This window comes from Thermobia domestica, chromosome 15, assembly GCF_964235325.1.
Source record: "Thermobia domestica chromosome 15, izTheDome1.hap1.1, whole genome shotgun sequence".
Classification (NCBI taxonomy): domain Eukaryota; kingdom Metazoa; phylum Arthropoda; class Insecta; order Zygentoma; family Lepismatidae; genus Thermobia; species Thermobia domestica.
Window position 1 is genome coordinate 117,698,471 of NC_137468.1, and position 72,089 is coordinate 117,770,559.

A 72,089-nucleotide genomic window follows, 5' to 3' on the forward strand; every position below is an offset into this window, starting at 1 on the left:
TGACGGGATTTTCCCGATGGCTAGGGCGGGAGTTTCTCAATTTAAGAAATTTACTGACCGGACTTCTTTAAGCTTATGTAACCTCTTCCAGCATAACCCCGTTGTTGCATAATAACACCAAGGCGAAACAAACTTATTTCTGTCAATATGTAATATAAATACATAAAGCAAAATATCTAAACCCCAAAAAACCTGGTTTAAACCAAAAAAGCCTAGTTTAAACTTCCCCCAAAAAACGGGTTTTTGGCATTTTCAAAAACAACCATGTCTCTTGCCAACCCTGCTTACTTTTGTATGTAGGAGGTTAAAAAAATCTTATTATATACATTGGTTAAACCTTTGGAATTCATAATGTAAATATGTTGAGAAGTAAAACTGTTTGAAATATCTTTTCGAAATTCATGGTTTATTTTCGAGGTTTTATATTATTATCGGCATCAACCACTAATTAAGTGACTTTTTGTGTTGTAGAGAAGCGAAACAAAATCTGGTTTATCAATTTAAAGCAGAATTTTCAAAAAAGCCCAAAATTTCTCAAGCAAAAAAGCGAAGCAGAAAAAACCGAGTTTTTTTCCAAAACAGCCGGGTTTTTTTCGAGTATTGAATCTCTAATTATTTTACTTTCTATAGTTAGTTGCGCTCAAACTTTATAAACAAAAATTAAAATGGAGACAAAATGTTTCACTACATTCCTCCCTAAATCTAGTTTCTCACGTATAATGAACACGAGAACAGTGGTGTTAGATTAGAAATTTGTATTTGCATTTTTATTTTTGCTTGTACGTCCTTTCTAGCATTTGTATGCACTTCCAGTTTTTGTTTCACAATACTGCACTGATAATCACTTTACTTTGAAAACCTAGAGGCAGGAGCAAAAGTGAGGGGGAACGCGGTGGGACGCCGTCCCTCACCTCGGAATAAAATGTAAGGCGTCCCACCAGTGTCTAAAAAAAATACAATGGGCAAAGATAGGCAGGGGAAACGGCGTGATCCTTGCTACTACCTACCGTTCCCCTACCTTTTCAGTTCCACTTTTACTCCTGTCTAGAGGCATAAGAAAAAATAAACATCGGAGAAAAAACGAACATAAAAAGAGAAACAAACATGTATAAGCACCTACATTATTATACATGTTTCTTAAAATAGATATGAATAATGTATACAATTTGTGAAATTCGTCTTATTAATAAAGAAAGTTAACAGATGATTACACTTATCTAGATTCAATAATTGAAATAGTTACTTTCTCAATAATACCACCGCTGGAATACTAGAGAATAGTACTGTTATGCTGGGATTGGAAACACTGAGTTAAATATAAACAAGTGAGTTTTGTGGAACTACAGTACACTTCCAAAAAAATAGGAATTCAATACTCAAACTTGTACATCTATAACTACTGGTTGCAATAAATTGATAAAATCAAAGATAGAACTTGTTCCTCGGACACTGAATCCAAATCAAAGAGCCATTACTCGCTATACCGTATTGTTTTTTTCTATGACAATAAAGGTTGAAACCGGAAGTCGTTAATTTGTATTACTTCTAGATTGAATAGATGGTTAAGGAAAGAGATAGAATATACTCTTGGGAAGCTGAATATGTTTAAAAAATGCTGGTTCTCGATACCTCTTTCTGTTCTTGCTCTACGGAAATCAGTATTGAAAAAAATGAAATGTTTGAGTTTTACGTCCCACGCTTATGCCAGTTAGGCTAAAGGAGACGGAGGAAATCATTATTGAAATCGGTAATACTAGTAAATTTCAACAACTTTTTTTCCCTTTTTTTTTTTTTTTTTTTTTTTTTTTTTTTTTTTTTTTTAGAGTGTTGGGAGTTTCATGGTATGTAGTTTTGAGACTGAATCGATTGCAGAAAACCGCTTATCGTTATCTATCACCATTTTGTTCTATGGCAATAAATATTGAAACCGGAAATGGTTAATTTCAACCACTTCTGGTTTGAATAGAGGATTAATGGAGAAGAATGAACCTATCCTTGGGACGTGCATCTAAATACTTCTTACAGTTCTTGCTCAATCAGTATCGAAACTGGAAGCAGTATTAAATTTCAACCCATTTCCAGTTTTAGTGAAGTGTTGTGGGCAGAGATGGAGTGGGTCAGTGGGTCAAGTTTTCTGAGTGGGTCAGTGGGTAGTGGGTTAACATATGACCCAATGTGACCCACCACCCACCGTGACCAACTGCGAGCCACCACCCACCGTGACCCACTGTGACCCACCACCCACCGTGACCCACTGTGACCCACCATGGCCCACTGCGACCCACCACCCACCGTGACCCACTGCGACCCACCACCCACCATGACCCACTGCGACCCTTCGACTCAGTATGATCTACCGACCCTCTTTGCTCACTGCATTGTAGACAGTATCTTCTGAAGACTGGTAAATTTGTCTTCGTTTTACTTTCAAGACCTTCATTTTCCTTCCTTTTCCACTTGTTTCTGTCTACTTACCTGAGGTGAGTATATCTAACCAAATGAATAAAGAACTTCAGTACTTTTGGATATTGATATTTTTAATTGTAATAATAGCAATAGCACTTAAACTACTACTTGGCTTTCGAGAACTGTGAGTTTTTAGAGGAGCTAACTACTGGAAAAAATACATTTTTGAATCACTGTCATATATAAATTATTATATAAAAAAAATTGAATATAACTATGTGTGCCTGATCATCACGGTCAAATTGCAAAGTCAAAATGAAATTACTTTTAGTATATAGTTAGGCCTTAATCCAAACTGGGATATTACATATTGCTTTTATTATAATGCATAATATCCTAAGGAGATAGGGAGGATCCGAATTTTTGCGAAAAAAAAACTGAGTATCTCGCAAACCGTTAAACTTACGGTGCTGAAATTCAGTTTATTAACTCTTTATTGAAAATAAACAGAATGCGTCCTAGCATTTTTTTAAAATTCTTCTTTATGTGTGTGTGTGGGGGGGGGAATTGGTAGTGAGTTGGTTTGTAAAAATGATCGAAAACGATCGATGTTATTTAAGAAAAAAAAATCAGAAACAAAAAATACAGTTCTTGGCTTCATATATTCATTGCTTTCTACTATAATAATTGCTGAACCTTATGTTTATTATATGGAGCGTTTACAGCGCAGGGCAATCAACCTAAAAACTTGTGACTAAAATAGGCATAAAATTTGTACTATAAGCTTAATCACACGGAAATTTTAAGTTTGGATTGTACGCATAATTATATGGAAAATTTTACACTTTTTTTCCCTTTACGTTGGTCTACTTACCTTGATTTGGAACTTTCAAATTTCATCCCTTTTTCCACTGAAAAAGTATTGATAATTCAACAAGGAAATAATTATACTATGATAATTTAATTTAAATTCATCGTAATTTGGCACATGGCAAACAGCAGTGTGGTAATTCTTGTCGCCACGATTTGCCTAATCCTCGTTTCGCGTAACCAATTATCTGACACTTTTATAACAAATAAAAGATAAGATTTCAGTTCGCCATTTTAGACGAAAAAAGGATCCTCGTTTGGCCAATCCTCGTTACGCCTAAAATGGCGGACAATAAAAAAATCACGGAAATTCAAGTAGAGGGAAATTACAGAAGAAAATTCCCTAGAAAGAAATGATATTTTTTTTTTATTAATATTGATATTATATTAACCCGCGGTCAATATTTTCAAGCAGTTAGGATTAGCAAAACTCCTTTATGTATTTACCATGTCCGTATATATAATGTGTGTGTGTGTGTCTGTATGAGAGAGAGAGTGAGTCCTCCCGGGAGACAAAAAGATCACTACTATGCAATAAGGATGTTAGATTCACTATTATGCACACCAGTTCAATTTGATTGTATCATGCGTGTCTTCAACTCCGGATTATCCTTAACTAGTATCATTAAAATTTGTTCAATTTTTACATCATCTCCGAGACGTAGCAATCTTAATCAGAGACTTATGCTTTGGACGTTCCGGTAGTATGTCAAACGAGTGAAATTTGAAATCAAAAGTTATAATTTCACCAATGCAAATAAAAAAAAACTAGTTGATTAAGTGCTTTGAGAAAATTCAAGTTGTAATGTATTGGGACGACAAAACTATAAATGAAGCAGAGCCGTATAAAAACTGCTAGAGTATAAAGAATACTTGTTTATCTTGAGCTTCTTCCAGATGTGTTCTTGCACATCTGACCTTAATGTACTTCAGAACATTTTGCAATAAAAAATGCAAATGTTGGAAGTAGTGGAATAGCTTTGTAGTCATTTCCTGCATTCAAATTTCTAAGATTTGAACAAATACTGTACTGGGAAACATTCCAGTGTCATGTGAAATTCACTTGCTACAAAAAAAAAAAAAAAAAAAAAAAAAAATCTATAACGGAACATCATATGACTAAATAATTACACAAATAGCAGATATGTTTGAATCAAATGAAATAACATGTTCAAGTGCACCTTACAAATTTTGTGTAAGGGTTATCTTGGGCTTCATGCGTTTCCTTCCACTTTCTTCACCCCACCAGTTTCGTTCATTGTCATCATCACCGCCTCTCTTAGCCTTGGAAAAATAAAAATGAGATTTAAACCAAAAGAAAAAATAAAATATTACGCTTATTTTCAATAGTGAATTCTCAGAAATGTTGAAAGGAAAATGAGAAACCTATATTTTTTTTTCAGAATGAACGTCACTTTTATTTCCCAAAATTTTGTATAAAATGAGTAAATAAAAATAAAGTTTGCATTAATAGTAAACAAGTAAAACACAACTTAGCATTTCAGTCATCTAATATTCTAAATGAATGCAATACGACATAGCAACCAAATAAGAAACTAACTAACTCTATGGCTTATGGAACCCGGAGGTTCAATGCCGCGTTCACAAAAGCTCTCCACCGACCTCTATCCTTAGCCAACTGGACCCAATTTCTACTTTGTATTCCTATCTCTGCGAGATCCATCTTAACATTGTCCTCCCATCTGCACCTAGGTCTTTTTAATGATCGTTTACCGATTGGTCTTCCAGTCAAAGCTTTGAAAGCGTTTCTACTTTCTTCCATCCTAGCTACATGACCTGCGCACCTAAGCCTCCTAGACTTGATGACCCTAACAATGTTTGGTAAACCATATAAATTATGTAGTTCCTCGTTATGAGGTTTTCGCCATTCCCCATTTCCGTTCCTCTTGGGTCCGAATATTCTTCTCAGGATCTTGTTCTCAAATACTTTCAGTTTAGTTCTTCTCTCAGAGTAAGCGACTATGTTTTGCAACCATATAGAACAGCAGGTATGATTGAAGTTTTATATATTTTAAACTTCAAATTCCTCGACAAAATTCGCGACGACAAGAGATTTTGAACTGAATAATAACACGAATTCTCTACTTTTAATTGGCATTTAATTACTCCGTCAATATGATTTTCCTCCGTTAATATTGATCCTAGATATTTGAAATAATCCACTTTATCAAAAATATTATTTAATATTTTAACGCATCCATAATTTGCCGTATTACGGTCCCGACGCATTTCCATGTATTTAGTTTTCTCTGCATTTACTTCTAAATCCATGTTCCAGTAAGCTTTTAAGATCTCTGCATTTCTTTCTATTATTCTCCTGTCATCCCCTATTAAATTTACGTCATCAGCATATGCCATAACCTGGTGAATACCGTTCAACTCCAGGCCCTAGCTGCTATCTTTGATTTTCCGTATAGCGTATTCCAGAACAAAGTTGAATGATAATGGCGAAAAAGCATATCCTTGTTTCAGGTCATTTCCGACGTGAAAGCTCGTGGACAAAAATTTTCCTACCCGGACTTCCACCTTGGGATTCATTTAAACATGCATCCAAATAAAAAAATAAATAATAGTATCATCAGTGATTGATACTATTGCTTTTAATACTTAATATTATTTTAAATAACAATTTATACAATAACAATATATAACAAATATTTTTCATAGATCCTAAGAACAGTAATTAAGATTTAAACGTAAATATAAGGATTATTTATAGAAAAGTAAAAGGATAGTTACTTGTATACATAATACACACGCCTGAAAGATGTAAACAAACACTTTTTTCTGATTGGTCAAAACTAGAAATTGTAAACAAATCCTTATCTGTGATTGTGCAAATGCCTGTCCACGATATTTGAAGGTAATGTCTAGGAATACTTATATATATATTGTTTATACAATTTTATTTCCTTAACAGATTTTCAATAGCTATTTGCTAATGGTTACTTAGAATTCAAATGTATTTTTATTTTCTCTTTGTTAGTAACACTTTGAAATCTTTAAGTTTTACGTCCCACGGTTTTGCCGGTTAGGCTAAAGGAGACGGTGATGATGAGAGATGAGTGAAATGGTGGAATGAAAAAGTGGGAGGAAACGGGAGAACCCGAGAACGCTCTACCACTGAGCCACCGCACCCCCTAGTAACACATTGAGATATTTGGATTGTGGAATTATGCAAAGATCAACTTGCCAGTAGAGCGATTTGTCCAAATCACTCATTTCAATCACAGTTGTCCATTTTTATGAGCTAATTTAGATATCTCTTGTCAGATCTAGCTCGAAACGTTTTCAAATTTCATATTAACTTAAAATAATATAGAATCACAATAGGATCTCTTATAATGGATTAACAGAATTAAAAAGCATTGAAATTGGAATGAAATCCTCTGGAAAACCAGCAAAACCTACAATAATGTAACTTCTGCATCCACACTAGTATGAAACAGAAATATAAAATCCATATTTTCGTAATACTCATGCAAACTATATTTCCTTAAGACGCTTATTAGCAGTACCATTTGACAATATCAGATATTTGGAAACAAACTGCAAACTAAAACACTCACCTTTAAACGAAATTAATAATAGGGATTAAAGTATGCGTAACTTGTTTTTTTCTCATCTGAAATATAGCCACTATAGATGCTGTGAGGGCGTTAAGTTTAAATGAATGGTATATCGAATGTTAATGTTCTCAACATCGAAAGGAAAAATAACCATAACACAAATGTCGAAGCATTTTCAGTAAAGTAAATGCTCGTACTACAAATTAGTTTTGGGGAAATCAAATATTTCTCAGTTCTTCATATAGTAGGGAATAATCTTTCGCAATTTACCTCCAGTCTTACTTCCGCGATTTTTTTATAGTCCGCCATTTTAGGCAAAACGAGGATTAGGCCAAATGAGGATACTTATTTCGCTTAAAATGGCGGACACAAAATCTTATCATTCATTTGCCATAAAAATGTCAGATAATTGGTTAGGCGAAACGAGGATTAGGCCAAACGATGCAAGATCGTGGTAATTGAAGCGGAAGAAGGAGGGAAATTCTCATTCACCTCTGATCACTTACCAGGAACCTCGTTCCCTTTCGCTTTCTAGACGGGGTAGGGAACTTGGTAATAGCATCAAACCTTCATGTGTAAAAATTAAATTTATAAACAAATAAGAAATCATCAGTTTATCAGGCTTTAATTGATAATTTATTCACAAGATTCCCTATCGAAGGCGTGGTAGATGAAGTTTCTGTTCTCCATGAGTCGACATTGCCAACTGACATGGTCGATATGGAATCAAAACTGACTAAGAAAAATCGTTATCAGACTTAAGTCTAACAAGCAGATTGTCGATGAGGAGTTGCAGAAGTCGGGTAGAAGTATTATCAATATCCACGACAGAGTGCGAACGGGGATTTCCCCTTAGAGATGACTGATATTAGAAATAGACTAAGTTCTCAAACATTGTCTAACTTGTTGTTCATCAATGTTAATGGGCCACCGCTAGACAAGCTCAAAGTAGACGAGCTAGTTTCTTGGCTGAAGGATGGACATTATTCCGCTGCGGATGATTTACCACGAAAAAGTTACCAACAGGAAATAAACCCGATTTTAGGTTTGTTTTAAGGTGGAAAATTACGAGTTATAGAAAATGTATACTTGTATTAGTAATGGCTTATTTGTGTTATTCAACTTGTACCTATTTTTTAGTAAGTCTCTTCTATGCTTTAGCTAAACTACTTTGAATAAATATTCATAATAATTGCAATTATGCGTATTTGTAATTTAAATTTAACGTGATGTTTTAGTGATTACACAAATTACAATTATGAGTATACTTTATGGAGATGCTCTCACATAGGGTACCCGAGCACCTTTATAAACTATGAAAAACTGATTTTTCAAGTTTTTTTGTGAGAAAAATACTGTGAACTGAGAAACTATAACCTTTTTCATATTGTACAGGGGTATTTTCCTGCGAATAGAAGTTTCTTTTGGAATGCGTTCAGAAGTTAACACTTGCAAGAATACTCTCTTAGTTCAAGTATATTTTAGGCACACACTAATTTCCCCCCACCTCGAAGTGTTTCAATTTCCTCACTGACAAACACTTTATCATTTGATATAGTAAAGGTCAGATCCACCTTTTGGTAACAGAGTGGTGCTTGAGCGATTGACTAGAAATTCAAACTCCGATTAGTGACAATTTCACAGTCTTGTTTTATTACAAGTGTAAACTCTTTAGTCAGTACAGAAGAGGCCGTGTATCGTGTTCAGAGTTGATGACGATGGATTTTGGTGGGTCAGAATAGGTCACAGTGGATGAGAGTGGTTCATGGTGGATGGTAGGTCATGGTGGGTCAGAGTGGGTCACGGTGGGTGGTGGGTCACAGTGGGTCATGGTAGGTCGTGGGTCAGAGTGGGTCGTGGGTCACGGTGGGTGGTGGGTCAGTGGGTCGTGGGTCACGGTGGGTCGTGGGTCAGTGGGTCGTGGGTCAAGTTTTCATTGACCCACGCCAACTCTGCCCCGGTGTGCTCTTTCAAGACAGTGAATCGATTGCAGAAAACAGCTTCCCACTGTCTCTTACTATTTTTGTTCTATGGCGATAAATGTTCAAATTGAGGGGCCGCGGTGGCTCAGTGGTAGAGCGTTCACCTCTGGTGCTTGGGGTCCCGGGTTCGATCCCAGCCTCCGCCAAGTGAACTTTGTGGTGGACAAACACCGGTTCTCCCGTTTCCTCCCACTTTCTTCATTTCATTCATTGCTCATCATCACCGTCTCTTTTAGCCTTACCGGCATAACCGTGGGACGTAAAACTCAAAGATTTCATTTCATTTTTCAGTGTTCAAATTGGAAATGGCTAATATTAACCACTTCCTGTTTGGAAATGAAATGAAATCTTTCAGTTTTACGTCCCGCGGTTATACCGATTAGGCTAAAGGAGACGGTGATTATGAGAAATGAATGAAGTGATGGAATTGGGAAAGTGGGAAGAAACAGGAGAACTCCGAAATGAAAGAAATGAAATCTTTGAGTTTTACGTCCCACGATTAAGCCGGTTAGGCTAAAGGAGACGTGATGATGAGTAATGAATGAAATGGTGGAATGAAGAAAGTGGGAGGAAACGGGAGTACCCCGAGAAAACACACGCACATGGTGTTTGTCTACCACAAAGTTCACTTGGCGGAGGCTAGGATCGAACCCGGGACCCCAAGCACCAGAGGTGAACGCTCTACCACAGCCATCGCGCCCCCACTTCCTGTTTGGATAGTGCAAGAGAATGCAAAACATTCTTGGAATAATGAATCGATTGCAGAAAACCTCATCTTCATATCTCTTACTGTTCGTGCTTTGTGGAATTAGTATGTTCCTTAATACCCCTCATCCTGGTTATGAGCTTGTGAACAATTTACTAAAAAAAATATCATACTGAAAATATTGTTTTCTTTTACTTCTTTTACAATTCTCCTCAAATGACGATAGTTTACTACAAAAGAATTTGTATGTGTGTGTATGAAGTATATATATATATATATATGTGTGTGTGTGTGTGTGTGTGTGTGTATGAAGTAATTGTCATTATGAAGTTAATGAATCTTACTAAACGTTTATTCTAGCATTTCTTGTTTTTGTACTTCCTTCGCTCTAATTGCTATATGTATTCTGAACAAAAATATTTTCCATGGATATTGTGCTGTTATTGTAATTCATGTTCATTTATTGAGCGGAAAGTTTTGAAGACACCACTGCGCCATCACAAGTGACTTTTTGATTGAGTTACTGAACATCACATCGAAATGCGCTTGCGCTAGATTTCCGCCCTCCACTCTGAACGGATATAATCATGCGTAATTATTGTTAACCTTTGTATCAAGTACGTTGGGTAAATAAAAAAAATGAAATCATAACTGAAAACGGTTTCATGGATGCCATGATGCATATTTTAGTTGCAAATAAAGTACATTTACTTTACAAATTAAATAAATGGAAGCTAATTGAATCCACTAATACGAGTCGTTCTCATCAATTACAGAGCAATCGTTACAGTAACAAACAAAGTAACTACAAAGAATATCGAAGGACTGTGTGGTTGTATTGTAATTAGGAGAATCTAGAGTTAAGTTTTAAAATCGATTATTTACCTGCACACATATACAGAGCTAAATAAAGTAAGATATTCACTGAGGGGTATAACGATGATCTCAATTTCGTAATTAGAGTACTTTTCCATAAGCGTTCTGCAATTAATTTTGTATGGAAATAGGGGACTTGAAGTATTATATTCATGCTTAAGATTTCTTCATTACTAATTCATATTCCTCTTCAAGCAGAATTGATTTTCAAGTTTGGAACATTGTTTATGTTACGTTGTTAATCCAGCTATTATGCTTCAAACTGTATTAATAAAAACAGTCTCCATATGAATATTTTTATTAGACTACAAAATAAATATTTGTGCTGTGCACAGTTGAAACGGGATACTTTTTAGCTGGAAAAATTATTCATTAGCCTTGATCGATTTCGACCTCAAAAAACAGGGAAAATTATTAAGCCTCAATATGACATTATTAATGAAGCTCAAATACTTTTATAATAGTTACTCCAAAATATTTTCGTAAATTTAAGGATGGATTGCTCCATTTGATAACCTAAAAGAAAGAAAACCCTACATTTCATGGAAATCAGATAACAAAAGTGAACGTTAAACTTGTTTCTGAAGAAGGGGTGACTTCACTTCCTTGACTTGAATGACTTCCAACCCAAGAAATAGGTAAAATTGGAAACTGTCAAATAAGGTACTCTGTATCTACCTTATTTGAATTTACTACTAGTCTAGTAGGTGGATTTACTACTTTACATTTGATTTTATTAAAGAAAAAACTTCAAGTAATAATTGTAATAATTGTAATTGTAAATAAGATCGTACCTCTTTTTGAGTTATTCGAAAAATATACAAATAATAAAGAGGGAGGATTTTACCAGAAATGCGAAAACTAAAACAGTAAAATTAAAACCTGTTGCTCTAAGTATTTTTCCTGTTAGCAAAATACATTGTATAATGCTGCAAACATGCTACAGCAAGTAAGATTACTAGCATCAGACGAAGAAATAGTTTTTAAATTATTTTTTTCCGGTTTTTGCTAATATTTCCGTACAAATTATTTTTTATTAATGTATTCAAAATTTTTGGAAATTTTACCGATTTCGATAAAATTTTCAACATAGATGAGGTTCAGGATGGTTTTTATTATTTCACTTTGAAGGTGCAACTTGAGGGAAGGGGAGAGGGGAAAATGACAGATATTAGTGCCGAATCGATAGTTTTTGGGGTCGCTGAGATGAACATTGACACTTCCGGCCGCTTAAATCCAAATTCAGTCCCATTAGTACTCTAAGGAGGAATGGTGACATGTAAAGATAATTGAAAATTACCGATGTTAATGTCGAATTCATAGTTTTGGGGCTCCATAGGTTCATTGGTGACAGTTTTGGTGCCCTTTGTGTCCAAAATGAAACGTATTCTCCCCGTGCGAGAAAGGGTATTCTGCTAGTCTGTAATAATAACGAACGGAAGTTTCACATACTCAACCCATTAATATATTTCTCGCTGCTCAAATTTACTCACTGGTGCGGTATATGTGTGTATATGTAAAGAAGATCATCTCTCTTTTTGAGTTACTCGAAAAATATACAAAGAATAAAGTGGGTTTTTATCATAAATCAGAAAACTAAAAAGTAGAATTAAATCTTGTTGCTTTAAGTATTTTTTCCGTTAGTGAAATACATTGTATATACAATAGGACGTCGATAATCCGAGCGTCAAAAATCCGAACGCGGTCCCTAGAAGCTTTTTACATTTTGTCTTAATATAACGCAAGCGATAAACAAACAATAGTGTGTCCGTCGACGTTGTGTGAAGTCAGTGTTTTTACAGAAGTTCATTCATACGTAATTGTTTGTCATACATATTTGTATTTTTTATTTTCTCTTAGGCCTATAAGTTTTAAGCATGACTTACAAGATCAGTGTAATTTAGTGTACGAGCAGCTTCTTTAGAAACATTAAATGTAAGTAGTCTTTCGTACGGTATTGTAATTACTGTATGTACTGAATAACCACTGTATCGATAGAAGAACATACCGTACAGTATATGTAAAATTAAATGGCATTTTCTTGGTCATTTTCGAAAATCTGAACTACCTGTGGTCCCAATTAGTTCGGATTTTTGACTTCCTACTGTATATGCTGCAGACATGTTACAGCAAGTAAGATGACTAGCATCAGGCCAAGAAATAGATTTTAAACTATATTTTCCTGTTTTTGCCAATATTTCCGGACAAATGATTGTTCTAATGGACTCCAAATTTCCGGAAATTTTACATAGAACAAGGAAGACATCTCTATAAAATACATGTTTGATTTATCATATTAACTAAAATGATTCTGGCTCCACTATTTTAACAATTCTCTGCCATCAAGGGAGAACTTCATAAGATTGCTTAAGATAATTTTAATGCGTCTATACTAATTAAGCTAACTAGGATTATATTTTAGTTTCTTTTGTAGCCATAACTCCGTTCTATCACGGTGCTAACTTTGAAGTGTTTGGATGAGTTGTGTACAAAATTTAGAATAATACAAGAAAGATAGGTACTCAATTATCTTAACTCTAAACTAGTAAATACAAAATAGTTGTAATTTTGAAAGCATAATAATATATTCGAAAATTTCAATTTTACCCAAATTTTCCGTTTCTTTCAAGTTCGAGAAAACCGTACAAAACTGTTTTTTACCAAAAATTTCCGTTTTTTTCCAGGCCTTCAAAACGCTAGTCTGAACACATAGTGCACCGAACACTGCTAACAATGGGCCTCCGCAGCCGACGACCCATTCATGTGCGAATGTTAACACCACAATATCAGCAACTACGACTGAAATGAACACGTGACCATCGGCACTGGACCTTGGCATAGTGGCAGAGCGTTTCATTGTCTGATGAATCCCGATAACTTCATCATGACGATGGGAGGGTGCGAATCCGTCGTATTCCAAGGGAACAGCTCCTTGACACCCGTACTGCGAGACAGAGACAAGCTGACTTAATTATTATCTGGGGAACATTCAAGTGAGCATCCATGTGTCTAGTGGAGCTCGAGCAAGGCACCATGACGGCCGAGGCGTATCGCACACTGCTTGCAGACTACGAACGCCCCTTCATGACGACGATATTTCCCAACGGTAATAGCATTTTTCGACAAGATAATGCACAATGTCACAAGGCCAGGAGTGTGATGGAGTGGTTCGAAGAGCGCAGGAGTGAGTTCCAAGTGATGTGCTGGCCCCCCAACTCGCCGGATCTGAATCCAATCGAACACGTCTGGGATGTGATTGAACGTGACGTCAGGGCGCATCGCCCCCCTCCCAAGAATTTACGGGAATTAGGAGACCTGTGTGTGCATATGTGGTGTCAACTCTCTCCAGCGACGTAACAAGGATCATTGCGTGCACGCTAAGACGTGTCGCCGTTGTTATCCGTGCCAAAGGTCGACATACTGACAATTAGGTAGGTAGTCATAATGGTCTAGCTGATGTGTGCGTATATTTTAACTCGTATATTTTGTCTCGACTCGAATTTAGAGACGTCTCGACTCGAATTCGAGTCGAGTCGAAACAGAGACTGTCTAGTCGAGACACGAGTCGAGACAGAAACATATTTTCGAGTCGAGACGACATATTCTCGAGACGAGTCGAGACAGGCTTAAATCTCGACTCGACTCGACTCGTGCGCATCTCTAGTTATTGGATTAACTCTGGTATACTATTTCATGTAGATTACTTATTTTTGAAATTCATAAAATTGGAGATTTATATACCAAATTACGTCCATTTTCTTTCTCGACTTACAAAATTACTTACTAAACTCTTAATAGTTAGTCCCATTCCTTGTAATCGGTCTCAAGATACTTTCAACTAAACTACAGACGTTAGTTTTTATTACTATAGGAGCCTGTGGTATAATTTATTGTGTATATGTAAAATTACCTAAATTTTTAAGCGCATTTCGTACAAAGCAAGTCTTAAAGAAAACAGTTGAAACTGCAACCTTTAAAAGGAAAATCTACAAACTTTCATGTCTGCTTTCACTTTCTCTTCTTCGGCTGTAAATTTCGCGATGTGTAGAATCAGGTCGTAGTCACCTACATTTAAAAAAAGAATCAGGAATTTCATTAAAATAAATGAATCTGTCAGAATAATTAAAATAACATAATATAATTGAGATGGACAGTAAACAAAATAATTACTTGAAATGACGTTCCGTTAAAATTAACAATAACACAGGGTGTCTATCGGTCACGAAAGTCATGAAAAAGTCACGAAATCAGAAAACGGTCATAAAAGTCAAGAAAAAGTCACGAAATTTAGCTTTTGGGTTATGAATTTTTTTTTAATCTGTGCAAATATAAGTAGAGACTGGAAAATTTTGTTCTATAAAACGTCAAAATTCACGGTCTACTTTAGACTTTACGAAATCACAAGCAAAGCACGATTCTATCTCAAGCATGAAAATTCGGCCTAAATCGTACCTCAATTCGCTCTTGAGATTCTTCTTCAGCTGCTAAAGAATATAAGAAGTGCTAAAGAATATAGGTACTTTTATTAGTTTTTGAATGTTTCGAAATTTTATGGTTTGGTAAAGAATATGTCACGAAAAAATCACGAAATTTCATTTTGGAATTTTAATAGACACCCTGTAACAGCGCATTTCACCGTGATATATTCACATAAGTCATCTCTCACTTTATTTCAAATCATGGGTTGTGTTTATGTTGGCTGTCACCTACTCCAGTGTATGATCGCTGAGTTTCCACCCAACCATGAAAATGGCGACAGTTTTCTGATGATATAAAGTAGGTCGCAACATTCTGGTTTTCGATGGTCCCTGTGCTGACAGCGGTCACGTCACTGTCCGTGCTTCTGTTGCCATTTTCGGGAATCATGATAATGTGTCCATTCAATAGCTGGAGTTGTCGCTGCGTGGTTGAATAAATATCAGAATAAAGTTGAAAATATTTCCCTGGCTCGCCAATTTCCGGATCTGAACATAATTGAATATCTATGATTCATTTTGGAGACGTGAATTCGACGCAGATATCTACCTACATCCTTCCTCATGGGACTGAGTGATCTAGTGTACGGAATGATGCAATATTTCACTTGATACCACTCACGATCTCTGTGACTTCATTCCAAGTGTAACTTGCCAGATTAACATGGCTTTGGATCAACTTTCAGCCTCAGAACAGCTCTAATGCGAAATTGAATGAAGTCATAGAGATCATGAATGGTAGTAAGTGGAATATTACATCATTTCGAGTAATATGATTCACTTAGGTCCGTGAGAGAGGATGAGGACGGGAATCAGTGCCTGATTTGTGTCTCCAAAACGGATCACACATTTTCGATTAGGTTTAAGTCCGAGCATTGAGCGGGCCTGGGGAGGAGTTCAACTTCATCCTAGTGTTCTGCATATCACACAACAACAAACCCAGGTGTGTGACTGGCTGCGTTATAGTCCTGGAAAATGTTGTCATTGCTCGGAAACATCTGGACCATAGGTTGCACATGGTCCCCTGAAAATGCCATAATCACAGGCATCGACGTGATATCTTATGCGTCAATATAGAACCTATTCAAAATTACGGTGTGGCGTCCCACATCATCATAGAGCCGCCACCATTTTCAAGGTTGAGTGGAGGCACTGCGTACAACACGCTTCTTTGGGCGTCCACCACACATAAACACGGCCTACGGTTTAAAATAAAGTGAATGGTGACAGATCTTACTATATCACACGATTTTTTGTAATCAGTTGCCCATGTTGCATATTCACGGCACTACTGGGGTAGTGGTAAATCGTAATGGTCCCTCATCAGCAGTTTAGCTCATTCAAATGGATCTTTATGCCCACGCCATGTAACTTGCACTGAATTGTAATTGCCAACACAATTTTGGGAGGCGCTATTTGATTTCCTCCGTCATTTGCACAGCAATCACATGGTGGTTTTGAGTAACAACCTGCTTTAATGCTCGGCGGATCTATAGCTGAGAGCTTTCTTCTGACCTCTATTCCTCTTCTTAGATGTGGTTTTGCCGCGAATTTTGTAGGCTGACATCATATTAACACTGCTCTTCGAGAAACACTCAATAAATTTGCAACTTTCGTGAAGATGGTACCCCATAAGTAAGTGCCAACAAATCCCCCCCCCCCCTTCGTGGGAATTAGAGGATTGCAACTATAATTGCCTTTTCAGTTGACTGCAAGTGTCGTTCTACTGCTTTTTTACGAAATAAGGAGTATGCCTTAACACACCATCTCTAATAGCTTGGCACTGCGGTTTCTGCATGACCGTTATCAATCCAGACCACTCACGAATTTCCATCCTGAGCAGTTTTCATTAAATTGATATATATTGTGACGTCACTATATCGTCACCATACTAGTAATGGCCACCAAATTATTCTAAATTGTAGGTAAGTCCAACTACATGTATCCTGGCAAAAATTGCCTTTCACTGTGTACGAATAGTGAGTTGTAGTGATTTTTACTCATCCATTACCGTTTTATGCGTAAATTAGAAAGATGAAACAATGATCATACTAAATATTGACCAAGGATGTTAACTTGGTATCACCCAGAATCTGAAACAGGACATTCTATTCATTAATTAAATGCAAAGAAAAGAACTTTATACAAGTATACCGATTTTTACCATTGCTTTCTTTTGAACTAACTATAGCATCTCGAAGAGTAATCGGAAGTTTTGAGTGATCCTTAAGGTTTTCTTAAAATGATCTTTTAGAATTCAAAGTCCAATTGAACGTAGGAATACTTTATTTAATTGAAATTGGTGGTGGATTGCTCTGATTCGAAGTAGAAACGATCATAAAACTGTTAAACTTGACAAACTGTAATGAAGATTTTAGTTGCTGTCCTGTCCTCACCAAGAGCGTACCCAGTGGCGTATTTACGATTTTGTTACGGGAGGAGTTTTGCTAATTTTATTCCTGGAAATGTGAAAATTCTGCAAGATATTAGATTTACTTTAATATAGTAAATACAATTTCGGGGAAGGGCTTAAGCCCGGAAACCTCCACTCATATACGCCACCTATCAATTTTTGTTGGCTGGAGTCCAATACTAGAAGACCAATCGGCTATGTAGTATTGAACCAATGATTTCTAGCCCCAAAAAGACGCTAAATAGTACTACCACATATCGTTCCCAGAAAGCAGAAAGGTGCTAAGCGCCAAAATGCAAATTTCTCAGGAGAGCATAAAAAACGAAACACTAATTATTTCCGATTCTTTCTTTCTTCTAGAATTCAGTTTTCACTCCAGACCATTCATATTATCTCCTGCCACTTGTCTTCTTTCTGCACAACAATAAACATGGAATGGGTGGTCAAAATATGCACTTAGTTAGAAATGAAGGAAAGTGGCGCTTAGCACCTTTCTGCTTTCTGGGGGCCATATATTTTCATATAAAATCATAGATCTACATTGTTTTTATAATTACGAACTTTCGGCCGGAATCGAACCCAGTAGACACCCTGCTTGAGTGCATCCCTGTTCCATACAGAATTGCAGATATTTGCTTTTTAGTTTCTTAAATTTCAAACCTCAGTACAAGTATGAAAGAATAGAATATTTACTTTTTAAAATATCAATTGTTGAAATGTATAGCTGTTCATTGTTGCTTAAAATAAAACTTAAATAATACGTTTCTCCTTTGCTTAGACTAACAATTGAAATGACAGTTAATTTTTCAAACAAAAATAAACTTTAGTTTTAAAATTGCGGTTTATTTTACATATTATCTTCATTTCTTAAATTTGTCTTGAAAATTAGTTCTATTTTTATTCTAAGACAACCAAAATAACGTTCAGGACACCTAATAACGCTGTTGTATCTTCTATGCTTTTTCTGCATTTAGATTGCTATAATAATCAGATTTTGAAACAAAGATTAGAAAAGCTGACGATAACAGAAGAAAAGAGGAAATGACCAGGGGGCGCCGCAAACTGAGATTAAGAACTATGCCGAACACGTGTGAAGTCATGAGGTAAGCACAGCCAGCCAAGAAAATACTCGCGTATGCTTACCCGGTGACGTCACACATCCAACAATTGGGCTGGCGCAACCTGTAGTGTATATACGAACCTTGGAAATGTCTTATGTGCATGAAAATTAGCTTCTGCAAAATGACTTTTATACAATAATAATAAGTAATATGACAAATCCTGCTGTTTCTGAGTTCTACAAAAGTACAGATACAGGTCATACCTCTTCAACCAATTTATTTAGTTAGTTACTTAGCTAATTATTCAACAAATTCTTGGATATTATATATGAATTACTAATAACTCATACTGGAATTATTAAAAATAAACAAAAACAATGGAAAATGAAGTGGATGAAGACCAGGGCCTTTATTCAAAGGTAGTGTCCCAGCTTTAGCCTGATGGAGCTGAGGAAGAACGTTGGACATGCTGTCATGATCACCAGATTCCTGTGTCACCAAATTCAAAATCGGAGTCTTCTGATTGGGAAGCAAACCTATGGCGGCTAAATGTTTATCTTTCCACTAATGTAGATTGATATAGGTTGAGACCATAAGACCACGTCAATTTAATTTGATATTCCGTACAGTTCTAAAATCTATAACATTTGGGCTGCTGTGACTTGAATCAGTCAGGAGGCTCTACAATATAAAAAACACAAATTTTAAATCAATATGCAATAAGTATTAAGTGGAGATACAGTATAAGGCATAACATTTATCCTAATTGATTTGTATAAAATAGTAAATCTTCTGACTCACTAATCAACAGGACTCTGAAACTATAAGCTTTAGAATTTTAGAATTTTATGCAAATATTATTCGTGCACCCTAGGCTCTAGATAAGGCGAGATATTTCGGAATACGACCCTAAAAAGAGGAATTGAATTATGTATATATATTTTTTCGTTTTCTACGTCTCCGAAACTAAAGCACACAACCTTGATATTTTCACTGTATGTATACATCTTTGTCATTGTATTGTCATCCGGCTGTATTATCTTGGGAACTTTATTTTTTTATAAAAAAGTTTATAGTTTGTTTCATATTTACTATGGTTTCGCACATAACAATTACCAAATATCAGTTAGAGTATATCTTTTTCAGAGAATTCGAGTTTGGGGCAACATGGCGTCGTGATAGGCAGCACTGTCCAGAACTCCAGTTTGATACAACATTATATTTTTTACAAGTGTTATTTTTAGTTCATTTTATGTTTGTTACGGACTTTAACGAGTGTGGACATTGCTAGTGACACTAATTTTCAATATCACGAAAAGTTAGCTATATGACAAACTGATTAATCCGGACAACTTAGGGCTCTATGCCCAAGGGCGCCGATCCTGGGGGCTTGCCCTCCCCCCAAAACTCATGCGGGCCAAAATAGTGTATTTATGAATATACAATATTTTGCATAATTTGAATGCAATTTGTTTTAACATCCTTATATATATACCTTCTGCGTCTGAGTGGGCCCCCCAAGTTTACAGAGAAATCGGCGCGTTTGTCTATGCCTGCGCCATTTTGATTGCAACTTCCGTTGCGATCATGACAATTAAAAGTGTAAAACAATTTTGTTTTAAACCAATTTCTTACCAATTAGCAACTATAGAGTAATGGTCGACATGGCTTATGACTGCGACATTCCTATTATAAAACCACCACTGTGGTTCTAGAACAATAACAAAAACAAGAACAAGAACTTTTTCAGAGAATACCTATTAGGGTTTTAAAGATAAAATCTCAAATGTTTCCAGATTCCGAAGAAAGAAAAGAAAATAAAGCCTAGCAGTTAAATTAACAAAATAAGAAAACGAATCGCAAATTAAAGAAAACAAATTAAGTAACATAGAAATCTATCAGATGATTGAAGATAACTTCACCGACATTTTAAGAACTACAACTATCGGTCGACTGAATAACGATGTCTCAAAAGTTTGTATAAAACTGGTGATTCAGGGAGAAACAATTACTTATTTATTTGGAGTTTAACACTTCTTAGCAGCAAGGCTGTGTAAGACTTCAACCTGAAGTTTAATGGAGTATCCAAATTATGTGAACTCCCAATAGAAAAGAACTCGAATCTCTTGCAACAGAGACAAGACTACTAATATATAGACATAAGACAGTTAGTACAGAATACTTATTGCAACTATCAGTTAGTTGTAACTAAACTACCTAAAGAGGACCAAAATTTGGATGGGAGGTCTACTAGTCACCGTAATGTAGGTAGCTCTGGACCGACTTAATTGAAACTCAAAATTAATATTGAAGAATTTATAAATTCACTCTTTTTATTATTCTTAGTATATTAAAGCATTCTCAGTCGTCCTCCTGTTTGAAATAATTATGAAATATACTATTCTTACTCTTTGCTCAATCGTTGTTCATGATTTAATTCATTAGCAAAAAGAATGCAGGGAAACAGGTAAATCTACTTATTCTTTAAAGTAAATAAATAAATAAAGTAAATAAAATAATAAAGGAAATAAATAAAATAAGCAAATATGTAAATTAGTTTATTTGTTAATCCAAAGAAATTTATTTTATTATGAAGATCATATAGGCAATGCTTGAACAAATTAGAAATTTACATCCATTAACAGAGGACATAAATTAAAAAGTACAAATCAAACATTTAGTAACCTATCAATCATAATACTCTCACTCTTATCAAATTGAATAATAAAAGTATTAGCTCAATTTCAAATTATTATACAAGTATGTGGCTAATGACACTGGTCAATCCATAGCTTTTGTGAATGCGGTATTAAATGTCTGGGTTACATATGCTATAGAGTTAGTTATACAAGTAAAGCAATTGTGTCTAATTTCGCAGTATATTTTAATATTATATATATATATATATATATATATATATATATATAATATTAGGAAATTAGCCAATAATAACAGACCAGATTATGTGATAGCTCAATAAACAGACTCATATGTGAAATTACTTTTAGAAATTAAGTAATTTTGCCTTGAGGTTCAAACTACGTTTAGTCCTTACTTCTCAGTAATATTTCCTTTTTTTAGTAATAGACTACCTAATTTCGGAACATTATATTTCTGTTACTGATCTTGTTTTACATATCTAATACAACTAGTAATGATGAATTTGTTATATGCATAGGGTTCCAAACGTCCTGGTTTAGAAGGGAAAGTATCGAATATATATAATCTACTTCCACCCTAATTTTGTTCAAAATTCCATATATCTCAATCTTTCTACAACACGTAAGTTAATATCGTGATATTTACAAAACAACCGCTTTTATTATACATAGACAATCAACTAATAGGAATAATCTATTCTTGGTCATCCACATTTGATGAGTGTACATCTATTATTTAATTAATTCCGATATTTCAAATCTAAATGAACAAATTATCTGACATAAATGTCAGTCTTCACCACAATCTACCTATCGTTTTTCCCTCATCAGAGCAATAAAACATGAGTTCACAGAGGTATAACTGTAAATAGACTATATGATCATTTGGGGCAATTCCGACACACGAAGGATATTTGCACTACTACAAGATTGTAACGAATTATAGCCCATGGTTAAGTATACTATTTGACAGATACAATACATGTTACACAAAAGCAATGTGTTGCTGTGGAGCTACAATTGAAATGAACGATGAACAAGTGTCGGAATTCCCCAACTCTATGGGGAAGACCGACAAGTTATTTGGGTAACACCGACATCAACATTAAAACCTTACTTACTATGATAATGCCACTAATAATTCCACAACGCACATTACTGTTCGTAAAGTAGTTCATGAGCTTTAAACGAACATGGGAATCTATAAATTTAGGAATGTAGAGTGTCTTTATTAAAAAATGTCCCTACGTTACAAATGAAGGAGAGAATAATAGTAAAATTTGTTCAGTTACAAGAGTTATATGAAACAATAATTTCTCTTAAAAAATAAAATGCTAAATGTGAGCTAGTGCAGAGAGCACAAAAATTCTGTACTTCATGCAAAAGTATTTGGTAATTGATGTTAATCATATGTGATACAGAAGAGGGCAGAAAGATGTACAGAAAGTTAAATAATGAATTACGAAGAGAAACAGACAGAGCGAGGGAAGAGTTCTACAAAAGAAAATGCGAGGACATAGAAGAATTAGAAAGAGTTGGGAAATATGAGGAAATGTACAAGGAGGTGAAATCTATGGAATTTCGGAGGAAACAAGGGGGTATTATGATGGCAGTAGAAAATAAGAATGGGAAGGTAGTCAGCGAGAGAAATGAGGTCATATGAAGGTGGAAAGAATACGTGGAAGACTTATATGAGAGTAGGGATAGACCATGTAGCCTAAATATTGAAGTATAAAATGAAGTAGACGAGGATGATAAAGGATTTAGTATTCTTCGGGATGAGTTTGAAAAGGCTATATCCGAGATTAGGAATGGAAAGGCAACCGGAATAGATAGCATACCAATCGAATTCATTAAAAATATAGGAGACAAGGGAAAGAAAGAATAGTTGCGGCTATGCAATGAAATATATGAAACAGGAGAATGGACAAAAGACATTCTGAAAACGATCATGATACCGGTGGCTAAGAAATCGAACCCAAAGAGATGTGAGGATTATAGAACTATTAGTCTCATATCTCATTCAGCTAAAATTCTGCTCCGAATACTGAACAGAAGGTTATATGAAAGAACAAATAAAGATGTTGAGGAGGAACAGTTCGGGTTCAGAAGAGGCAGGGGCAAAAGAGATGCAATTGGATTGTTAAGGGCGATCGGTGAAAGATTTATAGAAAAAAGGAAAGAGGTGTATGTTGTATTCATTGATCTAGAAAAGGCTTTTGACCGCGTGAATTGGGAATTGTTGTTGGGAGTTCTAACGAAGATAGGGTTGGAATGGAAAGATAGAAGACTCATAAGAAACATATACATGAACCAACAAGTAAGTGTGAGGATAGGGGAAGAAATGACGGAAGAGAGTGCAATTGGCAGGGGAGTTCGACAAGGATGCTGGCTCTTGCCAACACTATTTAATGTCTATCTAGAAGATATAGTAAAAAAGAGCCTACATGATGATGATGGTATTTCGGTAGGAGGTAGAATGATTAGATGCATAAGATTTGCAGATGATATGGCGCTTCTTTCAGAATCTGAAAAGAAAATCAATAAAATGTTAGAAAAAAATGAATAAGGGCTTTGAAGAATATGGGATGAAAATAAATGTTAGAAAGACAAAAGCCATGGTGATTGGAACGAAGGGGTCTGTGTCAAATATAAAAGTAGGAGGGGAGAAAATGGAACAAGTGAATAGTTTTCGATACCTGGGTAGCATTCTTAGTAATGACATGAAGTGCGAACGTGAAATAAAAGCAAGGATAGGAATGGCGAAAGAAGCCTTTAGGAGGAAGAAAAGTCTGTTTTGTGGGACCTTGAATAAAGAGTTGAGAAAAAGACTCATAAAATGCTTCGTGTGGAGTGTTGTACTGTATGGGGCGGAAACGTGGACATTACGTAAAGGTGACGAAAATCGACTGGAAGCCTTCGAAATGTGGGTGTGGAGAAGAATGGAAAGAATTAGTAGGGTCGAGCGGAAAACGAATGAGAGAGTGTTAGAAATGGTGAGTGAGAAAAGAACATTTTTAGATAGTATTAGGAAGAGGAAGAGAAACTGGATGGGACATTGCCTAAGAAGAGATTGTATCATGAGGGACGTCCTAGAAGGTATGGTTGCGGGAAAGAGAGGGAGGGGGCGAAGGAGACTACAATTAATGGATGATATTAAAACAGAAAGATCATACGCGAAGACGAAGAGGTTAGCGGAGGACCGTGGAGCATGGAAGCTTCTCAGCTGCGGCAAGTGACCTGCCAATAAAGGCAGAATACCTATGATGATGATGATGATGATATGTTATTAAAAATGTGGTTATGGATTAAAATATTAGTGTTAGCTTCATTTACAGGAAAGAGCAAATATTATACTCATATATGTCTGAGATTTCACACTGTTGACACACAAAGGAGGGATCATCTGGATGAAGAACATAGTCGTCGTTAAACCGCTGAAAATATTCTGTACATTGAACCAGGGTTGTTTTGTTTTAAACAAATTGTTTAAAATAAATGTTTAAAACTTGTTTTAAACAATTGATTTTGTTTAAAACAAATTTTGTATACGGTTTACACATTTTGTTTTAAACACACTTATTTTTAAAACTTGTTTTAAACATATTTTTATTTTTATTTTATTTTATTTTTGTAAAAAATCTGCCAGAGAAAGAAAATTTTCAAAAAGTACTCCCCATTCAGATGACTATTTTCTTCCCATGTGAATGTTTTGATTTCTCGTGGCCACAGCAGGTCAATGTGGTGATCTACAGTTTATTTTGTTTCTTTTTCCCCTTACTTTTAACGTATATTGTATTGTTCAAATGCTTCTCTGTAAACTTGCAAGAAAGTGTTGTAGTTGAAGGTTGGAGTACTTGTAGAACTGATATTAAAAAATAAATAAAATAATTATCATGGTAACAAATTTTTGTGTTGTATTCAGAAAGCAAACAAAAGGTGATTTGGTAAATTGCGGTTCTGAAATTAAACTATCTCAGGCATTCGTTGCTACCTGTTGATGCTCAGTTTCCGTAAAACTTGGAATCGCTTAACATGAGTTTTACGGAAAGAAAAAGGAACATCATTTGGAGCAAATTTACTAAAGTAAAACAAACTCCATCAGATAAGAAAATGGCCATACGAGCTCGTTGCAAAGCGTGTAAGAAAGAAATGTTGGTATAGTTTAAAGAATGAAAAATCATTATGAGAAATGCAATTCTGTGAAAAAACTGGAAACCCAAACAAATGGTAAAAGTGTTGATCAGAAAATTGTTTCTGATGATTCTAACGTCGGTGATGTGGTTGAGATGCAACTGGGAACTTCAGGTGAGAATTAATTTTCTATCAACAATATATTTTTCATTATATTGTGAAAATTTCATTTCGTCCCACTTCCCCAACTCAGTTCTAAATTTTCTTCGAAACTTTACACCTTGGCATCACTTAGAAAAATCCGTTCTCCGGACGGCGGTATATTTTACAAATATACGGAATCCTTTTGCTTACTACAGAAATCAGTACGGAGCATACGTTATCCATATCCATACGCACTGCCCTTAGATGTTACATCATGCCGTTGCAGGATGTCTGACATCTAACAGTTTTCCGTATATCACATGCATATACTTATGTTACATTCCTCAGCTATATTTTAGATACGTCCATTTGTGTGTGAGATCCTGACCGTCTTTATTGTTCCATTCGGAAAGTACGTATAGATGGAACACTTATACGGAAAGTATTATAAAACATGCGTTTTCAGTTAAACGTTTCCTGTTACACGAATTACGCATGTAACCTACCTTTTTAAGTACGCCAACTACAACTTTTTTTCTCAGTGTAGCTTGCATGAAGGGACCAGGCGAGAAAGCGCAAGGTATGGCAGTTGTCCGCGTAAGTAACTATTAAAGCGTGATACTTATTGTAGCATCATTGCCCAACGTCAGTGTCTGGGACAATTTGATCTCAATTTGTTCGTCTGTATGTATGTATGCACCACGCTATAGGGCGCCATTTTTGGTCTTTTAACATTAAATTTTGAGGTAGAAGCACGAGACGTCGAAATTTGCTGTATAGATTTTGACTGCGATCGGACGTAAAATTTCAAAATTAGTGGTTCGGATCCCACTTTAAAGAAAAGCTCTGTCTCATATAGCCTTGCTACTAATACAAGACTGTAATCAATCAAACTAAACAAACTAATTTTATGCGTTTCGAACAAACTTTGGTTGCAGGATAAATCAGTTTTCATAAAATATTTTTTAGATATGGAGCATTCAGAGCACAAGGGATCCAAGTCCATTTTCAGAAAGGTTCACTTTTGTTCAGCAAACGTAGTATCTTTATAGCCAAGGGTACGAAATAAATGAAACAAAAACCACGTGAAAGGGTGTGTACTAGAGTTTCATAGGACAACCGCTAGACAAGGGCGTTGATGGTGATGGAGGAGGGCTAATTTCTCCCTGCTTGCCCATAAATTTAATATATTAACATTATATCGCATACACTGCAGCGTGGGAATGATAAACCCGTCAAGCTCCAAATGCCATAGTCAATGATGCATAATTACGTTAAAGGAATGCAGTGTTTGTCAAAAAGAATACATTGACGGAAAACGTCATATTTTCACAACTACGAATTAGAAAAACTACATGACAAGATGCAATCTAGAATTTTATATGATTGGCACTGGAGAAGGGCGTTCGTTTAGAGGTAATCCGTCCCCTACACTGAATTTCAGATTTTGGTGGCATTAATACAGATTTAGAAATCTTTTGTTGAGCAAAGTCCATCATAAAAAATTGAAGTCCTTACGCCGAATAAATACAAATTTTGATCAGTTATAATACATTTCCATTGGCCGTAAGGAGCTATAGACTTAAACTGCTCTCTTGTATACTTTTTGGCCCAAGGATTCCAAAGGTGGCTCTACTTTTGAGTTTCGGGCATGCTTAAAATTCTGAAAATCGGGCCTAAGCAACTTTCCAGTTTTAATCATCTTTGTGTTCTCCGTATTTGTTCGGTGTAAGGACCTCAAGCTTGTTCTGTTGGACTTTGCATATCAAAAGATTTCTAAAATTGTATTACTGCCCCTAAAATCTGACATTCAGGGCGATGATGGGGAAGTTGCCCTCCTGTCCCACTGATGCCCCTGTCTAGCGGCTGTCGTATGAAACTATCCCACGCTTTTTCGCATAGTTTTAGTTACATTTGTTTTTGACTCTTGACTGCGAAGATATTAAGTTTTGAAATAGAATTAATTTGCTGAGCAAAGCTGGACTTCATTGAAAATCAATTTGGACCCATTGTGCTCTGAACGCCCTAAATATTACTTTTCTTCAATAAATTATTGACTCATGAAACAACCAATTACATAGGCTTACAGAAAATATTCTAAAGTTAGCACAACATTACTTTCGAAAATTTATTATTTTAAAACGATTTTATTAGCATCAGTGTTCTGAAATAGTAATCAAATGTTGCAGCAAAAATCTCACCCGCTTCCACGAAACACGTAAAGGCATAACTTTCAGAAGCGGTAACTCAGAAATGACTTGCTTTAAAGCTAAAATAAGCGCACAAGCGTACTTCTGGTAAAATTCTAGCCTTAAAGATGTAACATGACTCCCTTTGAATTTGAAATTTCGAACACCAAACAAAGATATCCGTCATGATGCTTGATTACACCATCTGATGTGTCAGACTACTTCCAAATTTCATCATTCTACCTCAACCCGTTCTCAACAGAGAAAAGGATGGTGAGAACTTTTGTTTCGCGATGTATATTGATAGATTGTGTGAAATCTCCATAGTAGGTAGATTTAGAATATATCTAAAAAGCTTATTACAAAGAAGAAAGTATTTATGAGAGTCACTAGGAAGAGGGTGTAATAAAAGAGGGCCCTGATGATATGAAATAAGTTGAGAATTACTAATCCATACTGAAATATTCTGTACCCAACACACTGTAGTCTTAACCAGGATAAAATAAATGAAAAGATAAGGTTGCAAGAGCAAAAACGTCTGAATAAATACATTATTATAAGATTTTGAGATATGTTTAAAATCATGTTTTAAACTGCGCTGAATGTATAAAACATGTATTTTGTGTGTGTTTTACAATATGTTTAAACATTATGAAAATTTTTTCCATGTTTCAAACACATGGTTGTTCTTTGTTTTTATATTTTAAAAAAACGCTGTATTTTTCCAACCGTGAATAGTGATGGGTAAATTCCCGGGAAGATATTTTTCGGGAATATTCCCTGGGAAGATTCCCAAAATGAGAATCTATGCGGGAATTTATGTTCAATCAGAAAGAAAATTGCATTCTATTACTATATTATGATTTCAAAGTTGAATTAATTTTTATATCACAGCATACTATTACTGTTGTCCACAGAGGATTCTTTAACATGTATATTCTGAACGGTACCAAGTTACTTTATTAACACTTTATTATATTTAGAAAGTACGCATAAATGTATACTTATTTACAATATATTCTATCAATTAAATATGTGTGAAAAAATTATATAGCAAATTATATAGTAACAGTTGAAATTTATATGTAAGTGGATTTGCTCAACTTGACTCTATTGCTGATATTATAAACACATTAAATTTATAAATGTTATAAACTAATTAGATTGGGTAAATGCTAGAAGATACATGTCTCACCAATTTATCAACATTTGCGCATACATATTTATTTTCACAAAATTTGCAAGATACTTACTTATCTTTATATTTTAGCACGTAACATTGCCATACACGACCTTTCATTCTACCTATTTCTCGAAATTCCATACGTTAATTCACATGTAAAAGAAGTCCGAGTACTTCTTGAGAAATTCGAGTCAGAGAGAGGAGACAGACCGACTTCTATTACTAATGGTGGTTCAGGGCTTATTAATAGTACTTCATCTCTATTTCTACATAATTCTAAATTACTTTACAAAATTGTTCCTTTTCATCATTTGTATATTAGTACTTTGCTAATTTTGGCTGTTCTTTAGCATTGGGGGCCAGCTTTTGCACCTACTTTTTTGCGATATTCTATTCCGATGCGTTTGTTTTATGGTTTCATACGTTAAATTACGTTACCAACATTAAATTCAGACAGCGTTGCAGAGCGAGCGTTAGCAAATGAAGGTGGGTTAGAGCCCCGCATGGCACGTTGTTTTCTATCTTCGTTACCAACAATGCACTTTCTTTTCTCACATAAATCACTTCCACTTACCTTTCCGTTTTGTATAAATCCCCTACTGCCCTAAAAAAAAATGTGTTTGATACTTTCTTGACTACTTGAACATCACTATCAACTCATTTCTTCCATAAATCATCATACTTTTTGCTAGTTTTGGCCCCCCAATTCTAAAAAATTACCTTACTTTTTAGTGCAAATCAAAGTGGAACAAAAATGATATTATTAGTTATATAAAGTACAGTCAAAGAATTTTAAATTTTTTAACCTCCAAATTCTTTAAAAGCTAGAATTAAATTATAATATATTAAAATAAAGTAATTAGTCATATTGTCCTTGTAATTTGGAAGATAAAGTAAAGAAATGGAAATAAATTCCTTCCCGGGAATTTATAGGCCAGGGAAAAAACCCGGGAATATTAACATTTTTAAAATTCCTTCCCACCGGGAATATTCCCACTGCCCATCACTAATAGTGAATTGAACCCAATCAGCGGAATTGTCTTCGCCGTAAAAAGACCTCGACAGATAGCACAATAACTTTCTTTTTGAGTTTTCTCATTCCCTTTACTGTGTTTTAAAACATTTTTATGTATCTGTACCTTCTTTTATGTATCACTACCTTTTGATTTTTCTATTTTATTATTTTTCTGTGCAGATGTTAAAAGTTTGAAATTATTGTCCTTTGCTTTACATTACAACATCTTATGTTCTTGGGTGAACCAATACGCGTCTTATATAATAAACTTTTCTTCTAGTGCGTGTTCGTCTTCTTCAGCAAATGTTGTATGTTCACCAAACTGTTTCTTGCAGTTAACTTTGAATAACCTGTCACGTAACGTATCCGAGGAACTTCAAAAGCTCTTGAAGCAGTAGCAAGTAGCACTGCATTCTTTACGGCCTCTATAGCTACTGATATTTTGTTCAAATTCCAGGAGCATCTCATTCAATGGGAAAAGAATGCAGACATTCACTTATCTATATGTTAGTACTAATTTAGTATTATTGATATAAAATTATTAAAAATCACAACGAAAGGGGAAAAATGCATCTGTCGAAAGTGCCTCAAATGAGTGTCGGAAGTTCCCCGAATGCATATGTTGCGCTTAACTATATTTTATGCAAGTTAGAAACACTGCACATGATGAGCCTACCACCTGTGATTGCACAACTTTCAGCTGTATGCTTTCCACCATGAGTACTGAACAATACAGCTTTTACTTCCAAACAAGAGCTTAACAAATTATACTCAAATTTTACAATGACCTTTCACTTCTCACATATCTCACACTTTACCTCAAAAAGTTAGACCTTTCTCGTCAAATTATTCTACTTATTTTTAAACTTTTACAAATATACATTCCATACATCCCACAGTTTCACTTAGTACTGATTACGCCAACTCTTCACTTCCAGGAAGAACTGACAGCGCTTTAAGCTTAGAAGTGTCGGTATTTCCCAACTGTCGGTCATCCCCTGAATGACTAAATATAGGCATACGTGCAAGATTTACCTGTAAATCCAAGAACCGTTTTAAGTCTGACGCGTGAGCATTCAACGATCACTACCCTGGCTTCTCTAGACAACATCCTCTCTTTCACTTAACAAATTTGTAAAATGTCCTGATAATAATAATTTTAAATGTTACAAGCGTTTTTTAGAGTGCCATAACAAGAAATCCAATCAGAGTATGTGCTCCGTTTGACTACGTTACTTGCGAAAGTTTTTTTTATCACCATAATTCCTTGCCTACTTTTACTTGTGTGGTCTTTAAAAAAAGGACATAAATACGTCTACGGAAATTTTTCGCGTACTAAAGTATTTCAATCTTCGCCATTTCTCCTCCTCATTTATTTATTTAATTACCCTTGTTTCTAATATATATCTTAGTCAATTTTACACAGAAACAATGCAACATAAAATATACAAAAGTAATATATATATATATATATATATATATATATATATATATATATATATATATATATATATATATATATATACGAAAATATTAACTCTACTCTGAAAATTAATAGTCAGGGTCAAAAATATCAATATCTCATGATAAACTATTGTACGGTGCTAGCGTAAAGTACAAAGAACTTTGTATAATTGAAAGTCAAGGCGTAGTGTATGTTAATACCGAATGACTATATGTAAGGCTAAAAGGTATACTAACATTGAGAACACAAACCAAAGGTTTGATATCAACTTTTCCATTCCTAACTGTGTGGAGAAACAGCAAATCGGCCACCATGCGACCAGCATGTGGAGCCTGAATATTCAGTTTATTAATAAGCCGAATTGTGTCAAGAATGCGTACTGAAGGAACTCCTTGTCTAACAATAGCAAGAAAAAGCTAAGAAAGGAATCAAACCGGGATAAATTTGAAGCACATGTTCCATATCGGTGAATAGCATTCAATTTTAAGTGACGAAAACTGAAGAACAGAAACTGCAGGGATCCTACATACAAACAACATAATATTCTCAAATATATATATATATATATATATATATATATATATATATATATATATATATATATATATATATATATATATATATATATATATATGTATGTGTGTGTGTGTGGCAAAAGGGAGCTGTACTGCAACATGTCAGAAAAATCACATGATTTTTATATCTCATCTAGTTTCTTAGAAATTTTCCAGATGACAGGGAAAGAAAATATTTCTTCAAATAATGGAACACGTTTCCTCAATTATCAGTGATGAAGGCTACTTCCACAACCTTTCACAAATTTGTAATATTTCATTTTATGAGCTACTGTGAAATTAGGCACAGTTACGATATTGGTTTCAAATATCATACAGATCAAATAGAGATAAACAACATGTCTTAAATATTTAAAAAATGATTGTAATCAGTGTAGTGTTCAGATTTTTTCAACCATTATTGGAATTGGAATATTGGAATTGGACAATGCAATTAAATAATAGAAAAAATAAATGAGATACATCAGAACTGCCAATGTACGGTATATGTAATCGTGAGACGTATAATTTCCAGTCTGCACAAGCAAAACAAAGCCATGTCTACAATAGCTTATGATAATACTGATTTGAGATGTAACTGATAAATTCTATAGGGATTTATTATGATGAGAAAATTATGAAGTTTTACTTTAGGAGGATGGATGAAGACAGTATTTCAGAAGGGGGAGATGATGGTACTTTTATAATTTTGTTTTGATAAAAACGGGTTTATTGATGACTAGCGTACGAATATCGCATTCATTTAAACTAAACGAAGATAGTCTACTCGGAATAAATAAAGAAAGGGTAAGTTAAAATATTATTGAATTTCTTCCAAACCTTTGAACACAAGTATACGCGATTTGTCATATCAAACATGTTCGGTAGCTTCTGTTGATTCACTTCTGATAGCAAATAGCACACATAGGAAACTTATTTAATATAGTTTCTTTTAGCATTATTTGGTATTTTTTATTTTATACTTCAAGTAATATTATGGTAATAACGGCTTTTCTGCTCAGGAAAATAACATGTTAATGATCTAAAGAAATGCATCGAACCTGAGGAAGAAGAATATTCAATTGAACTGAAAAATGAACATTTGTAATCAATGTTCTATATACCGGTATACTAATTAACCAAATAGGTTCTTGTGCATGATTAAAATTTTTTCATTATTTGAAAAATACAAATTTTAATTATCACATTTTTCAAAATTTAAGCAGATAACATACGAAGTTTTTTTTTCTATGAAATAGAAGGGGACCTAGAAAATTAGAGTTTCTTACTTTGTTGTTAGTTAATGAGAATTGCTTATCACTTTTAGAAATTTCTACAATAATAATAATAATAATAATAATGTACTATTATTAATTTATAAAAATAGAAAATAGTTTTTTTTCAGATAACTGTAAAGCAAACCACATTTTTTATTGGTGATTATAAAGACAATTCTATTGAGGTTTCATCTCTTACCCGCTCCTTCTGTTAAATGAAGCTTAGGTAATATTGTGGTAAGCAGAATTTTAGGTAATACTTACCTATCTCTAAAATAGGTTATTGGATCATATTTACACACAAAGTTAGAGACTTTTATGTATGAATGAGAAGTGTTAGGTTGAAATTATATGCCACCTTTTTATTCATAACTTTGATCACTAGTTTTTAGATAAAATCTCGAGAGAGTATGGCACATTTTTTCTTTCACATCAAATACTGATAAAAACTGAGTAAAATCAAACGTCTTAGCTTTTGACGTTATGTGACGTTTCGCCTATGTTGGAGTAAAATGTTTCGTATTTTTGTGTTATATTATGGACTATTTATATTAAAACAACTGACATATAAAATATTCAAAAATATTTTACTTTCTTTAATATTTTATACACGGTATAAAGAAATTTGAAAAAGTAAATAGTTTGGCTAGTTTCAAGTTGATACAAATCTGCATTCGTAAGATCCTAATAACCATAAAGCTGCTAGTATATGTATTTACCCTATGAAAACCTGTATAAAGAGCTAAAAGTAGTTTCAAATAAAAATTTATACGCATATTAAACAAACAAACTCAGTATGACACTTTCTATAAGTTATTAATAATAAATCTTTGTCCACAAGTTTAATTTCTGTCAAACATTCATTCATTACTGAATGTGTTTTAATATAACAGTCGTAGCACTGTAGTCAAGTCGATGATTGCAGTAGTTTGTTTCAAAGTTTAATAACTATATAAAATTATATTGCACTAAATATATTTTAGTCACGGCACAAATCGCAACAGAAATGGCGCGGGCACTAAATAATAAATTATTACAAAACAAAGAAATTGTAGAAAATAAAAAAACCTCGATGCCAAGTATATTCACATATTATAAAAACTGAGTACAAAACAAAACGAATCTAAATATTCACTTGTATTACATTTGCACAAATGTGAGTTCGAGACACTCTATAGAATTCTAATTCCAGATTGTGTCGAACCTCTCAGTCAAATTTTCCATTCATAAATCTCAAATTTGGTGTTATGTAATTTTAATTGTTTATGAGAATTGTACATAACTACCTTAACAATACTATTTAACAAATTAATTGTTTCCCAATGGAATTTCATTTTCTTTACTTGATGTGAGTTAATATTAAGGCAGTAGTATATCAAAATCTGAATACAATTGACAACAAGATCACTTAATTTTCAGCTTCTTTTCGAATATACCAATTTACTGCAATCAATATTTAATCAAATCACTATTGTCCTTTTCCCAATTAGTTGAATAATAATAATAGTTTTAGAAAAGCCAACATTTATCCATATTTTTAACTCAAAATTCCAAGTAAATTTAATATTGCAGTCATTAGTTTCTTAGTCATATTGATTGCATATAAGAAATTTAAAAATAATAAAATATTGATACTAGAACCTATGCAAATTCCACACCTTAATTTTTCAAGAAGGGATAATCAATATCTATCTTTAACGTAAAAATAAAACGGTATTTGAATACGAGGAGAGTTATTGTACAATCCTATTATCTCAGTTGACATACGTTGATATATATAGAAATCCAAAAGCTGCACTAAATTTTGAAAGTGCTTTCTAGCACCAAGCCTTTAATTTAAAATAAGACTGAAAAATTAATGAAGCGAGAAAATTTGAATTTGAAAGGGAAATATATCCTGGGTTCTTTACATGTAAGCAATCTATAAGTATAATCAGGAATTTATACATGTGTGATTATTTAAATAACTGTTTAGGTTATAGTCGAAATATAGGGAAGGATATGAATTACATATAAGGATCTTCTTAAGTGAGCTTATTTGATTTTAAATTAGGAGTGATTTAATATTGTTATAAAGTAAGTTTAATTGGTTTAAATGCGTTATTTTAAGACCTCCAGTATAGAAATAGCAATAAGCTCCTGCTCTCCCCTAATATTCTTCTTATTTCTTCTTCTTCATCTTCTTTTTCTTCTTCTTCTTTTTATTATTATTATTATTATTATTATTATTATTATTAAGGTACCTTACGTTGTAATCAAAGGAACTTCAATATATTTCACGTTTCCTCCTGATAGTTAAGTATTTCTTCAATGTTTTTTCGTAAAAATTTTTAGGTTGGAAATTTATTGAATCAGAATATTGAAAGCTTGACTTTTCTTGACATTGTAACAAGCCGGATATATTTCTAATTTTTATGGGAATCCTTGCACGAACACTGATCACTTATGTTATTCTCTGCAATATTTACTTTTTTTGGTAATGGCGTTAAAATTAAAACTAATATGAAAAATTACTTTTTTGTTTAAGTTTGAGATTTTCTTGATAGTCCTTAACACAATTTATCACACCTTTGATAATGTAATATCCATTACTATATTTTTCTATGTTATTAGAAGGAACTTTCAAAGTAACCCACAGCATTTATTTATAGTGAATGCAAGGGCTAAGATAGACACATTTGTATTACGTTTTGACGGTATTTATAAACGAAACACACCCGTACGAATTTATTTAGGAAGATATCCAGAGGTTTGTTGAGTCCAAATTCAACATGAGGGGAAGTTATAGTAAACTTTTCAAAATCACGCCTAAAATTAGACTAAATTTACAGGATCGCGCTTATTGATGATTGTGTTTCAAATATTGAAATGAAATGAAGTCTTTAAGGTTTACGTCCCACGTGTATGCCGGTTAGGCTAAAGCAGACAATGATGATGAGAAATGAATGAATTGGTGGAATGAACAAAGTGAGAGGAAACGGAGAACCCCCAGAAACTCCCACTACAAAATTCACTTGGCGCAAGTTGGGATCGAACGAAGGTCCCATGCACCAGAACTACCGCGGCTCCTTTCAAATATTGATTGATGGTATTTGTGGTACGACAACATGTAAAGAGTCGAACACAAGAGAAGTTCGCTATGTTTCTTAATTTTGAGTAACTTAGTTTCACTATAGTTTATCGAATAACAACATAAGTCAAACAATATTTAAAATTTAATTTGCACGTACATTATATCTAAATATAAAGTGAATAACGTTATTTAGAATACCTAACGTCGCACTGGAAGTGTGATCGGTACTGGTCACCGGCTCTTTCCTCACAGCACATCTCACTATTCCTTCTTTCAACGGTCTCATTTTATATTTTTGTTGTTTGATATTCTAATTTTATACACTAAATGATGAAAACTAAATGAGAGGGTACGAATACTTAGATTACTACATATGGAGCTCATGCAGCAACTGTATACAGAATGTATTTGCAGCAAATAATTATAAATTTAAATATATTATCTCAATAGATAATGGATTAGAGGTAAACTGTAACGTAACAAGAACTTAACATCATGCTAAACACTGGTAATGTAGATAGAATCATAGAGGTTTTCTCAATGTGGTACTCCTCAGTAGTGATGTCTTATACATGTATTCAGAAAAAGTTGCAACGACTTATTTTGTTTGAAGTTGGAGTGGAATTTTCGAACTATCAAGGAAAGATAGGAATAAATTTCACTCAATATTTCTTAAATGAATACCTTGGAAACATGTAAGAGTAAAGTACTCTGGAGTGTAGTTATTTACCGTTTGATGTTATTGGTTTAGTGGTAATTTCTATACATGGAGATACTTACCACTTTTCCAGCGTTCCTACTTAATCGAAGCCTAGTCTCTTGCTGCCAAAAGTTCAAAACGAAATGATATATTTTATTCTAATTTCTGAGTCAAGAATACTTTATATGAACTAATAAATTTACTTCAAAGTTATTGTCAATAGAAAATACTTTTGCAGTTGACTGTAAAAATCAACATTTACGTATGTTTAATTTTATAATATTTCCTAATTCCAACTAGCTGTTATTTACACTACATTTGAGAAGAACTCTTGGACTTTTAATTGAAGCAAGCGTTAGCGAAGTTTCTATTATTGAATTCGATTGTCAATTTGTGCCTGTCCATCTGTTCATCAGTCTGATTGCTATATAATAACTCCTATAATACTTACTCAATTTTGATCAAACTTGATATGTGCCTTCCTTTTACCTGTAGTAATAACCTTATTGTTTAGGGTTGCAATTCATCAAGTTTAAGAAGGATAATAGGGGGTATATTCAATTCCACGTTTCAAGTTTACACACGTACAAGGAAGACAATATTACAATATATACTGTGTAAAATATTTCCGATTATGAGAAAACTTTATTATATTTTCTTTATGATGACATTGTGAATATTCCTCAACTTGGCGTTGGAATTTGCCAAGAATAAAAGCGTCAATTTATTCACCTCGAATTCAAAAAAATATATTTTCCACGTTAAGGTTTGTTAAAAAGTATTGGATTTTGGCGTAATATGTCGTACTTTTCTTTGAGAATTGCCGATTATTCCCTATGCAGTGAGTTAAAACGTGTAAGAAATAAAGTAATGAATTTACCCGCCTACCTCCTTCCTATCGCCTTTCTTTTAAAGTTCAACGATAAAATTTCCACAACCCATTCGATTTTGATACAATACTATAATGTTCATGTTTCTTTGATTTTTTTCCGATTCTAATGGAATGCACGTTCGGGTCTAAACAAAACATACAAGTTCATAAGGATAAATTAACAGCCATTAGAAAGAAAGTGCAAACCAACCTGGAGCAGGCATATATTAAACAAAAGAAGTTTTATGACAAACGCCATAAACAGACATCTTACAAGCCAGGAGATCTTGTTGTAGTATATTTCCCTACAAGGAAGCATGGTATACCCGAACATTTTACTACTCACTACGATGAACCGGCAGAAATAAAACAGGAGCTTAAAACAAATTTGTACCGAGTCGAATTACCTCCCAAATTCAGGAACAAGACACAGGATATTTCGATAGATCACCTGAAACCATTTTACGCTGAGTGAATAAAACCATAAAACTTGACATGAGCTTAAAGTAGAAAATATAAACTTAAAAATATTACCTAATAAATACTAAAAAGAATAGTCCTCATTCCGTCAACAACCCTCTTATTGACCCTCATTGTCGTGTTACTTCTTCTACGATCCCGAGTTATTCTTTTATGCTCTAGAATGAACTTTTGTATTAAACCATCTAACTTAGATTCTCATATTTTCCTAAATATTTCAGATCACAAACAAATCTTTTTTGTATGAATCTTCTTGACTCTATTTTTTCAATATTTTGCAAGCTTTTTTTTATCACCTGTCTATTTACTTCGATCATTTTCAATCAAATGACATGTATATTTTTTTTCTTTTTCGTAGGATGAACCAAATAGCCAGCTCAGCGATTTACATATATTTACTTCTAAGTTCTACAACCTTTGGCAATGAACTCATAATCCGCCAGATGGGACTAACAGTTGCTAGATACAAACCAATTATAAATTAAGATCACACTAAATTTGTACCGTATCGCTTGCACTTACGAGGAAGGTCCATAAACCGTGAGAGTTGAATTTTGATGAAAATTAGTGACAAGATTCAGTTCGAGTTGCTAAGTAACGTAGTAATAGTCACTCGATGCGCAAATGCTTCGTTGAGCTGCTACACCGATGCCATCTTGAAATCCTGTAGGCAATGTCCAAGAATACCCTTTTAGCACTAAAATGAAAAAGCTTTTGATATATCTGACTTCAGTATTGTAAACCAAGGTAAATCATCTATATGTGAGAGTACTTCCAGTGCATGACCGCCATCTTGAAAGGCGCCATATTGAATCATCGTCAAATATGATAAATGGCAAGGGGGTCATTTGGGGTATCAAATAGCACTAGAATTTATTCCTAAATTCATTTCTGTAACCAAAGTTTAGATATCTGTTTTCACTTCAGAGTTAAGAGCTCTCTCGCTCACAGGAACATACAAAAACTGAGCAAGTAAAATTTGTGATATGAAATGCGGTCGTGCCAACACTTGCATGATTTTAACTAATGCAATAGTAGTTATTTGATCTACAATAGCCACTATACCAATCAGATTGAGACTAGTAAGAGATATCGTTAATTAAATTGAAATGCCTGTAGTGAAAAATGGAATAGCAGCACTCTAACAAATTATACCTATTTCAAAATCGCTATATATATGAGTCTGTGTGTGTTGCGATTATGCATAGCATTTAAATGCTGTAATATAAGTTAGGTGGAACGGCACATATGGTTTTAAAGAATCTGTCTTGAAGTTATTAGCAAATTAATAGAAAAAAATAATATAAACTATTGCACATAAGCAAATATTAACCTACTAACCTTTTGCTCTTCAATTGTGATTATGGAGATCCAAAACGTAGTGATTGGCACACAGCATCATGGAGCAGTGCAAACACTTAACAAATGCACTTTTGTCACAATCTTCATGATCACAGACACTATTTTCTACTAGTCTTCAGAACATTTGTAAATGAATCAACTATTGCTCCTGTTACGTACTCAAATTTCTGCCATGAATATGCAAGCATGTCCTTTAGGACTGGCGCACAAAATTGATGATACACAACAGAATGCATTTTCTGTATGAAAATTCTGCCATATAACTTGTACACCGAACAAGTGAACACCTGCTACAATCAGTTATTTATCACAGTTTTGATATGAAAACTAGTCTTGCCCTTATTATAAGCAAGTGTTTTATCGTTAAAGGTGAAAAGATGCAGATATTTAATTATTTTATATTGAAGGGAAAAGGAAGAAAAAGGCTTGTTTTATGGATTGCAACTTGGAATTGAATCTTGTAATAATCTTTACTGCCACATATTCTTAGCAGTTGTGCATGCATTCTCTTATCAGTAATAGCAGAACAGACACAAGAAAAGTGACTTTTAAGTTTCCAGGTGTATCTTCTAAGAATTGGCTGTGAACTGATAATTTAAATATCCTTTATTGTTCAATGTGGCAGCAATAAATCGATTGTATTTAGAAAAACTGTCAATAAATACATTAAAGTATTTTAACTTCGTAATATGCACGGTAAATTATAGGTCGTGAAATATGAGTATTGGAAAGGAACGCAATATTCTGCAACAATGATGGTCTTTGCGTAAGGTTTCTAGATTGGAGAATAAAACTTAACACACTATAATGGACCACGTAAAATTGCCTAAAAGGGATTTTTGGTTTGATACAATTCAACGTCCCACAAACCTGCTACGCTAAAGGAGACGTGGACCTACTGATTATAGTGGAATCCGAACCATTTTGGTCGTTCAACTAATATGTACCAGTTTATATAATTTTTCTAATATATATCCGAACAATCCCTTTGGTATTCTCTACTTGTCAGTACTATTAGGCATGTGTTTCATCGACCAACAGTCTATTCCATCGCACTTTGAAATAGGTATAACTTGTAGCATGCTGATATTCCATTTTTCACTACAGAAATTTCAATTTAATTAACGATTTATCTTACTAGTCTCAAGATCTGATTGGTATAGTTGCTATTGTACTGCATTAACTATTGCATTAGTTAAAATCATGCAAGTGCTCGCACGACCGTGTTTCATGACACAAGTTAAACTCGCACAGTTTTTATATGTTCCTGTGGGTAAGAGGGCTCTTAACTCTGAAGTGAAAACAGATATCTAAATTTTGGTTACGGAAATGAGTTCAGGAGTAAATTCCAGTGCTATTTGATACCCCAAATGACCCCCTTGCCATTTATCATATTTGACGATGATTCAATATGGCGCCTTTCAAGATGACGGTCATGCATTGGAAGTACTCTCGCATATAGATGATCTACCTTGGTTTACAATACTGAAGTCAGATATATCAAAAGCTTTTTCATTTTTGTGCTAAAAGATATTCTTGGACATTGCCTACAGGATTTCAAGATGGCGTCGGTGTAGCAGCTCAACGAAGCATTTGCGCATCGAGTGACTATTACTACGTTACTTAGCAACTCGAACTGAATCTTGTCACTAATTTTCATCAAAATTCAACTCTCCCGTTTTATGCACCTTCCTCGTTAGACTTTTCTGCAGTTCGAATCAAAAATGAATCATGTTCGGGATACGAACATTTAGCTAAATTATTACATGAAAAACAGGCACAATTTATTACCAAAATTAATACCATAAGTCCATGTGATTTTAGAGAAGGATGCTCTCACCGACATAAAAGAATGATATTCAATATTCTTATGGGACTTACAAATTTAGCATTTAGTGGCTTCTCGCTATATGAGATTCATAAATTTAAAAAAAAACTATAAACCTCCTTAAAGATCAGAGAGAATATCTTAATTCACAGATTCAAGAAATTAAGGACAGTAAGTTTAGACTAACGCATATCGTTTCTAACTTTACAGTAGCAATTGAAAAATTCGGTTCCCAAACACATGATATTCTTCAGCTGATGTGTACTACAGCAACGAATGAACGATTTTTAATAACACTTTTAAACTTCCAGCTCATAGAGCAACACTTCAATTTAATAATACAAAGCACAAACAAACTCTATAAACCTCCTTAAAGATAAGACAGAATATCTTAATTCACAGATTCAAGAAATTAAGGACAGTAAGTTTAGACTAACCCATATCGTTTCTAACTTTACAGTAGCAATTGAAAAATTCGCTTCACAAACACATGATATTATTCAGCTGATATGTACTACAGCAACGAATGAACGATTTTTAATAACACTTTTAAACTTCCAGCTCATAGAGCAACACTTCGATTTAATAATACAAAGCATATTAGATAATAGAATTAATGATGTATTAATTAAGCCAACCCTTGCTAACGACATTATACAGGGTAACACAAATTTATGAGGCATTTTAATGGAACAGGGCTTAGAATTTTTTAATAAATGTTCAAAGGCATATCTGGGATCTTTTGATTCAAAGGAAGCAAATATAGATATCATATTACGAACTCCTATTTTACGGGACAGTAATTATCACTTTTTCTATGAAACATTTAATATTGGATTTTTGACAGACTCCTCATACCTTCGTCTGCAAACTCCCGAATTTGCCATATGGACGTCGTCAGGAAATTTGAATTCGATGTTTCACTTTGCCAAACGCACCGCGTGATAGAAATCCGTAAGTTTCAAACTCAGGCAAGATCTTAGAAAACGGATTGTCTGTAAAACATTATCTTCCATAACATAACAGCTAATTGTCACATTAAACCAGCACTATCAAAAGCAGAAGAACTTTACTTACATACTCCAAATGGGCTTCTACTCATAACAAGAAAATTAGTACGGATAGCTCGCCAAAGAAATCACATAGTTATTGCAGATGAAATGGACCAATCTCTAACTTACTTCTTTCCATACGAAGATTATGAATATATCAAAACAGAGACCCTCAACCTACCCACCAGACATACGGCCAATTTCACTATAGAATAACCCACATTTTCTACCAACTAAAATTTCAATTTTACTTTTAACTTACAAACCATTCAGCAAACTGTGACATCTATTCACGCTCTACTCCAACGAAAACGGAACAATTTACCAAATTATTTCTCAGACTTACATTTGCACCACCCCTTTCCATGGACCATTCTCATTATCTTTCGCATTATATTTATTCTTTTACTTGCTATAGGAATAACTTTACACTTCTTATATAAATGTTTACGAACACGCCAACAACAATAATATATTTTCTTTCCAGAAAAATGTTGCAGATTCTAATACCAAACATTCTCCTTTCCTTGGTTCTAATAATAATAATCTGTGCCTGATTTTTAGTAAGTCCCGCTATAAAGACAAATCGTCTAGACACATCATTATCTTTGGAAAGACTTACCTCATCGACACTTACTGACGATAAGAAATTGACAATCAGATAATTCAGATTGAAAATACCGAAAATTACATCAACGTAAATACCGACTTCAATAAACAACAAACTCGACGAGCACCAACCATTAAAAAACTACTGTACATTTATTAATTAAAGTTATGGCACTTTCTGCAAAGCTCTGACGGATGTGATAATGACAATTTGATCGTGCTTAGCCGGGACAGAAATATAGTGTTGTTATAAATATATATTATATATTTGCCAAAACAAGTGTGCTTTTTAGTGATTTTACAGTGTTTTACTGTGCCTTTAATAGTGATTTCAAGTGTATCAGTGTGTTAGTGGAACTAACTTTCCATTCATGACAAATGTATTTCTTTGTGAAAAATAATCTTGTAGATTAAGTTTTTTTTAGTGTGTGTGTGTGTGGGGGGGGTGTAAGGATGCCCACATTACAACACAAGCATATGCTTATAAACGACACGTGCTAATATTTACGATACACTAAAGAGAAAGACACGAAGAGAACCTAAAGGAGGCGAGCCACACGAAAGGAAGCGAAAGAAGACGAGCCACCTGAAGAGGACATATAAAAGAGGAACCACGGAGGAAGCGAGCATCAGTCGACTACTGATCACAACCTATTCTAATAACCCTGGAGGCTACTCTGAAGTGAAGGGGTTCTCCTGACTACAACTATACCCTGGAAGCTGCTATGAAGCGAAGGGGTATACCTTAAACATTACCGAACCTCAAGAAGGCTGCTTAAGCTCAGGTCTCCTAGAACCGCATTCTTGGACAACCCAGGAGAATGCTATGAAGCGAAAGGATTCCCGTACGAAACAGTCTAACCTTCAATCTTGGTCATAATAGAGACTTTGTTATAGGAACTCTTGTAAAACACAAAAGAACTATTTTATAATAAAATAGGTGAAGGACTAAATCTCGGTCCATTATTGACTCTACCGATAAAACATTTCAATATATACAGACTTCGTATATTTTATGTTGTATTGCTTGCGTGTAAAATTGAGTAAGACCTATATTTGAAACATTGGAAAATACATTAATGTAGAGGAGAAATGGCTAAGATTGAAATAGTACCCGCAAAATTTCCATAGCCATACTTACAATCTTTCTTTAAAGATCCGCACGGCTAAAAACAGGCTGAGAGTTTTGTTAAAATCCTCTCTCGCTAGTAACATAGTCAAACAGAGCACATACTCTTATTGGATTTCTTGTTATGGGCGCTATATAAACGCTTGTAACATTAGAATTATTATTATCAGGACATTTTACAAGTTTGTTAAATGAAAGAGAGGATGTTGTCTTGTGAAGTCGGTTGTGATCGTTGAATGCTTACGTTGTCAGATCTGAAGCCGTTCTTGGATTTACAGGTAAATCTTGCACATATGCCTATATATAGTCTATTTACAGTTATACCACTGTGAACTTACCTTTTATTGCTCTGTGGGGGAAAGGCGATGGGAAGACTGTGGTGAAGATTGATATTTATGTCAGATGATTTGTTCATTTCTTCATTTTGAAATATCGGAACTAATTAAATAATAGATATACACTTGCCAAATGTGAATGACTAAGAAGAGATTATTCCTATTAGTTGAGTATCCATGTCTAATAAAAGCCGCTGTTTTGTAAATATCAAAATATTAACTTACGTGTTGTAAAAAAATGGAGATAAATGGATTTTTGAACAAAATTGTGGCAATGATCCTATAGTTACTATAGCTAGAGTAACAACAATGGAACACTTTTTCGTACAATTTTAATGATTTTTTTTAAAAATAAGAAATTTTGTAATTTTTGCTATGTTTGATGTATGATACTTCTTAAGGGGTATTAAATAAACATCTATGTACAGTATATAAGAGAAAAGTATAGTACAAATCTCAGTTTGATGTTTGTAAACGATATTTCAAATTTTCAAATGAATTTTTAAAAGTTGTACGGAAAAGGCGTGTTTATGCTACTCTCAGTCATTTATTTGTAAACTAAATACTTAATCAACTTCAATCATAAAACACATTGTTTTAATTTGTTACTTCCATGTTAATGTTGAATGAGTTACACCTTGAAAAAAGCTTACAGTATTAAAATAAGAAGCGTTATTTTTGAAAATAAAAGCAAATTGATTTTCAATAACGAATAAAAATAACATATACTTTTAATCCTTAACTAGTGTGGTACGGGTCAGATCGCTGTAACGAGTAAGACCTTAGATATGTATTTTTTATTGTTCACGCTGCTTAGTTGCATCAAGGAGTAGCTGCATTCTTTTCAGTGTTGTCTGAGAAAGAGTTGTCCGTGAAAGCGTGAATTATCCCGTTGTGTAGTTATAACGCGCTCGAGTCTTCAAGACGCATACCACACGGTTAGTGTTACAATTTTTGTTCCGACGTATTCTACCGTTTGATAAATTTTCGAACTCGGTCTTTTTTTATTAACCATTCTACTTTGACTAAGGTGTGTGCCCAGTGTCATACATGATTCTGTACATTACATTTTCAGGATATAGCATGCAGTTCACAAAAGGATAGTGTTAGAGGAAACTTATTCGGATATCAGTGAATTTGAAAGTGATGTTTCTGGTCGTGAAGATAATCAGGAAGAGAGTGAACACGATACCGGCAGTGGACAATCGAATCATGTTAGAAGCGCAAACGACCAATTTGTGGAACTCCAACTTAAAGTTCGTGTAAACTGTCATGTAGAATGAGGCGTGCCGTACGGACATGAACTAAACAGTAGATTAGTTTCTTTCTAAGTGTCTGTATTCAGAACATGTTTAGAACATAATTAACGAAAAAAAATATTATAAATAATACTTTTCAAATAACAAAACAAATACGATACTAAAATTTGCTACTGTGAAAATGTAAATCCAGCGTTGATATATTTTCCTAAAATTTATATTGTAATTTACTATTGATTAAATACACACAAATGGTGCGAAAAGTGTGAATAAACATTAAAAGATATTTTCACGTTGTTCGCCTTTTATATTTAGTATGATAAGCTTAAATATTTTGGGGTACGCAACCGGTGTCTGCACCGGTTGCGTACCAGACATCCACCACACTAGTTAAGGGTTAAAAGAAGAAGAAAAATAATATAAGTGTTAAACACGAAACTGATTATCATAATTGAATTAAGAATAAGTACAATACGTAGGACCATGTCTCTGCATGCTCATTATTTACTTTTCGGATGGAAGTGTCAGCTATTCTATTTTCTATTTTCGGATAACAATGAAGTAAATTAAATATTATATAACCTATTCTTTATAGTTGTATCACGGAAAAAGACTGAACAGCTTGAAATGATTATTGACACTTATATAGTACCGTAATTAAGCTAGATTTCTATCATGCCATTTTGACCAATGGGAGTTTTAAAATATATGCCGAAAGTAGAGTATTTTATCATTACACTTTCAATCAAATGCCTGAGTGGCAACTGTGTTCAAATACTTTTCTAAATATATTCTTACCATACGAAGGACGGGTATTTCTGTTAATATATTACTAAGAATAAGATCGCCTTTTCTGTTACAATTATAATGGTAAGGGGACTTAACTAATTTTAGTAAAGTTTGAACATAGCTAGTACTTAACTTGGATTGTTTTCGTCATCTTAATTTATTAAAACACGTCTTCTAGGGGGAAGAGGGGAGAAGGAGTTTTAATGTATGCCAAAAGTACAATATCTCAGAGGCACTCATGTTAGGGAGATGAATCTTGGTATATGACCTTTATTAAAGACAAGCAGACATGAGCCCCAACATTTTCGGAATTTCCGTTTTCAAGGGGAAGAAGAAGTGCAATTTTTATTTTTCCCAATATATATAAATCACACCGAGATATAATTCACCTTCCAATATATATAATTTCCAATATATATCATTCCCTCATTTTTCCCAATATATATAATTCACCTCAGAATATTCTTCATTGTGTTTAAAATTTTAAATTAAAATTTAATTTAAAAACCTCCAATGTGGGAGACAGCGAAAGAAACATTTATTCCGACAAGAGTCTAATACAACCATCTAAAAGCCCTATAATTTAAATGCAAATGTATAAATTTGTGATATTAAAACTGTGGTCCGTAAACCATAAGTATTTCTTGAATTCCATGCTTCCGGTCCTCTTAAACATTAGTCCGAAAAGAACAAAGTAAATTTCAAGTGACCTGTGTATCACATAGAATGCTAAAAATGTCAAACAGTTATTGATACTACTGTGGTATTATAAATATTGTTCATTACCTTCAAAATCGTTCACCTCTGGCGCGTAATGGGTCTAAGGTTCGATCTTAGTCCGCCAAGTGGTTATTATGGTCATTCTCCGAGCCTGAAAAGAAATCAAAATAAAATGCGTAATATACAAGTGTCACTTATTCACTTTCTCAAATAAACGAAAACAGGTATTTCAAAGATAAAGTTGCATATCGATAGTCACATATTAATGATTGCAAGAACACAGTTTTACTCGTAATGCAAAGAAACAAACTACATGGAAGTTCGTTGAGATTGTAATACTGTAAATGATGGATGCGTTAATTATCCAATAATACTTTTCGGCAAAGTGGATAACACACTTTGAACAGATTGAATATAATCTAGCCAAATGTATTGTCAGAAAACAACCCAAGAAACATACAGGTCCATTTCGCGTTTATAGAGCGCCATAACAAGAAATCCAATAAGAGTATGTGCTCTGTTTGACTACGTTACTTGCAAAAGAGGATTTTAACATCAAAACTCTCTCCTGTTTTTACTTGTGCGTATCTTTAAAAAAAGGTTGTAAGTATGGCTATGGAAATTTTGCGGTTACTATTTCAATCTTAGCCATTACTCCTCTACATTAATGTATTTACCATTGTTTCAAATATAGGTCTTACTCAATTTTACACACAAACAATGCAACATAAAATATACGAAATCTACATATATTTAAATGTTTTACCGATAGAGTTATAATGGACCGAGATTTAGCCCTTCACATATTTCATTATAAAATAGTTCTTTTGTGTTTTACAAGAGTTTTTATAACAAAGTCTCTATTATGACCAAGATTGAAGGTTAGATTGTTTCGTACGGGAAACCCTATCGCTTCATAGCAGCCCCCAGGTTGTCCAAGAATGCGGTTCTAAGAAACCTCAGCTCACAGCAGAATTCTTGAGGTTCGGTAATTTTAAAGTATACCCCTTCGCTTCATAGCAGCTTCCAGGGTATAGTTTAGTCAGCAGAACCCCTTCGCTTCTGAGTAACCTCCAGGATTATAAGAATAGGTTGTAATCAATAGTCGACTGATGCTCGCTTTTTCCGTGCTTCCCCTTTTATATGTCCTCTTCGTGTGGCTCGTCTCCTTTCGGTTCCCTTCGCGTCTTCCTCTTTAGTGTATCGTCTGCTTATTTGTAAATATTAGCACGTGTCGTTTATGATAATGTGCTTGTGTTGTGAAGTGGGGATACCTACACCCCACACACACTCAAAAAAAAAAAAAAAAAAAAAAAACATAATCTGCAAGATTATTTTTGAGAAAGAAATACATTCGTCATGAATGGAAAGTTAGTTTCACTAAAACACTTCTACACTTGAAATCACTATTAAAGGCACAGTAAAACACTGTAAAATCACTAAAAAATAGACTTGTTTTTACAAATATATATATATATATATATATATATATATATATATATATATATATATATATATATATATATATATATATATATATATATACAGATGGTGTTCAGAAAAATGGAAACACCTGTAGTTGGCAACACGTCAGATGTATGGGTTGGCACCAGACCGCTGGTGGTGGTGTGTTAGGTCAGTCTCCATACTACGTCAGGCGCAGTGGAACAGCAGTGTCCAGTGGCTGCAGCAGACGGAGGTAGTGTAAAATGGGAGACCTCTCTGATTTTCAAAGAGGGCAAATTGTTGGTGCGCGGTTATGTAGAGTGAGTGTGACGGCAGTGGCCACTGTGTTGGGTGTGTCGCGTGGGACAGTGTCGAAGGTGATGACGGACTACACAACACACGGGAAAACCACATCGCGGAAGCGGAATAGTGGGCGGAAGAAAATCATGAGTGACAGGTCACGCCGAGTATTAAACCGCATTGTCACGCAGAACCGTCGTGCCACTGGGGAGCAAGAGACGGAGGAACTCAATCTGCACCTCCCCCACCCTGTTTCGACAATCACAGTCCGCCGCGAATTACATGACATGAACTTACGGGGTATTGTTGCACGGGCCAAACCGCTCATCAGGGACCATAACGCTTTCGCACGCCGCAAATAGTGCCGCGAGCCAGGCTAAGCAGGACCAAATTGCCATGATCACGTCCGCCAGACGGCGTAGAAAGTGTCATAACTGTAATTAATAAATGTACAATAGTTCTTTAATGGTTTGTGCTGGTCGAGTTTGTTGTTTATTGAAGTCGGTATTTATATTGATGTAATTTTCGGCATTTTCAGTCTGAATTATCTGATTATCAATTTCATGTATAGACGATTTGTTAAGCTTTTGTCTTTATAACAGGACTTATGAAAAATCAGGCACAAATAGATTGTTATTATTAGAACTTAGGAAAGGAGAATGTTTGGTATTAGAATCTGCAACATTTTTCTGGAAAGAAAATATATTATTGTTGTTGGCGTTTTCGTAAACATTTATATAAGAAGTGTAAAGTTATTCCTATAGCAAGTAAAAGAATAAATATAATGCGAGAGATAATGAGAATCGTCCATGGATAGGGGTGGTGCAAATGTAAGTCTGAGAAATGATTTGGTAAGTTGTTCCGTTTTCGTTGGAGTAGAGCGTGAATAGATGTCACAGTTTGCTGAATGGTTTGTAAGTTAAAAGTAAAATTGAAATTATAGTTCGTAGAAAGTGTGCGATATTCTATAGTGAAATTGGCTGTATCTCTGGTGGGTAGGTTGAGGGTCTCTGTTTTGATATATTCATAATCTTCGTATGGAAAGAAGTAAGTTAGAGATTGGTCCATTTCATCTGCAATAGCTATGTGATTTCTTTGGCGAGCTATCCGTACTAATTTTCTTGTTATGAGTAGAAGCCCATTTGGAGTATGTAAGTAAAGTTCTTCTGCTTTTGATAGTGCTGGTTTAATGTGACAATTAGCTGTTATGTTATGGAAGATAAGGTTTTACAAACAATCCGTTTTCTGAGATCTTGCATGAATTTGAAACTTACAGATTTCTGTCATGCGTTGCGTCAGCTTTAGAATGGAGAGGAGAAGTTTTATCACTTTCCGACCAGGAAGGTTTCCTCCTTTGGCTTCAGGTATATAATTTTAGTAAGGAAAGGTAAAAGCGTCTCTTGGGCCGATTGTCTATAAATAAGAATGGAGGCAATTCATATCAAATTTATTTTGAAGTATAAATTCTTCGTTTGAGGACACATCATCTCGGCACTTTTGATGGTAGATGCCTCAGTCGTGGCGCAGTAGTTTACAGGAAATGTTAGGCCCTTTAGAAATTAGTTTTTAACAGAACTCAGATAAGTGATTCTGGGTAGGAGTTTCAGTGCTCTAATGGGACCCTGTACTGTAGGGACAATTCATGAGCAGGTTTTCCTCTTGATTTAGAGAATTAGCTAGAAAAAAATTGATATCTTATTTTGAATCCTATTCCTGTTATGGATATTGGGTTTTCTTGTGATTTTTGAGGGTATTTAAGCTTTCGATTAAAGTTTGGTTTTATTGAAACCAATTGTAGATAAATTGATATTGAATACTAGGTTTTGGGTTCGAGTTACAGGAAGGTAGGTGACGTATACGGCTCGCTGGATAGATTGTGACAGGTTTGTTTCGTAGTGAGGAACATAATTTCCCGATGTGAGGAAAATTTCCCAAATGACATCAAAAGTGTCCTTTTAAACTCCACTTCGATAGCATCCTCGTTTAGTAGCACAGTCTGTTAGACTGTGCTACAAGTAGACATTATGCCCGGTTTTGGATAAATGCTGAAGAACGCTTTAGAATTAAGAGCATACTGAAAGGCGTGTAAGTGTATGCAAAGAAATTATGCTTACAGAGCTGAATATCAAGGAATTGTTGGAATACTGTAATTAGCGTATGTTTATTGATTATAATTTAAAGAATAGGAACTGTCTCTCCGGAGGGAGTTATAGTTCAACAACGTGCCTTTCGAGATCTATTATAGGTCTTGAATTAACTGCAATTAAAAAGAAAAAAATTAACTGAATTTTCTTAGAAAAGAAAGTTTTGAGTGGAAAGAACACGAGGCTTTTAATTAACAGAAAATGTACTCGTAAAATTTGCTTTAATAATTATATCATACATACAGCCATACCTAGATATCCTCTGAGTTAACAGAATATCTAACAAGTTTATATAAATAAATAAATAAATAAATAAATATATATATATTCAACAACATGCAGGCTTTTCTATATGATCTACAATTTTGCTTGCATAATATTTAGCATTCGGCAAGTTGTGTTTGTCGTGTTGCATAATCAAGAGTTCAAATTTCTCGAACGATGCACGGTTATTTACTATAGCCCGAAAGATGAAGGATTATTTATATCTCCTCGGGAGGACTAAAGGCATCACACTTATTTGATACACATACATACTAAGGGAACAAGAATATAATTAGAGAAGGTAGATACTAAATGACATAGCAATTTAAAGGTGAAATGTTACGCACCTATTCAAGAATCTTGTGTTTCAGCATATAAGGAAGAATGTTTCTGTTAACTGTCAATACCTTGCTTTTCATTGCAATTTATTTTAGTACAAACCATGGCTTAATTTATCACAGAATTGTTCGTAATATTTGTCATCTTATGTTCGAGATTTTCAAGTATTAATATATTCATTTTCCATTTATTTATGTAATGAAACATAATGACATAGTGATATTTTGAACTAAGCGCTCTGTTTTGTTTAGAAATAAAGATGGGTATTTTATTTCTAAAGAAAAATAAATATAATTAGTTCCAGAAATAAAGATAATAGAAGCCAATGTACTGACCATATACCAAATAATTTAAACCCTTCATTATGACTATAATGAAAGAAAACTTGATTTATTATTAAGCTGTAAACCTATTAGAAGTTTTATAAATTGAAAAACCTAGTGTAGTCATTATACCTGAAAAATCCTACTTTTTTCTCTTTACTTGAAAAAAATAGAAAGAAAGAAAGAAAAGAAAGTCGAATCACACCTACACTTGAAATCATACATCACATTTCTCTTTTCGCTGTTGTTCTGTCTGATGAATAAGAGAAAGGCGTAATGAAGAATGGAACGCCAATCATGTGGGTGTGAGTCTTGTATGGATCCATTAAGCCAAGGAGTAATATGTAACGGAGTTCATGTATTTTTTTTAATATGTAGCTAATAGCTGTCAATTTTATTAAGCTGTGAAGAGCATAGTTCTCTTTTACTCTGTTTGTTAAGTTTTTTGATACTTCTACAGTATCCTGTGTGAACTGTAAAAAGAAAGATAATACATTTATCGATTTCGTTAGGAATTCGGGCTTTAAAACCCTTAAAACATTTAATTAAATTGCGAGTTGTTTTTTTTCTAAAATGTAGTTTTGCTGATTTAATTCTCATAGTAACTGGCAAGAAACACTATCTCGCGAAACACGTGTATTTTTTTATTGTAAAAGATATGGTACTTTGGGGCAATACCGACACCCTATCTAAAGGTATTTGCACTATTACAAGATTGTAACGAATTATTAAAGAAACGTAAAATAGTCCATTGTTAACTGTACTATTTCAACTACTTGACATGTATGATACAAAACATGTTACACAAAAGCAATGTGTGCTGTGGAGCTACAATTAAAATAAACGATAACGAAGTATCGGAATTCCTCAAATCTATGGGGTAGACCGACAGATTGTTGAGGTAATACCGGCATCAATATTAAAACCTCACGTACTATGATAATGTCACTAATAATTCCACAACGCACATTACTGATCGTAAAGTAGTTCATGAGCTTTAAACAAACATGGGAGTCTATAAGTTTAGAAAAGTAGAATACTTTTATTTACAGCTACAGAATATATTTAAAAATGTCACAGAGTTACAAATGAGGGAAAGAATAATAGAAAAATTTGTTCAGTTACAAGAAATATATCAAACAATAATTTCTTTTAAAAAATAATATGTTAAATGTGAGCTAGTGAAGAGAGCACAAAAATTCTGTATTTCATGAAAAAGTATTTGTTAATTTATGTTAATCATATGTTATTAAAAGTATGGTTATGGATTAATATATTAGTGTTAGCTTCATATACAGGAAAGACCAAACATTATACTCATATATGTATGAAATTTCACACTTTGACACACAAAGAAGATATCTTCTGGATGAAGAACACAGTCCTCGTTAAACCGCTGAAAACATTTTGTACATTAAACCCAATCAGCAAAATTGTTTTCGCCGCTTAAAAAAAAAAAAAAAAAAAAAAAAAAAACACGGCAGATAGCACAATTATTTTCTTTTTGAGCTTTCTCATTATTGTTACTGTGTTTTGCAACATTTTTATGTACTGTATCCGTACATTCTTTCATGAGTCAGTTTATTTTTCTATCTTATTCTTTTTCCGTGCAGATGTTAAAAGTTTGACACTAGTCCTTTGCAATACATTACCACATCTTGTATTCTTGGGTGAACCCGTACGCTTCTAATATTATTAACTTTTCCTCTAGTGCATGCTCGTCTTCTTCAGCAATTGTATGTTCACCAAAATGTTTCTTGCAATTAACTTTGAATAACCTGTCACGTAACGTATCCGAGGAACCTCCAAAGCTCCTGAAGCAGTAGCAAGTAGCACTGCATGTTTTACGGCCTCTATAGCTACCAGCATTTTGTTCAAATTCCAGGAGCATCTCATGCAATGGAAAAAGGATACAGACATTCTATTATCTATATATTAATACTAATGTAGTATTTTTGATATATAATTATTAAAAATCACAACGAAAGGGGAAAAAAGCATCTGTCGAAAGTGCCTCAAATGTGAGTGTCGGAAGAACCTCAAATGTATATGTAGCACCTAACTATATTTTATGCAAGTTAGAACCATTACATGCTGATGAGACTACTACCTGTGATTGCACAACTTTCACCTGTATGCTTTCCATCATGAGTACTAAACAATACAACTTTTACTTCCAAACAAGAGCTTAACAAAACATACTCAAATTTTAAAGTGACCCTTCACTTCGCACATATCTCTCACACCTTACTGCATAAACTGAGACCTCTCTCGTCAAATTATTCTATTCATTTTTAAACCTTTAGAGTTATACATTCCATACATCCCACAGTTTCACTTAGTACTGATTACGGCAACTACTTCACTTCCAGGAAGAATTGACAATACTTTAAGCTTAGAAGTGTCGGTATTCTTCAACTATCGGCCATCCCCTGAATGACTATAATATGTGTTATTATGATACGTTTCATTAATATTGTGCTTCCAGGAAGTTGATGAATAATATACCTCAATTCGAAGACTTTATTAGATATTTTGAGTTTTTATTGTTTGGTAACGAACTTTCCTTACAGTAAGGGAACTTAAGTTGAAGATATAAATTCTACGCCTTATGGAAATAAAAGTAAATTATTGGATTGATTCCATATAATATTGATAATTATTAATTTGTGGATAAAAATGAGATCAAAGTATCTTTTTTTTTTTCAAATCACCCTCACTAAGAACTGAATGGAATGGAATACGAAAAGAAACCCATATAAATTACAAGATGCATCATAGTAGATGAAAATATACGGGACACTGTACTGAAGTGATCAATGTCATATGATAGACATGTTACTGGAATATTTGTTAGTAAAATTTGAACAAATTTTTAAAATACAGTATGAAATATTTGGTCCGTAGAAACTCATCACACCATCTAATCAAAGTTTCTCTGTTTTCCAGAAAGAAAATTATTTATGACTTGTAGTAAGGTTAATAAAATTATATCTCCTAGTGAACCAATAAAAATGACCACATCAGCGAATTATTCTTTTGAAATAATGCACGGAAGATATTTATGCAATATGAAGATTTTTGTTTAAAAAAAAATATTTAGTAAACGTAATTAAAATAGTGATTTTTGAGAAGTTCGTCCGAATAAATTTACTCTATAATTAAATCGTCACTACAGTGTATTTACAATGGAACTGATTTATATTTTAGGATTATTAACCCTTTGGGGATCCCATGGTACAATCTGTACCATACGGGGTGTTTCATGGGACATTGAGTTGTAACTCTCCTATTTGAGCTTTTTCGTCCGGTTTTTTTTTCTCTTTTGTTGTTTGTTTTTCAAGTCCAGAGGCATTGTAGAAGACATTACGTATGGTTTCACACCTTCCTGTGTCGAGACATAGGAGGTGATGACGTCATAATTCTAAAATATATATTTTCGTGTAATATTTTTTTTGGGGGGGGGTTATGTAAAGTATTTTTGGCGGGCTTATTTTTGCACGTAGAAGATTGAAATTTTACACAACATTCAGTCCACCGAGTAGTATTTACCAGATTTTTTTTTCAGATTTCTGCGTTAAAACAGGGGGGAACCAGAGGGGCTAAAAGTTGAAAAAGGAGATATTTTTACCCAAAAAATCCTGTTTTTCCTCATTTTCCCGCCTTAGATACATGATGGAGACACGTGAGTCATACCGTCTGAAAGGCAGTTCTATTCTGAAGAGAATGATGTGCGACAAATGGCCCTAGGGTAATTAGGGAAGTGTCAGGGAATTTTTATCAAAATATACTTTTGTATAGGGGAATTTTGGACATTTTCGGTATTATTTTTTTGTGGGCTTATTTTTGCACCTAGAAGATTGAAGTTGTGCAAAAGCATTCAGTCCACCAAGTAGTATTTACCAGATTTTTTCAGATTTCTGCGTTAAAACAGGGGGGTACAGAGGAGCTAAACGTTGAAAAAGGGAAATTTTTACAAAAAAATCTCTTTCACGGGATTTTCCCGCCTTAGATACATGATGGGGACAAGTGAATGCTTCCGCCTGAAAGGCAGTTCTATTTTGAAGAGAATGAGAGGTGAAACATGACCCTAGGGTAATTAGGTATGTCTCAGGGAATGTTTAAAAATTTCCCTCTGTATACGGGAATATGGGACATTTTCGGTATATTTTTTTTGGGCGGGTTTACTTTTGCACCTGGAAAATTGGAATTGTGCATAAACATTCAGCCCACCGAGTAGTATTTACCAGATTTTTTTTAGATCTCTGCGATAAAACAGGGGGGTCCAGGGGGCTAAAAGTTGAAAAAAGGATATTTTTACCCCAAAAATCCCGTTTTTCCTCATTTCCCCGCCTTAGATACATGATGGAGACACGTGAGTCATACCGCCTGAAAGGCAGTTCTATTCTGAAGAGAGTGATGGACGAAACATGACCCTAGGGTAATTAGGGATGTCTCAGGATTTTTTTTACCTGAGATCATGGCGTTTTACGGTAATTTGGGGCATGGTGGGAATTCCTGATAAAATTTCTCCCGCCCTTGGTATTCAGGATAGAAACTTGAAATTTGGCACACGCATTCAGTATACAAAGTACTATTTATCAGATTTCTTTAGGTGGCTACGTTCACACCGGGCCGCTCCAGAGGGGCCCAAAGTGCGAGGAAAAAAATTTCCCTCCATAATTTTCCCTTTGACATCATTTTTCCCGCTCCTGGTATATGGTATGAGCACGCAAGTGGTACCATTTGAAAGTCAGCTCTATTCTTAAGAGAATGAGGTATGAACCATGATCCTAGGATAAATAGTAACGATGCAGTAGCTGCTTGACTGAAAGTCTAAAAAATAGCCCAAAAACCCCGGATCCGGAAAGTGTTAACGATATACTAACTTCTTAAAGATTAAGGAAACCCTTTCAGCTATGTTTGATCAAATCATCTTAAAAGACACTAACGCCTATCAAAAAACTATAGCTCTACGAGTTATAGTAAATAAAATCAACAATGTAGAATTTAACATGTCACATCAGAAATGTCAGGACAAAAGGGCGAGGACAAGAACCACCGAGTCAGAAGGGTCTCCGCGGGAAAGGTAGGGGTTAAAAGGACCCTGTGACAAAAGGGCTCGAGTTAAAAGTGTGGAAAAATTTTCTTCCATGCTGTGTGTAATGCTCTCTTCAAACCTTCTTTCACCGTCACTCGTACATATTGAACTTACATTGTAATTCATTCCAAAGAATCTCAATGGGGTTAAGGTCACTTGATGTCACGTGATGTCGAACGGCTGTTAGTGATAATAATAATAACTTACTATTCTGCAATCTGTATTTACAAGAAACGAGTTATAAGATATGGGGCCTTTTTTTCTTGGCATCATGATGTGTGTGTGTGTGTGTGTGTGTGTGTTACCATGATATCGTCAACACTCACTATCTCTCCAACACCCGATGAGCATATTGAGCAAATATAACTCAAACTATTGCACTTCCTTCCTCCTCCTCCTCCGTGTTTTACAATGAACTGGATGTTCTTGATATTTAGGTCTGTATTTACTTGTTGAAAACTATTATTCTACCATCATATCCATGCGTGCACTAATTTTTGGCCTTATCCACGAAAGCTCTAACAATATAAAGTATCTTATATTTCTTAATTTGGATAATATATGATTTGTTTCTAGTTATTCTATCATTATATCCTTCCGTATTAACTCCACACAGCACAATACACTTAATACAGTGACCAGAGAAAACATTTTCACCAGCCGCTACTATTTAAACGAATTCGTTGAGCACCATTGAATATTCGAAACTTAGCACAATAAAAGCATTCTATTGTTTTATAGTCGTAAAATAATAATTAAAAACAAACTACTTACAATCAAAATATGTTATTATTAACATATGTGGTAACTCACTCTCCAACATTTTGCAAATGCAAGCAAACGAACCGAAACCTGAAGAACACGACTAACAACCAATTTTTGAGCTCTATTAGAATTCGACACTCGAAAATTCGATTTTTCGCTTCATCCTACTTATTTCGTTCATCTTCAAAGGGACAGCTTCTGTTCGGTTCAGTTTAGTTTTAGGAAGTAATACATTTTTCGTAGTGTTGCATGATATGATGAAAATATATTTCATTAGTCCATTAACACTAGGAAAAACTGTTTATACTCATGGATTGTTCGCAGAATAGATAAAGTGGTAAAGGCTGCTGATTCCAAAAGCTATTTTATCCTCTCTCTCTGTTTGTTCCTTGTTTCCAGAGAAACTAGACTTTTTCTTATAGTATTGTGACCACCATGACCTGAAATATAAAACATCTTCACCGCTGAATTCAAGAACAGTAAATTTATCAGACCTGTTATTGTGGATAATCATCTCCATCAATTCATGTACAGTGTAAAGGTGATCACGATTCCTAAGAACACGTTTGATGATGTTATTGGACAAATTTCCTTGTGTAATACTCTTCATTATTATGCTCCTGCTGTTTGATTTTCAGTTAAAAAGGTGACAACGGAGTAAGGCCCTGGGGCCCATTAGCTCTGTTCGTATAAAGAAAATCGTAGACTCGCAACGAAATAGCTATTGCACCAACACTGTTTATTGGAAAGTCATGCTTTATAGTTCATTCTCTTCAGGAGACTTTCGAAATTTGAACATAGCAGAGTTTGCAAATCTAAAAATCCTGCTGGAGCCAAGTGATAACTATGTTCATTTCAGATGGTCAGCCATTTTCTTATGATGATGAGATAGAGAAGTTTGGAGTTCAAGTTTACATATTGAGAAAAATATTATAGTTATATAGGCCTAATTATATATTTTACTTTTTCCTTGATTTTAATGTCCCATGATTATACTCTGAGGTTAAGAGAGACGATAATAATGAGATGGATGATAATAATGGAATGAAAAAATTGAGGAAATAGAATGAACCCGATAGGACCCCTCATACGGTGGTCGTCTTCCCCAAACCCTATTTTGGAAATGTATTATACAACTTGTCTCCATTCCCCCATGAGGAGCGGAATTTGTTATAATGCTTGGATATATGAATACTTATGTTTAATAAGGAGTTTAAAGAAATACCGAATTTCGCCTTCCTACCATGAGAAGATTCTGAGACACTAATTTTCATCATAATTTTTTTTCTCTTACTTTAGGATAACGATTTAAATAAAAGTAACGTGATAAGAATCCGGCTTGAAGACAGTGCTATTTATGCTCAAAATATTAATTTCAAATGGTTTATCCGCTTCTCCGGTATACAGGTATCATGTTATAGACAATGTTAACTTCATATTTATAATATAGATATAAGTTATTGTTGGTTTTCTTTAAATTGACTTTTATTCGAATACCTTTCGTCGAGAGCATTTGACTTATTAATGAACTGATAGAACAAATACCTTGAATATAGAATAGAAAATTACAAGCTATCATTCATTGCTAAAGGGATCTGTAAAATTACCCATCTTAGAGAACTAAACCCAAAATTTGGACCCATGTATAATATTGAATATTTAACTTTCCCGTATATAACATTTTCAAATAAGACTTATTGTTATGTACACTTTGTATTACTACATATTAGATATTATTATCATTATTACTGTTATTGAAGCGCGCAAAAGATAATTTTGCTATTCGGTTAGACGTGATTTTTGAGAGTGTGTGTGTATTTTTTACATCAAAACTCATAAAACATATCGAACGTTCATTTGGTGTTTGTAATGATTCTACATCACACCTGTTTTTTTTTTTTTTTTTTGTTTTTTTTTTAATTGAAATAATGGAAACTACACCAACTAGGCTGGATGATTCCATATGGTCCTAGGATAAAGTAAGATCTCAATAACTTGATGATTGAGTCGGTGAAATCATTAGAAATTAATAGTTTATCTGAAGATTCAGTATTGTATTCCCATTTATTTCCAACAGTTTATTTAGAATAAATAATTTCTACCTACTATATTTCTTTAACTATACCTAGATATAACACCTTGTAATAATATTCTATAGCTTCAATTTCGTACCAATCAGCTACAAAGACACAGTTAATGCAGAAAATAGGTATAATAATTTATTTATTAAATATATTTTCGATGCAGCAAAAGGACATTTTACACTGAAACTTAAAAAACATAGGAAAATCTTTTAAACAAAGTTTGCCAAAGCTTATGTATTCGCCTGATGGTGCTGCAAAATCAATAGCCAGGATGCTTAATATCTAAAGTCGAACTTGAAGACTCCAAATTATGAAACGTCAAAGCTAACCACTAACCTACATTCACTCGATAAATATTCCCAAATTACTTCTCCGTAATTATTTGTGTAAAATTTTTGCTATTTTCACGAAGCAAGGAGTGAATTTTCCACTTGGGTTGAGAACTATCCCACTATACTTTTAATGGATAACTAATAGTTTAAGTTGATTATTTCTGTCCACTTTTTACATATTACAAACGGAGACTTTTCGGAATAAATAAATAAATAAATAAAAATAAATAAATGTTTCATTTTAGTAACGTTTCATTAAGTTTAGTCATATTTTAGTTAATATTTCATTTTTTATGAGTTTCTTATTCCGGTTATGAAAATAATTAGAAATGAAGTTTCCTCTTTTTTCAAAATCCTTCATAATTTTAACGTTTTTAGTCATAATTCTGAATTTTTTTTAAATATTCAAATAAAGTAGAATGAAGAGGATATTACTAAGGAAATTATCAGAACAAAACATTGTTATTTAGGGAATTGACGGACACAAGTTTTTCTATTTAAAAAAAAGGTATTGTAGTGTATGGAATTTGAATTGATGGTAGTGGAAAAAATAAAATAGCTAGAAAGCAACTGCTAATCAGCTACTGTACAAAGGTAAGTTTATGTTCGCTAACTTGGTAGAAGTATATAAGAAAATCACTAACACAAAATACCTGATCGCTTCGCATATTTTGAAGCTTCTTTCTTTTAGTCTTTTGTTTACGTCTAAAATGTTTATTACTTAAGAGCTGTACCATATGTCTAGTAACTAACGTTATAGGAGATTTAGGTTGTATTTCTACTAAAGCATAAAATTCCCTTTTTTTATATAAATTTCGATGCGTGTTTGCCACGTTTACGAAAATGAAACTTAGAATTCGGCGATGAAAGTTTCGAAGATTTCTTTTTTAATTATAACTTGCTTATTTCTCATTTTTAAATACTTTTCGGATATATTTGTTTTTTTCTGCATATTTCCAAGATGACATCTGATACTTTCTATCATAAGAAAGAGTTATTTCTATTTATGTAATTTTAAAAACATACGACAAAAATTTTGGACACAAGTGTACATAAAGTGTAAAATACAATTACAGTAGATAAGTTTGTAAACTAATTGATTTATTAAAAAGTAAATTAAGTAAGCTCTTATCTTTTAGAATAAGTGAATTATTTTATACTTTTCACGCTTTTTAAACTCACTTAATATCTTTTCTTGATTTGTATTCATAAAACACACAAATGGCTTCAAAACTTGAATTCAATGTTTCTACATTTACAAAACTTTATTATGTTAATCGCACTTATTAATTTCATATTTACAATACAGTGTTTACAAATTTGACATTACAATACATGCAAATTGTATTTATAAGATCTACTTAAATTACATAGCATAAAGGCTATTATTTAAATCTTATGATTTCAATATTCTTTATTTCTTTCAGATTATCATGTGTTTACGAATAAATATATATCGTACCAACACACAGTATAAGATTATTATATATATACGAAAAACTATAAGCAAAACATGATAATTTGAAAAATTTGACCTCTAAAAATGTCAGTGTATATATTACTTCATTAACCAATGCACTCTCTTTTATTAAGAACCGCGGTCGATAGTCGGTAAGGCGTTTATCTCGCAACTTGGCAAGCGGGCACCGTGGATTCGATCCCTAGTAGAGGCGATATAATTGTTCCGCTGTACCATAGTTCTAATGCTTCTTAGAAGTTCACCTACGTTAGGTACAATACCTTAGAAAATTTGAGGTGCAAAGGTAGTAGGTGTATGCTGGCGACTAAATGATTGTTTTGTTATTCACCTATTATAGCCAAAGAGGAATATTGATTATCAATCTCTACAAATTCTCAATTGTATTAAAACTCCAATTGAACCCTCTCATGAATTAAACGCTAATTCGAGTTATTTTTTTAAGAGAGCAAATATTATTCTATTTTTTCTTTATAGTATTGCTCTCACTTCATTATCAGTATATGCTTCGTACAAACTTTCTTTCAAATTATTCGACAGATTTTTCCTTTGTCTTTTCTTCAAGGTTGCTCTGTTACTTTTATGTCGTTGTTTCGAAGAAAATGAATACGTTACAAATAGGAACGCAAAGTAGAATTCTTTCAAAATTTTAACTTGAAACCCATTCAGGGAAACACCATTAGGAAGAGAGCTAGTTGCAGATGGGAGGACAATATTAAAATGGACCTCACAGAAACAGGAATACAAAGCACAAACTGGATCTAGCTAGCAAAGGACAGAAGTCAATCGAGAGCTTTTGAGAATGTTATTGAACACTCGGATTCCTTAGCCCATAGAAATGAAAATGAAATCTTTAAGTTTTACGTCCTACGCTTACGCCGGCTAGGCCAAAGGAGACGGTAATTATGAGAAATGAATGAAATAATGGAATAAATAAAGTGATAGGAAACGGGAGAACTGCGAGAAAACCCACGCACGTGGTGTTTGTCCACCACAAAGCTAACTTGGCGCGAGCTGGGATCTAACCAAGGATACCATGCACCAGAGCCACCGCGCCCCACCATAGGACATGGAGTTAGGTAGTTAGTTAATTTTAAAAATGGTTGAAAATTGAAAATCTTTAAAAAGAAACAAAAGTATCTTTCTGTTTATAATTCAAGAGTATATGGTTTGAATTACGTTTAAAAGGCACGCTTTCAGCTCATAATTTTTAATGTAAAGTGACATCCAATTTACAACTAACAAAATAAAATAAAACCAATGAACACAGGTCCAGTTTTAAACGTGATTTTCAGTTTCTACCACAAGCACAAACATATTTATTAACAGAAGTATCGTTCTCCTCTTATTTTTCAGTATAATGCATGACACTCCATTATTCTAAAATTCGACATTAGCAAGTGCCAACATGACACCTCCTTCCGCTAAGCGATAATATTGCTTCGTAGAAAATCGTAAATCCCTTTAAATTAATTTATTTTTGATACACCTAATTTTCTTAATAAATAGAATCTACGAAGACCTTTCTATTTCATTTAATAACCAGGACTGTTTCACACATTTGGTTGTTAATTGCTCGAAACTGCTGGATACTTAGAATGAAATCTTCGCCAATATCTTAACTGAGTGTTAATAAAGTGAATATTACTACTATTTTGGGGTACTGAAACTGAATAATAGCGTAACGGATGAAATATGAAATGCGATAAAATATTATTTCATCTGTAGACTTATTATTATCTGTAGCTATTCAACCATTGAAAAAAACGGAACAGAATTTTGTGTATAGAGATTCTTGCTTACTTCAGACAGAATAAGAATATATAATTGACTTTCAAAGAATTCAACATGATGAACTCAGGAAAAAGACGTTCAGTATACGCTTAGGGATGGTGTTTTAAGAAAGTAAGGAAAATCTTACAGGTTTGCACCAGATGACCGGGAAGTCCCATGTTATCAAATCTTTTTTTCGCTTTATTTACTGGTACAGTTACCAACAAAATGGATTTACTTATATTAGTTGTTCCTTTTGTCAATAAGTTTGAACAAATAAACTAGTTGGAGCACAATCGTCAGAATTGTACAGAGAATTAGGTTTCTCCTACTAAGTATTTCTTCTTTCGAACTTAGAATCTAATCAGATAATTTCTAATAGCAGAAAATTAGTTTTCATCAACTCTATGGAATTCATTGGGGCTGTTCTGAAGTAATAATTAAGGTGACCCCGATTATTTTCAGTGGACGCATATAGTTTCTTTTCTTTTCTTTTCAAAATCACGAACTAATCAAATAGCTTTCTTGTGTTTGGAAATGGGTTTTATTAAATTTTGTTAAAAATCGTCAAAAACGATTTTAAGATAAAAATTTACAATCAAAGAAACATTGAATCAAGATTTATCGCGTTACATTGAAAGGTATGGGATAAACATTACTATTCATAATTGACGCTTGGAGAGAAAGCCCATCCACAATCATGATGTTTGGTCAATTTTGGAAAGTTCAGTTTTTATTTACAAAATTGTAACAAGTACAAATTGGGAAATAAAGTACAATTTTTTATACTTTATATTAACATTGACGTTGCTCCAATACGCGCCTTTACTTATTATATTATTTTTCTACACCCCACTGTTATTTAATTTTTTTTAATAACCCAATTGTTCTATATTTAAGTAAATCACATACCCAATTGAACTCATGTAGCGCTCCAGGAGAATTATATTTTCTTTTCTTTATTTCTTTGAATATAGAATATACATATTACCAAACATAGTTAAATTATTAACATCCTTAGAAATGTTTTAAATAATCCTTTGCATTCAACAGAGCATTCGCGTAAATAAATAATTCCTTATGCTATTACAAAGTTTTTTCGAATCCTTATTGGTATAAATTGTATGGACAACGATGAATGGTAAGAGAGCAGCAAATACAAAATAAACTTGACTCGTAGCAAACAAGTAATAATAAAATAACTGTCGGGTGAAAATATTTATTTTAATTATAAAAGAATTGGACGAATTGAGAACTAGTGACTATTAACGATACTGAAAAAAATGACCCTGATAGTAGGTAAAAACATCATTGTCACTAGCATGAAAGCAGGCACCTTGTATTATAATTGAAAATTATAGAAGATATTAGCATTTGAGGCAGTACTGAAATTTCCCTAAAAATTTATTTATGTAGACAATTTTGTAGCGGCTTCCTCGTTCAGAGGAACAACATGAAATATATCTACAAACTGACCGGTGTTCAAATTTATAAAATTCATATTCGTGTTTTAAACATAAAGCGTAAACAGACTATTGCACTGTCAGTTGAAAGATTGCCATCATATCTGCTATATTGAGCCATGATTTAAACAAGCAAATAAATAACAAAAAACAGTTTGTGTGATACTGTACATTATGAATCCATTTCCAAGATGACCTTCGTTTTGTAACAAAGGATTACAAAAGTTATACCTACAGCACATACTTGGTATATTTTCAGAACTCACTATAAAACTAGCTAACTCTATGACTATGGATTTCGGAGGTCCAATGCCACATTCACAAGTTCTACATTGGCATCAATCCTTAGCCAACTGGACCCAGTTTTTACTTTGGATTCCTATTTCTGTGAGATCCATGTAAATATTGTCCTCCCATCTGTGTCCTCCCATCCTTAACATTCCTCATTGAAAGGGTCCACTGAATGTGTGAATGTTCAAGGCTAAAGCAATAGCCCAAGAAAAAGTGAAAGTTCGATCTTAATAGAACCTCCTAATTATGTTCAGTAAAGAAAAATTCCAGAATTTATGTCGCAAAAGCAAGACGTTCTCATATTTTTGTGCACAAAATTGCGGCATGAAACCTCTTCTTCGATTCAAAAATATATGTTATTATATTGTCTAGAGAATAGGGACCAAAAGTCTTTTCTAGCTTCTATGCCCCTTTTTAAATGATTATTGTAGGTGTAGACCCTACTCCTATAAAATATTTTCATTTAACGATTATCTGTACAAATAATAGCGGTAAATAAAAGAAAACTTTAAATAAAAGTTTTTATTACGTTTGGTGAATGAACTATAAAGAGATTTATAACGAAGAGGTTCACGCAAATTAGTATCAGATGTTCCCATTCGGATTGCATCAGTCCCCTTCATTAGACGTTTCAACTTCAAGCCAAATTTTATCTACGTATGCGTTGCTTATGCCGTAAGAAAATATGAGCTGTTATCCGCCATTACTAATAATTTTTCGTGTATACGTGTATAGAATGTGTATACACACAGAATCATGCGTTCGTTCGTGAAACTGTTCGTGTTTATTTATTTTTGCAAAAACGCGGTAAATTGAGATATGTCTTCATAAAATATGTTTCTTACAATCTTAGACTACCAAGACTCTTCCATTGCTCCTCGCACATATTTCAAAGAAGCAGTGTAATAACTAGAAAAGTAACGCTAAGAAAGAAAGATTTAAAGATAAAACACAAAACATTTTTTTATTTATTCCGAAGTTTTGAAGAATGTATGTATTCAAAATAATAGTTCTTTAATCAATGAACCTATCTTTTGTAATTCCTATTAGATACACTAAACAGTGAATATATTGATTCTGTGCATTGCAGAGATAAGTGATTTCTTTTGAAAAAGAAATTTAATGGAAAATTTTTACAGTTCCACACAGGTCCTAGTTCCTAAAAATGTGGCCAAACATCTGAAACGGAAATTGGCCTTTTCAAGATCAGTGCATGCGGCAGGGCTGGATCCAGGATTTTCTGAGGGGGGATGCACCAATAACTACAAAACAATCACACTGAAACTCTTCAAAGTGACTTGCGACTACATTCTTTATCTTTGACAACGCTGATACGTAGAACGGGGTGATAGTTCGATCCCAGCTACTGCCAAGTGAACTTTGTGGTGGACAAACACCGTGTGCGTGGGTTTTCTCGGAGTTCTCCCGTTTCCTCCCAGTTTCTTCATTCCACCATTTCATTCATTACTCATCATCATCGTCTCCTTTAGCCTAACCGGCATATTCGTGGGACGTAAAACTCAAAAGAACGGGGGGATAGTACTCTAAAGACGGTGGCAAATTATATGCAGGAAAAAATGTTCTTCTCTCCTGCTGGCTTCTGTTTTTTCCCCTATTTGACAATTGTTATATAGGTTTGGTTGGTGAATCTTTTTCCTTCCACATTAAGAAAATTGACGAACTATTGCTTTCGCAAAGCTATGCATTCTTTTAAGCCCCAAACAGAAAAATAATGGAAGAAAGTTTCGGTAAGTGTTGCTATTTTCACTCCTAGTTTCTCACTTTAGATAGTGTATGTTTACAACGAAGGGGAATCACGTGCACCGGTGCACCATCTCTAAATCCACCCCTGGCATGTGTGTTTTTGAGATTGTTGCAATTGAGTTTGATATTTTTTTTGGAAAAAGGAACTTAAAAAAAAGTCAAGTAGTGGATCAAATTTGGTGAATTTATAATGTATAAATAATTTTGTTTAAATAAGACTTGGTATTGGAGGTTTCGTAAATTGTTGATTTTTAATTTTAGATAAATTAATGAAAAAGTATATTTACTACTACATTTTATTGAATATTTTTATTCATTTTAGATAAAACAAAAATAAATTTCACAATGCATGGCTAAAATCAAATTTATGTATCGCTGCAGAATACTTTAGATAAAACAAAATGAAGCAAATGGGTATATAGAAGAATAAGATTTTAGAAAGTCCAGAAATGTTGTTTGAGAGAGAGATCTTGCAGGAATTTTGAATTCTGTATATTTTAATATTCGCAATTTAAACTGAAAAAATATATAAAAATACTATTGTATGTAAACGCTTCAAAAATTTAATGACAATAAAATTTTATAGGGTTTTATTTAAATAGTTGAAATTTCCTTACTTTCAGTCGTTGACTTCATTTGTAAAAAAAAAAAAAAAAAAAAAATGTGTAATGACAAACATAAGAAAATGAAATTCGATTGAAAACTACATTCATTTGTATCCTGACTAAGATCTCATGCAACTAGTTTGACGCTTGAATTCAAATGGACGGTCCTCTCTAAGAATAGAGATATCAACCTTACTTTTTAAGTTTCCAAACAGTAAGTTCCACTTAGAGGGGTTTTGGCCACATTTCTGGTAATCGGAATCATTTTGCACTGCACGCTTCACCATATCCAACCATCAGGAATAATTCTTAAGCTCCCAAGAAATCTCACGCCTTCCTCCATTTTCAATCAGATTTTCTTACAAAAGCTATCTCAAAATGCAATTGGAGGTGAATATTCCTGCACGCTCTGTTAAACGATGAAATGCATAAGAAATTTATTGTTAACATGATTTCATTATATGGACCAAATCCACTCTTAATATCAATCAAAAATTTCACTAATTTCAACCACAAACAATAGAAGTAAGTCTCTTTCTGATAGGAAACACATTATGCTTCTTGAACATCAGAAATTTTTTCAGAACCTTTGCGGAACAAACAAACAAACAAACAAACAAACAAACAAACAAACAAACACACACACACACACACACACACACACACATATATATATATATATATATATATATATATATATATATATATATATACGCACACACATTCATAGATAGATAGATAGATAGATAAATAGATAGATACATAGATACATAGATATAAACAATCATCCCATTTTTAACCTCTTTATGGTTGACGGATTTCACCCTAAACTATAGACTTACTTCCCGGTGGTTGGAGAAAGACGATATAAATATTATATGCAAAATAAATTTTATGTATAGATTTCATGTATATCGATTGAATCGAATGCACAAGACTTTCACGAAATCACTATAATCTAAAATAGTGTTTAAAATTTCAAATAATAATAATAATAATAATAATAATAATAATAATAATGAAATATACATATAATTTTATGAACACACATCAGATGCTTCTGCCAACAATACGTTTTATATACAGTACTAACCCAAAGTTACCGAACAGGTGGACACATCGACAGTTGTTTTAGACAAACACGCGTAAGTTGGGGTGGAACTTTACATATAAATACATATAAATTCGGTTTAATTGGGACCAAGTACTAAGAAAAACACTATTTTAAAGAAAAGTACAGTACAACAGTTTCTCTTGATAGTGTTCTTATTGAATTTGACAATTCTTCACTTTTACTTGATTACCATACCATAATTTCAACATTGATTTCATATTAGTAATAACACCATGATGTTCACGATTTATAGTAAATTTTAAGGATTGAACATTTATCATCGCATCGAGAATTCAATCTCATTTATTATGATCGTTTTTAAAGTGGATTCAGGTATCTCAAACTTCTTTGCTACTTTACAAATTTTCATTCTACATCAAAATCATTGATAATGTTTACATTTAAAGATATTGCTTTCCATTTCTTACTCGGTGCACGAGAATCAGATTTTCTTCGTTTGGACGATAATTTTTATAAGAGTTTAGGAAACATATAATTTGTGATGTCGCGCATTGTATAGCGAGCGATCCTCCTCTCACTAATTTCAACCCAAAACAATAGGAATAAGTTTCTAATGTAAGACAAAACACACACACAATGTTCTATTAAACTCTGACTGTGTGTACAAGAAAATATGTTACATAAAATTTTGTAGACTGTATTCCCTTATTTGTTGGTTTTAGCTACAAGCAATTGAGACGTCTGGAAATTCTCAGAATAATAAACCATATTCGACAAAATAATTACCATAGAAAGTTAACATAGAATTTTTATTTAAATCTTCAGGGCGGGGGGCTTAAGTGAGTCCTGATATTTGACTGCAAGAGTCCTGATATTTGACTTCTGATATTGATATTGATATATAACTGCAAGATTGTGAATTTTATGTGAAAACCCCAATAAACACATACATCATATTGTGTTAAAATCGAATACTATTTACGAAAGTTATCATAGTACATAATTTTGTTAAGCCTGAGAAAGAAGAGAAGTTTGCGTAGTCTTGTTCTCAATTATTTTTAAATCCAATTGATGAAAATGATTGTGAAGCCTCAAAATGTATACGACGTACTTAATGAAAATCTAGTATTTTTACGAAAGATATATTGCATCTTACATTTTAATCGAAGGTGTGTGGGGGGAGGAAGTAATCCATACTACAGTAGGAAGTCAAATTCCCCATTCATTCTTGACTGATTTTATTCCTAAGCATTGGGAGTTAGGAAAAAAAAACAAAGAAACATACATATTTTATCAAAGCCGAATCAATTTTATACAAGATATCCTGTAATTCTAAACAATTGAGAAGTGTGATACTTTTATTCTTTTAGTGATTCCCGCTCCATGCTGAGTAAATGTTCGTGAAGCTTTGATGAAAGTGTACGGCATTTTATTCTAAAATATCGCTCAGTTTTAGCGGAAATAATTGTGGGAAGGGAGTAATCTACCTCATATGAAGGGACTGATTTCACCGCTCAATCTTGACTGATTCTCACCTCGAACACCGGTGATTACAGAAAAGAGTCAAAGGAAATGTACAATTCTTTTCACAAAAACCTAGACTGCTTTCCAGAAAAAAAGTCCAAAATAATTGATCATAGATCCTTACGAAGTTCCTTAGGTGTGGTTCATTTTTCATGGAATCTTATCACAGACAGGAGTAAAAATTAAAGGATATTATTACTGTATACATATCGTAATTTTGTCGCCTGTGCGATGTTATCATTTTCCGAAGATTACTCCTACAGAAAAATACGGTAATTTCACTAACAAACTCAATACATGATTGAACGTCTAAAAAGAGAGAGATTGAATTATGACCAATATCATAACGACTAATAGACTACAATTATTAACAAATCTGTTACGTATTTTTTTGTTTATTGTTTTACAGCCAACAGTAAACTGTACCATGTCCTCATATATTCCCATTTTGGATTATCTTTCTAGGAGCCAAAACCAAAAAGTAATTTATTATAAGGCTGCGAAACAGATGTTGTATTACGTAATCAAATAGAATAATAAGAGCCTTCCATTGTCACTTCTTTGCCTACCTCACATTTGTAAGTACTTAGAACTATTCTTTCTGATTATTTTTATCTTTCTCAGTATTCTGATTTGAAACGTTTAACCCTTTAACCACCATAAGGTATCAACGCTATGTTTTTATAAATTTGAACCGCGTTGCACTTATGGACGCCTCATACTTCTTTCCCGAAGATTATACACATGCAGTACGCAGAATCGGTACAAATAAAATTAGAAAAATCAAAATTATGTTTTGGCCCAAGGGATATAGTTTTTGCTAATACATTGTGGCAGTTAAAGGGTTAAGTTATAAACAACTGTATGGTTTTAAAATGAGTAATTAGTAGGTAACACCTAAAATTATGATCGACGACCGCTCTTGTACTTGGCCCAATATCCGGGGAAATAACATTGGTACGACTTTGTGTGTTAGAGCAAATCATTTTGGTTCATTGGTTGTCATTATTAGTTATCTTGACCTTAGATGTCATTCGTAGCACATTACCACCCATAGACGAAGGACGGGTAAGACTATGCTGTTGTAGATTCAGTTTTCTTTTTCTCGATATTAGTCGGAACTAAAAGAGTTTTTGTGCTGAATAGTAATCAGTCTCTTTTTAATATCTTCATCAATATAGCTGCAACATTAAACCTTCACTTAGTTTGTGTATGAATGCCAATTACCACAAACGTATATTATAGTAATGTGCCTTCATTAGTCAACTAACAGATTATCAATTTGATTTCATGTGCAATAGTCAGGAAATTCAAAGTATAATTGTGCATATTTGGTTTGAAAGTGTGTCAACTTAACGTTTAGACTTTTAAATGTGGATAAATATATCCTATTGATATCTCCCTATCTTTCTATTGAAAATGCTCATGATTTTTTCATATCTTATTTCCGAAAACTACCGAATATTTGTTCAAATCCATCGTTACAGCTGTCTTTAACAAAATTGTGCATTTGCTCTGTTTGGTGATTGCACATTTATGCCCCTGATATCACTCCATTACTCATTCTGCCATTTAAGAACTCAATTTTCTTAGAAGCAAAGTTTATCTTGTTTTATATAAATTACTTATATATTGCATTGGTTTCTGAAAAATTAACCAACTATTTAGTGAAATATTTAAGAAAATTGTACGTAAAAATACTAATTTAATCAAGAGACTCTCGTTTCTCAATACTTCCCGAAGCATATATATGCTCACGTATTGTAGTAGAGTCAGGGGTGTAGCCAGCAGGTTTATGTAAGAGGGGCCCGT

The 72,089-nt window shown here is 33.6% G+C and overlaps 1 long non-coding RNA gene across 1 annotated transcript; it reads right to left on the reverse strand.

The window, feature by feature from the left end:
• Positions 1–18,702: 18,702 nt before the first annotated feature.
• On the reverse strand, positions 18,703–52,330 carry LOC145671895 (uncharacterized). The gene is made up of 3 exons (XR_014128561.1): positions 52,233–52,330; positions 47,274–47,358; positions 18,703–19,060 (listed from the first exon to the last, which is right to left on the reverse strand). It is a non-coding gene; the product is annotated as an uncharacterized LOC145671895 (long non-coding RNA).
• Positions 52,331–72,089: the final 19,759 nt, after the last annotated feature.